Source organism: Mastigoproctus giganteus, chromosome 13 (assembly GCF_048544385.1).
Source record: "Mastigoproctus giganteus isolate SK-2022 chromosome 13, ASM4854438v1, whole genome shotgun sequence".
Classification (NCBI taxonomy): Eukaryota; Metazoa; Arthropoda; class Arachnida; order Uropygi; family Thelyphonidae; genus Mastigoproctus; species Mastigoproctus giganteus.
The window spans coordinates 141,980,190-142,041,137 of NC_143587.1; the positions used below are offsets into that span (position 1 = coordinate 141,980,190).

The following is a 60,948-nucleotide window of genomic DNA, read 5'->3' on the forward strand; positions in this document are numbered from 1 at the left end:
TGTATATGTACCGCCGAGTCACATCCAGATCCTTAACGTGAAGTAGTTGTTGTTTGGTAGTCCACCGCATTTTGCAGAATTTTGTTATGAGCTTGTCGATGTGGGGCTTGAAGGTCAGTTTGCAATCGAAAACTACTCCCAAGTCTGTTTGTGTATTTACCACTGGAAGGAGAATGCCATTTAGAGAAACTTGGACGTCAGTGGGTTGGTGCTGCAACGAAAAGACAATTTGGGCTGATTTTGCCGGATTAATAAGTATTCCAAATTGATGGGGATAGGATTCTAAGTCGTGTAGCTTTCGATTGATCTTTTCATTAATTTTTGAGATATGTTCCTCCGGGTTGATCTGGGTGTGTAGCTTAATATCGTCAGCATAGCAGATTATGTCTTCTCTCTCTTGAACAAACGGAATAATGACTGCAGTAAATAATGCTCCGGAGAGGACTCCGCCTTGGGGAACTCCTGCAGTGATTTTTCTTGAGATTATATTTTGATCCGCTGTAAGGACAATGATTCTGTCTGATAGCAGGGTTGTGATAAACCACAACAAGTCGCCTGTTATATGGAAGTAATTTTCTAGGAGGTGAACGAGTGAGGGAATGCTGATTGAGTCGAAGGCAGCTTCCAGGTCGACATACGTAACGGCAAGTTCTGCTTTAGCTTCTAGTGCACTGAGAATGGTGCTGGTTATAGAAGTTAAATTGGTGACTGTGGATCTTCCGGGAATGGCATAGTGAATTTGTGGGGGTTTGTGAGGCATGATTTGATTGGTGATGGTTGAGAGTAATGCCTTCTCCATAAGTTTCAAGAGGCTGGAAGAGCGAGAGATTGGCCTGAACTGTTTAATGAGGGATGCAGATTGGCATTTAGGATGTGGCCTCACAGCATATCTGTTCCAGAGAGGGGGAAAGTAGTGCTGCATTAAGATACGGGTATTTGCACGCTAACGAAATAAAAATAAAGTCAATTAGGTATACCTAAAAAAAAAGTAAAGTGCAGCCATTATCAACCCACTGCAGGGTGGAAGCCTCCTCAACAATTCATGCTGAGGGAAAATGGACCATAATCTGCCACGCTGGTCCAGTGCGGGTTGGCAGATCGACCGTATTCAGCAGTCAGGGGCTTGAACCCCGGTCTACTCAAAGAGCGTGTGCTACTGCACTCCCGCTCCTGCCCACTCGGCTACGGAGGCCGTTTAAAACATTATAGGTATACCTATAATGTATTGACCTACTGGGACTGCTAATTAAATTAATCAGTAAACTGCACGGCACAATGGTATAGTCCGTTAAGAGAGTTAAAAATGGTTTTGATAAATATTTTAACTTATTCAAAAGTAAAATTATTTTGGAGGATGAAAAAATGAGCAAATTCTTGAGCTGTTCCTCAGGTACCAGTCACAGCCTAGTTTTGATTAGATGAATCTATATACACATTAGAGACAAAGAAATAAACAATGTTTACTGTATGGTAAAATAATGTTATTTATATAACTACTTTTAATGAGCACAGTATTCTTGTGCAATTTAGGACCATGAATTATTCAGGAATACTATGAATATGTACCGTCTGGAATTTATTATAAACACCCTATCTAATATCTTGTGTGTCCCCCAATATTTTTAGTCATTACATCCAAAACATCACGTGGCATGTTTTCTACATTTTTCTGAACACATTCTGGGTCGAGTCTGGTCCACTCTCTCATTAGGTTAGCTTAAAGTTCAGGAAACGATGAGAACAAGGGTGAATATACTCGAACTGTATGCTCCAAAATATCCCAAAGAATTTCAATAGGATCGAAATCCAGGAGAGGATAGACCAAGAAAGATGATGAAAATCTGCTTGCAATTTATTATAAACATTTTATATTGCCCAAACCAATTCGTCCCAATTACATAAATGGCAGTATTATCATCCTGCCACTTGCCATCCAGTTCTAGGGTTAACGTAATAAAATTGAATTAAATAAATAAATTTAAAAAAAATCAAACTTGAAGCATACACAAAATCTTTTAAATCTAGAATCGTAACAAACAGAAATATAGCAGGAAAAATCATACATTGCAGGCCAGCAAAATCAATATTTTTTGTTTAGAAACAAACGAATTAAGATCACGTTAAATTAAGATTGATGAGCCTCAGTTGGTGACTACGAAAATATTAATTTGTCTTCAGTTAATGGAGTGCTATTATGTTCAACTGTTTCCGCTTGTAATTGTCCGACTTAAGTCATTTAACCTTCATGCTAATGGATGGACATATCCGACACGGGGAACGTAATGCAACTGACGATAATAGGAGTCATCCCCTGTGTGACCGAAGTTGTTTCTAATATCCTTAAAACAGGAAGTTTCCATTTAAAAACTGCTTAAGATGTTTCCTAATATTTCTTGATAGTCAAAAACTGCTCCTTGAAGCTGTGAGTTGCATTTTTTAAAATTTTCCTAAAATACCACTTGTTAACAAAACTGTTGTAATTTGCATATTTTTGTACAAGCTGCATTAAACTGCAGCAAATACATCGAAGCTAGAAAGTTTCAAAAGGTAATTCGAGGCTAAAAGATTTCAAAAAGGCGTTTCTTCTAATTAAATTAGTTAAAATAATTAGATATTTCAATTTGTTCTGAAATTTTCATCCAGCCCAGGAATATTGGATTCTGGCTAGAACTTCGCAAAATCGGAAAGAACTTTTAAATTTGGTGTTATGGTGTGTCTTAGGCAGTTTACATTGCTTTCAATGTTACGTCCATGAGAAGTACTGGCAGAATATTTACATATATATATATACACACACACACACACACGTACCATACTTGCTATTACAATATAAACATCCCTCCTGCCACATCGATCTCATAAATAGCGCAACATACATCGAGAAGTTATCAAATTTCTTTGTTTTAATTATCAATACCATTTTCTTCTCTAAACGGGTATTAGTCAAATATCTGCACTGAATTCTACAAGATCAAACGCATTTTTCACTGAATGCAGCAAGTATTGTAAATATGTTCGCAAGATGTCAAGAATCAGTAAAATCGACCTGTTCCTTTAAGAGTATTACAACACTTGCAAAATTTACGTGCAACATCAGAGTTTCAGAGAAGAGCTAAAAATAAAATTGCAATGTCAGTTCACTACAGTGTTCTGATGTTGCAAACAATTCCATCTACAATTGTTTTCCAAACAAATCTCGGGTCTGAAGAGTAAAAAGGGAGAGGATGCAGTGGCATTTCTTTCCATTTCTTTTCCTTCTGAAAATTTAACTTGTAAAAGTATTACAGTGTCTCCTCCTCGTAGTGAAGTGCTTCTTTACTTTAATGAATAGAAAATCCTTATTTTGTTCATTAAGAATGCTCGCACATCATTTTATTTCATCTCATATAAAGAAAACACTGCAAACCTATTAGGATCTTTGTTATGAAGGCCCAGTGAATTAAAAAATGCTATAAAACAAATTGAAATATCCGCGCAACACACATCGAGAAGTTATTAGCGTGGGAAAATAACGAAGAAAAATATTAAAACAATTTTTCGGTATAAACTCATACACGGGAGTAAACTTGAGGCTCCCACACACAATCGCTCAGGCATGACAAGCTGGGCTTGCTACCTGGTAGTCTAAAACACGCTGATGGAACTGATATTCATCTGACACTTGAGTCAAATGGACAGAATATCGGTGAAGTCCGGTCGTTTTGCAATAACTAACTCTTCTGTTTGCACTTTCACGATGGTGGGACTGTTAGTAACCCTGGGTATAACCCCGTGTGCAAGTCCAGAAATACGGCACCTAGTATACTGGAGGTAACCATCCAAGTGCAAACAACGTAAGTAGGAGTCAAGATGCGGCCCCTCTGTGTTACCAGACAATACTAAGTGGTACATGGCTCTCATCAAATGGTGCAATACCACCACCCTGCTTAGTGGAGGCTTGAAATGGTGGATCCTATGTTTAGGCTCCAGAGTAAAGTTCAGATAAACCCCCTCCCCATCTCTCTTGCATCCTGTAGTATGACTGATGTCTTTTGATGGGAATCACAGGGAGGTTCAATCTTCCCTACATTTAGAAGGTAAAACGGTGTTCCCAGACCGGACGATAAATAGTCCAAGGGACCAAACCTATTGGTAACTCTCTAAAAGGCTTCCGAATCAGCTAATGTATAATCTCCCTGCCTCTACTCTGCCAGATAGTGACTGTAGGGAGACCGAGTAGTGTGTATGCGTGAGGCATTGTCGAGGACACGTTAATGCAAGAAGCTGGGTACGTGTGCACATCGTATCTAAAAATTTCATTACTTCATACGTCTTCCCCACCTTTACTTACTATTGAATATATAACGAATAGTCAAACCAAGAGAACAAACTTGTCTCCGATAACATCTCAACCTCCCAATTAGATCCTCTGTCATTTCACAAATATACGTGGACCTCCACATATTTTTTTACTCTATGAAATATACGTCGTCTGAGTTCCAATCTCAATGATATCTATTTCCATTTACAGTCTGTCAAACCCCATGTACGTTTTCTGACAGAATCCCAGTTATCGGTTGACACTGCTCAACTCAGTTGTCCTAATTATTCGCTGTATGATTCCTTTCGCTTCAAAGGTTGTTGGTTGTGTTAGGGTTTCATGGCGCATGGTCTAACTACGTTGGTCATAATGTGCCTCAAAGGTTGTACTCGTGCGTATGTCCGCTCTGATATTCCCTGTCAGAGACTCAGTAATTTGTAAATATCTTTTCGATCATCTCTGGCTAAAGATCTCTTTCTGTCAAATTCATCTGTTTCCTCTCTTTGAAACTTGACTTTCTCCAGTCCAACTTTCCTAACAATGAGGTAATTTTCCTTCGTGATTTCGATTTTAATAACTAGAGCTGGCTTTCGTTTTCTAGTCATGCGTACCCAGCTGGTCGAACTGCTGACACTTTTGCTTTGTTGTTTGTTTGTTTGTTATTTGGTTTTTAGGAGCATTAGCAACTAAGGCCATATTGCTCCGGGATATGCGGTGGTCATTCCCTGACCTTTCCGCATCCTCCATATTTGGTGGTGATGGGCTCGAACCCCGGTCTAATCAAGAAGCGTGTGCTACGCACTGCTGCTCCTTCCCACCTGGCTACGGAGGCGCCTGAGACTTTTGCAATTACTAATGACCTTGCACATATTGTTCATTTACCTATTAGAATATAAGGCAATCCTAAACATAGCCAACACACTACCTTTTCTCCCAAACAGCCCTTTCAAGTACACGGTCGAGGTAAGTGACATTTAGGTATGAGAGATCACAACCTGGTGTGGTCTATTCTCCAATGGAGTCCTTCTTTCCTAGCCATTCACAACCTCGTATTGTTTTGTACTCTTGTGTTGTGAAACACAAGAGTACAGAACAATACGCTTGCTAGCATCCTACTTTTCTTCCATCTCGTTTATTAATAAACTTAGTAAACCAACTCCTACCATGCCCAGTACACTCCATTAAATGCATCCTGTGATATTCCGTCATAATCCGAGGAATTCTGAACAGTCGATGCCAATCACCAAAGTACCAAGTCCTGATGGTATTTCTCCAGTTGTTCTCAAACCCTGTGCTCCTGAGTTTTGTGTCGCATTTTACATTTTTTAATTCCACCGGTATTTTCTCTTCTATTTGGAAATTTGGTTAATCACAGTAAACAGAATATGCAACTGCAAGGTCTAGATAAATTAGGTTGATAGGCTGAGAAGTAGCAGCAAACTGTTCTTATCAGAGCGGTATCTAATTCTCAAGTCTCGATAATATATAACCATTTTACCTTTGCTTAACTAATAAGTTGAATCTTTGTGTTGGAAACTAGTAACCTCTGTATTTAATGCAGGAAATTCACAATGCACAGTATTTGCCTGATCATGATTTAGCCTGATCATTCTTTCTGGCAATCTTCTTGTATATCATTGACACAGTCCCATGAGCTGTCCTGGCTACCTGTCTGCACTGCCCAAGGAAATTTAATATCTACAAATACAGGTACTTATTGTGAAGAGCAGTAATCCCAGATTAATATACCAACTGTGTGGTGTTACACTCAGGGAAATGGAAAATGAAAAAGACCTAAGGGTAATTTTGTAGTCAGATATAAAGTTCCTTGAGCAGTGCAGACAGGTAGCCAGAACAGCTCATGGGACTGTGCCAATGATATACAAGAAGATTGCCAGAAAGAATGATCAGGCTAAATCATGATCAGGCAAATACTGTGCATTGTGAATTTCCTGCATTAAATACAGAGGTTACTAGTTTCCAACACAAAGATTCAACTTATTAGTTAAGCAAAGGTAAAATGGTTATATATCATCCAGACTTGAGAATTAGATACCGCTCTGATAAGAACAGTTTTAGAGATAAAAACAGAGATTTAGGAGAAATGGATTTTTATTTTTATTCCTTTCTAGTGACGTTCACATGGAGTTATGAAGAAATGATTGAGAAATGAATCTGGGCGAAGATTCATTTCTTTGAGAAATTAATCTAGTTTACAGATGTTTTTGGCAAACACTTTTCTGTCCATTTAAACTTTTGTTCTATTTTATTTTCGCCATCATAATTTGATATGTTTTTAATTGCACATGTTTTAACTAAGGCTTAAGGATTGCTTAAATATTTGATTACTTCTGAAAATAAGCATGGCATACCTCTGCCAATTCATATTTTAATATGAATAAAGAGGTTTCACTTTGTTTGTTTTGTGCCTGAGGCATAGTTTGTTTTGAGTTTGAGGCATAAGTATATTATGTCTCTGGATTATTTGTATATTCTACGATCTGTTTTCTTGTTTGTTGGATGAAAAACATAGGTTTCCCGAGAGAGAGAGAGAGAGAGAGAGAGAGAGAGAGAGAGAGAGAGAGAGAGAGAGAGAGAGAGAGAGAGAGAGAAAATAAAAAAATGCAATAACGGCCCGAAAGTGACTAATTTGCCCATGATTAAAATACAGTTCCTTAAAGTTTCTCTCATTTAGAACCCAGAACCCAGCCATGCCGGAGTAAAAAAAAGGAACTTCGATTTTCCTCAACAGCCAGCTGAAAATAAAACCAGACTACAGACATTCTCCTGAACCATAATTCCCAGCAAGTTCCAGTATTATACGGAATCCATAAAAACAAATACGGCGTGTCCTGTCAAATTACTTAAAATATGTCGGAGAACAGGGAAAATTTAATCCCCCTCTATGGGACAATCAGGTTCTATCAAATGTAGTCTGCTTCGGGTTTGGATTCTCAAGTTCAGTCACTGTTAATTTACGAACTACAAGTAATCTTATCTGTTTTCACTAAGTTATCTTAAGGTTTTAAAATCTTCCATTATTGGCTTTTAAACTCTGACTACCTTATTTACACTACACTCGAAAAGTCTGGGTTCAAATATCAGTTAATTTTCATTTAAACGATAGTACAAGACCAGTGATTTATAGTGGTTTGTTCATTCATGTTTCATCTGGTATAACGACCTGAATATTATGATGTATGTCTTCCTGTGAATTAATGTCAGTAGAAACAGGATATTCATTAACAGCTACAGCTAAGTGTATGGAAATCCTGAACAGGGCCTCTTGCTTTACAGGCCAACTCTACGGATTGCACGTTATAAAAAATAAAGATCCATTGATCAAGAAAGAAAAAAAATGTTTTTTATCAGACAGTTTAAAAAAAAATAATCTCGAGTTTTTGTTAGTTGCCTATTAGTAAACCGGTAATCATAAAATCCGTTCAGCAATCTTAATAAACAGTTAATCTTAATTAAGTAACTCATCTTAAAAAAAACCAGAAAGCTTCTTTATGAAGGCTGATAAAAGTGCAGGTAACAAAAAGCTAACAGACTGTAAATCTAGGAATCCAGTTACCATCAGATTAAACGACTACGTTGGTGTGTGTGTGTGTGTGCGTGTGTTAAGCACCAAATCAAGTAAGGTGATGGCTCAATATACTGTTCCTATAATGGCATGTACACTTCAGTTGGCTTACCTGCTGGATAAAAAACACCAAACTTTCGGTAGATAAAACCAAGTGCCGTACTACGCCATTTTTCTGACATGTTCACATCCTAATTTCTAAAATCCACTATAGAATAGTTACAGAAATTTAGATTAACAGTTCGCATCACTGAAACAAATTATTAATGCACAATTCCATTGATTGAATTGTGCATTAACATTAGTGGACCTGCTCACGCCAGCCTGAACATGCAAATATGTCTGACAAAGATCTATTCACAGGTGGTCTCTCATTCTTTTTGTTTAGATCTATTTCCGTGTGATTTTTTCCCCTAAACCAGAATTTTCACTGAAAAAGTGAGTTTATAACTTTTGAAAAATCGCAGGACGTGGTGAGGATCAAATGGAAAGGAGGTTGCAGAAATGTTTACAGCAGTTTAAGAATCGAATTCGTATCAAGTTTCAAACACTTCTTGAAGGTGAAGACATGGAATACCGGCTAGCGACATTTTTTAAATACAATTTAGTCTTTTTCTTATCACATCTCGTAAGTCGAGAAATAAACGTACGGTGTCAACGTTGTACAGTACTGATACAGAGCGTGATGATATACTGTATTTAAGAGAATGCAAATGAGACTGGATAATTTCTTTTAAACATATACTCTCTAGGACACAGCGCTAACTCCAGTTCTGGATGTGGAGTACTAACCCCGTCTGCATAATCTATGTCTACCCGTAAGATTACATCATCTCTGATAAACACACAGACGACTTGGTAAGAATCAAGGACACCGCCTTATTGCCCGCCTCCGTCAGCAGGAAAGAACCAAGCGGTCTGTAGATAATAAACCCCCTTGTTTTTCTTTCATCTCGATTGATAACGACGAGCATGATGTTGAGTCTCACGTCGCCTAGACCGACAATTAAAGGATGTATCAGTGCATTACTGGCCCGCAAAACTTTCTTGTAGTGATTGCCTCGATGTTTTCTTTTTCTTCCTGCTGAATCAAATACATCAAATGTCTCTGCGTACGCAATTAGCTTCATTGAATAATTTATATTCCAGTCAAATGCAATTACATTACCCATCTGGATGTTGTAATGCCATTTTACTTTTTCACAGAATAATAAATAATTAACAAGGGTTAATTATTTATTGGGATGAAATATTTAACATTATTTAATCGGCATAAAATATAAAAAATATATTATGGTGTAACCATTATTTACAACCATATTTTTACAAGTACATAATTCTGTGTGGTGTTCTTGATGTCAGTCTTTTGCATTACTTAATTCTGAATATTCAGCCAATGAATATGCATTATTAACATTGCGACTTATTCTGAGAGCATGCTATCAGCTAAAGAACAACTCGATATTGTGTTTCTAGACTTCAAGGAGGCTTTCGACAATCTGTCCATCCTTGCACTATTCGCCATACTGAACGATTACTTCAAAATCTCTAGTCATCTATCAGAGCTCCTTAAGAAGCTCTTACAGACCAGACCCTGTGAATAAGAGATCATCATCATCAAATTATCTGCTTCAGAGGACTCGCCCAAGAGGGGTGTTCTCTCTGCTGCATCGTTAGAACCATTCCTTGCAAATCATGCTAACTTTACCACGTATGACGATGATATAAAGTTCTTTGTTGTTACAAAATGCCACCAGTCTCTCCAGTCTACCACAGTGATCTCCAACAGACAGTTACAACAATTTGAAATTACCTTAACGCAATTGGGCTCTCCATTAACAACGAAAAAACTGCTCAACTTACTATCACCAAGAAAAGAAATATAAACGATGTGAACATCATGATTGGCAACTCCCTAGTTGTAAAAGTCATCCAGCATAAAGATTTCGGCCTCACCTGGGACAAAGACCTTATGTTCTTACCTCATTTTAATGACACTCGGAAAAAAACATATGCTGCTATATGGGCAGTGAAACAGGAGATCTCAAACTTCCATAACCCACATCTTATCGCTAACTATATTCTCCGTTGCATAACGCCAATTCCATTGTATGCCTCAACGATATGGTCCTCGGCACCTCCATCTTACCAAACCAGATTCCTATCCCTGGAATACTGGATTTTAAATAAGGTCGCATGCCTATCACCGACTATCTCAAAATCTGTCATGCTCTCTAATCTAAATATGCTACTTCGGAAGTATCATATAATCTCCAGGAACCTCGTGACCTTCGCCCAGATTCTCTCCGGAAAATTAAGCTCCCCTGATATTTGGGATATCATTGCTAGACCGTCAGATCGTAATAGAATTCAAAGCAGCGCACTGCCATATAGATCCAAGCTGCGTAGCATGACCTCCCAGGATAACATGTTTCCATTTAATTCAATGGAAATATTAACAGGTATCCAGTGACTGTCAGAAGCCAAAAGGCCAAAAGTACAGATCTGCCTCTCTTCAAGGCCAAAACGTACAGATCTGCCTCTCTGGCAGATATGTATGCCCTGGTCAAACTGTAGGTGATATTACTTCAGGGATACTATATTATCCACTTATTGTTGTATTTATGTATCTTTAATGTATTTATGTAATCAGATGCTGTTTTAGGCCATGTATTGTATCAATTAATTTGAGTACTCTGTACATAGATTGTAAATAGTATGGCAATATTTATTTATTCATTATTATCATGTAATCCGTGTCCGGTAGCTGTAAAGGGACATTTCTTTTGAAATAAATTGATATTTAATAATAATAACTTCCGAATATCGAGTACATTCTTTCTCTGAAGAAATTGATCTTCGTATAACACAGCTCTTCACGGCAAGGGTCATAGTTTTCTTTAGGAACAATGAAAAAATCTAATCCGTCAAAAAAAGCAAATAAGCTTTCTCTGTAGTGAGCATATTCTACAAAAATAAGAAAAAAAGTTATTACTTCCGAGATATTATACATTAATCATAAATTACCAAACCGTGCAAAACAGGAAAATACTTTTATGTTCAAATTTCACAATCTTCAATTTCTCAGCCAAGTTCTGGTGACAGATGAATCAGAAAAAAAAAAAAAAAAAATGGAATTTTAAACTCTCGAAATAGTGATACCTGAGCCAAATAAAAGACACAGTTGTCAATACTCATCAACATATTATTTTCTTTAATGATTTGCGTAGTGACCTTGGTAGCAATCTTAATTGTCCTTATTTTTTTTACCAGCTTTCAGGAATGGTATGCCTACATTATCTGTGGAACAATATGTCGGAAGACCCCTTGAAAATCAGAGAATGTGGTTGCACGATGGAACGATCACTGGAGAAGTGAACATCAGCTCACTTTTCCTGTGATCTTTCTACCTTTTTGAACACGGAGGCCAATAAACAAGGTTAGTTTAGTTGAATCGGCCTTGCATAATGGCCACCAAGGATCATCCGACCTGGCATCTTCCCTCAATAAAAAAACACAAAGCAATACAACTGGTTGTTAAATTCAAACAAATCTCAAACGCATTCATTTCTTTCTTTAGTAAATATTACATAAATACAAACATGGCTGGGATGACTTACTTGCCCATACATCTTGAATATTGCTCAAGCACAGCAATATTTTATGATGGGGAAAAAGGCACAAGAATGTCGCCTTCTCTATTAAAAATTCAGAGTAACACAGACAGATAATGGACCCATTCCTACAATTCCCTTGTTAGTCTGTTGTAACTCACACTGATCAACTCTTATAAAGTTGATCATATAAAGCCAATACACACAGAATGAATCTGGAAGACAGACGTTCAAATATGATTTTATCTCACCTAAAATAAATAATTTTCCATTTATACTAGACAACGACCATATAGTTTCAGAGGAGATTATAAAATAGATACCAGAATATCGCCGTATTTAGCAGTCAAGCGAGCTTGAACGACACTCAAAACACATGTACTACAATACCCTCCCTTTAAACTACGTTACACAAGGTCAAACGGCTCTATTTAAAGCCACACATATCTGTACAACAGAATGACATGCAGATTTGCATTTTCATCGTTTACACAGGGTGTTTTGTAAAACTACAAATGTAAGAGCATGTTCTATTACTAAAAATAAGATAAAAAAAAATTCCTATAATATGTTTCCAAAGTCTTTATTCGAAATATTAAACAGTTGATCCAATCTGGTCTACTACTAGGTGATATTTAAAGTACTTCCGTGTAATAGTTACTCATATATTTAATTCGGTAATAAAGGCCTACTACACTCAAACACATTTTAAAATGTTAAGAGTTTGTACTAGGAATACATATTCATTACACCTCTGCGACGCTATGCGAAGTAGCCATTTTAGTTTACAAGGAGGCATTTAGGGTTCTGCAAACGACTTGGTGAAGCTGGTGGCGTTGTGTGTAGTGGCTGTATTAAAATGTGCTCTCAGTTATATTAAAATTTAGTGTTTGAAGCAAAAAAAAATTGAAAATACATCTTACCATACAGAATAAGAGGTACAGAGGATTCATTAGACACATATTTTATATCTGTGTGGTAAATATTTAGACTAATATTAAAATAACAGTTTAACGGTTAGCGCGTTCGAAGAATACAGAAGATTATACACAGCGGTTAATGCCATATGAAAGGAATGTAAATTTGAAATACAGTAACGAATATTTTAAAACGTAAGAAATGTATACATTGGGGGGTTAAGACTGTGCGAATTAGCAAGAAAATATGTTTATGGTAAGGAAACGTTGCATTCTTTATGGTTTGGGAGAAAATTATTTTAAAATATATTCGACATTATTAATTAGAAACATTAGACATTAATTGGACATCTAAGAAGGAAGAAGAGGGATAACAGCGTCACCTTATGAAAACATTCATTGACTGTAGATATAATAACTAGTTGTGTGAATCTAATGAATAATATATATCCGTTTATATACACAGACGACCTCTGGAAACCAGGCGAAAACCAGTTGTAATCAGCATTTGCACTAAGTGGGACTCTGCTGTAGTCACCTTTCCTCTTCAAGAGCATCTCGTGGGATGCACAATGACTCTTCCTATGATTAAAGCCGGCCATGTGGTAGGAAATGGCATACCACCACATTATCTGATGCCACTGAGACCATAACAAAACAAAACTCCAAAAACTGCTGTTAAAGGAAAATCTGCAACTAGGCGGAAGGATGGGATCAATGAGCTTTCGGGCGTGACATTTTGAGATGTCGCTCGTATAGCATATGATCAATACAGTTGGAAGAATTTGTTCGTGGCCACAAGAGCTCCTCAGGGAACTATGTGACTGGAAGAAACGACTTGGCTGTGATATATGTGATCCAAATGGATGCAGAGTGGCGTAGGGGTTGGTTATAAATGTCATAAATAAGGTTCCAGCTTAACGTTCAGTAGTCAGTTTATTTAATTAGTATATTATCTCTATCCGTTCATTTTAAGAAAGAAGGATCAGATAGGGTTAGGAAGGAAAAAAACACGGAATTCCGGATTTGATCAAGTATACGTGAAGTGATAAAACATGAAATCCTTTTATCTATTATACTATTACTGAGCAAACCGTTATAGATGTGCTCAATGTCCTGATTCACAATGTCAGTTAGCTATCTGCGCTAATACATCAATCACTTACTTTCATATTTAAATATCAACTCATTACATTCTGGTTGAAATCAAGCTATTCTTGGTTAAGACTTTTCAAATGATATATGATTTATCTTTGTAGATGAACATCCCGAGTGGAGCACCATAGGGTTCAGTGCTAAGCCCATTAATGCTGCTCTATTTATTGGTGATATTGATAAAGGCTAATATAATTTAATGACTTAGACATTAAACCTGATATGGCTTAAAGTCTAATAGCCTGTTGCGATATGGCTTAATGCCTCATAGCCCATGGAGATGTGCAAATGTGACCCCAATTCACAAAGGAGGAACAAAGGCTGACACAAGTAATTATTGACCTGTGAGTTTAATTTCTGTTCCAGGAAACTTAATGTAGGCACTGGTTAAAGAAGCACTGCAGGATCATCTAGACAAGACTTCAGTTATAGCTCGGACACAGCATGGTTTTGTTAAGGGAAAGTCTTGCCTGACCAATTTTATTGGATACTATGATGCAGTCACAAAAGCACTGGATGCAAGGAATAACTTTGATATTATATATTTGGATCTTAGAAAGGCTTTTGATACTGTTGCACATGAACACTGCTGAACAAATTGGAGCAGCGTGGCATTTGAAGCAAATTGCTGCTATGGATAAAGGGATGGTTGAGTGGAAGAAGCCAGAGTGGTAATCAATGGACACTGCTCATCGTGGACTAATGTTATTAGCGGAGTCCCTCAGGGTTCAGTGTTGGGTCCATTGTTGTTTTCTGTATTTATAAATGATATTGATGATGGTATATCAGGTTTAATGTCCAAGTTTGCAGACGATACAAAACTTGGTAGGGTCGTTAAGGATACTACTGACAGTATGCTACTGCAACAGGATCTAGAAAGGTTGAGAAGATGGGCTGAGAGGTGGCAAATGAAGGTTAACATTGACAAATGTAAAGTACTACATATGGGAAACAGTAACCCCAGAGTAACGTGTCAACTCTGTGGCACTACACTGACAGTGGTAGAGAATGAAAACGACTCGGGGGTAATTGTGCAGGCAAATATGAAGTTTTCTGAGCAGTGCAGACGGGCTGCAAGAGTAGCTCAAGGTGTCTGGTCAATGATATACAGGAATTTTTCTAGGTGATTATTCCCTTGTATAAGGCAATGGTCAGGTCAGGTCTGGAGGCCGCATTTCAAGAAGGATATAGAGCTGCTGGAACGAAGGATGTAGAGCTGCCGGCAACAAGATTAGTGAATGGAACAAAGGATTGCTCTTACGAAGAAAGAGCTTAAGTTTTTTTTTTTGGCTGATGCTGCATAAGCTTGCTTTCTTGCATCGTATGCCTCTACTAATGCTAGCCTTAGATTACTTTGTGTGGGAATCCATGGTTTATTCTACATCTATTAATATGCAAGACGAATTGAGAAATCGCATTTTGGCAAAACTATTTGGAATAGTGCTGAAATGATAAAATATGACAGATATAATCTGGAATCACCTCTCTTTGATCTTCTCTGGCTTAAAATCTCTCTACCTCATTGTGTCAAATTCATCTGTTGTCTCTACCGTTCTCCCAACTCCACTAATCACTTGGAGCTCTTTGACTTCCTCTCTTTGCAACTTGACTTTCTCCAGTCCAACTTTCCTAACAGTGAGGTAAATTTCCTTGGTGATTTTAATGTTCACAACTCCAGCTGGCTTCCATTTTCTAGTCACACCGACCCAGCAAGTCGAGATGCTGAGGCTTTTGCAATTACTAATGGCCTAGCACAGATTGTTCATTTACCTACAAGAATACCGGACAATCCTAATCATACAGCCAATACGCTTGATTTTTTTCTCACAAACAACCCTTCTAAGTACTGTACACGGTCGAGGTGAGAGCTCCTTTAGGCACTTAAGATCACAACTTGGTAATTGTCTCTTCTCCAATGGAACCTTTATCTCATGGCTATTCCCAACCTCGTGTTGTTTGGCATTACAAGAATGCCAAATGGGATGACCTGCGAGACTTCTTTTCTTCTTTTCCTTGGTCGGATTACTGTTTCAAAACTTCTGATGTCAATGTTTGCTCAGATCGTGTCAGTGAAATTATTCTTGCAGGAATGGAATCCTTTATCCCACACTCCACTTTAAAATCTCTTCCTTTATCTAAACCTTGGTTTTCCAATAAATGTGCTAAGGCTGTTCGAGAGAAGAATGTTGCATATCGTAATTGGCTTGTTTCTAATTTTCAGTGTCATTTTCTGCCTACACCAAAGCTCGCAAAAATTGTAAAGCAGTTATTAATCAGTCCAAACTAGAGTTTGAACAGGCTAAGAGTAGAAAACTTGCTTCTTGCCCTAATGGTAGCCGAGCATTCTGGTTTCTTGCCAAAGCTATTGGCCGCAACTTTTGCCCATCTCTGCTCCCACCTCTGTCCAAACCAGATGGTTCTGTTGTCACTTCAGCCAAGAATAAAGCTGACCTGCTAGCATCCCATTTTTCTTCCAGCTCATGTATTAATGATCTTGGTAAAACACCTCCCACCATTCCCAACACACTCCATTCAATGCCTCCTGTGGTCTTCCGTCAAAAGGATATCAGAAGGATTTTGATGAATCTTGATGCTAAGAAAGCTCCAGGTCCTGATGGTATTTTTCCACTTGTTCTCAAAACCTGTGCTCCAGAACTTACTCCTATTCTTTGCCGTCTTTTTTCACTTTCTTATTCCAAAGGTGTTTTTCCTTCTGCTTGGAAATTTGCTCACATCCAGCCAGTTCCTAAAAAGGGTGACAAATCCCTCCCATCCAATTATCGTCCCATTGCAATTACTTCTACTCTTTCTAAAGTAATGGAGAAATCAATTAACCGCCAACTCTTAAACTGCCTAGAAACCTTCCGTCTGATCAACGATCGACAGTATGGATTCCGTCAGTATCGATCCACTGGTGACATTCTGGCTTATGTTACCCATTTATAGACTAATTCAATGGAAAGGTTCGGTTCTTTGAGATGTCAAGAGCAACTACTTGCTCTTGCCATCTCAAAGGCTTTTGATCGTGTTTGCCATAAAGCTCTTCTAAACAAGGTTCCATCTTTTATGGTTTGCCAACTGTTTTTATTAATTGGTTATCCAGTTTTCTCTCTGATCGCTCACTGAGGGTGATGGTAGATGGCTCTCTGTCTTCTAACCTTTCCACTATTGCCGGTGTCCCACAAGGTTCAGTTCTTTCCCTCTTGTATATTAATGACCTTCTTCCATTGACTGGAAATCCTATCCATAGTTTTGCCGATGATAGCACATTGCATTCCACTTTCCATTTTGAGAAACCTTGTCCTGCTCAATCAGCTTCAACTTCTCGCAAATCTGCTACCAATTCCTTAAATGCCGATCTTCAGGTAATTCTCCAGTGGGGCAAAGACAACTTAGTTGACTTCAACCCTTCTAAAACTCATTCTTGTCTTATTTCTCGCAAAAAGGATTCTTCTGCTCCTATGCTTATCTTTAGTGACACTCCGATTTCTAAGCAAAATGATATATCTCTTTTGGGGATTACCCTGACTTCTAATCTCTCTTGGCACAAGCACATTACAAATATTGCTTCCTCTGCATCAAAAAAACTTGGTTTTCTCTTTCGCTCTCGGCATTACTTTTCTTCCAAACAGTTGCTCACTCTGTATAAATCGCAAATCCGCCCTGCCATGAAATATTGTTCCCACATGTGGGGTGGTGCCCCCAAAACCTCTCTCAGGCTTCTGGATTCCATTCAGAAGAGGGCAATTAGGTTAATTTATGATTCATCTCTAACAGAGTCTCTCCACTCGCTTTTTCATAGACCTACTATTTCTGTTGCATGCCTCTTCTACAGATACTTCCATGGGCACTGTTCTTCTGAATTGGCTTCTATAATTCCCGCTCTCTCTTTCAAAACAGTCCGAACACGTACTGCCACCAGCCAACATCCATTTACTGTCCAACTTCAAACCCACAGAAAAAACTTTTCATCTTCCTCATTTAGTCATTCAACTGCCGTTTTCTGGAACAACCTTCCTTCATACGTATTTCCTGAAAATTACAATCTACAGAAGTTCAAGTCCAATGTCAACAAATATCTTCTTTCGTCTTCTCAACCTCCTACCCAAGTACTATAGGTTCTAATACCTCTCGTGTTTGGTGTTCACATAGAAAAAAAAGATAATCATAAATTCGTTGTGCTGAATACTGCACTGAATAAAATAAACCTGTAACACGAACCCATCTAAGGATTAAACAGCTGATTTAGGCGTTTTTCTTTTGGAGATTTATTTAAATTTCGTTTTATGTTTTGTAATTTATTATTAATCTGTCATACGGTATACCAAAATAGTTCTTGAATATTAGTATAAGTATTAGTAGAGGCAAATGTGAAAGAAAGAAAGCACAGAGCATTTTTCCCCCATACATAAAAAAACACCTTTCCACATTGACTGTTCATTCACCCATCCCTCCCTCCAATAATCTCTGTGTATATATATATCTTTTTTTTTTAATTTATTCAAACTATCCACTTCCAGAACAATAGATGGAAGAATCCTGTAATTATCCATTCTAAACTTGAATTTATGACCCGTCATGTATATAGTCTGAGCAAGAAGGATTCCATCAGCATTGAGCTTATTCATCCTATTCGAAGGTGTAAACACTTCAATTAGATTATTTCAGAGGTGCCTGGTCTCCAGGCACTGCAATTTGCATAATCGATGCTTTTCTTGGCAAGAATATCCCTTTTGTTCTCCTCACCAATTTTTTTGGCCTCTGCACCCCTTCCAGCAGCTCTACATCCTACCTAGAATGAGGCCTCCAGACTTGTATACAGTACTTTAGATGCAGCCTAACCATTGCCTTGAGCAATGGGATAACCACTTCTTTACACTGATCCTCGTGTGTAGTACAGTTACTAGAATTATCATCCTCCCCACACCTGGTGGAAAAGATCTGAGTTCGAGTGCTCTCGATGACGCGAGGACATTTTATGGGGCTATATCACAACGCGGCTGAGTTAGTCGATCTCAGGCGAGGTAGCATGGTTTTTCTCCAGAAAATTCGGGTTTTTCGTCCAGAAAATCGACCAGAGACAGCCGCTAGCAAAATTCCTGTATATCCATGACAAAAGCTCATGAACTGTATTGTCAGCAGCCTGTTTGCACTGCTGACAGTACAATCGACTAATCCATTGGTTATTGTAATATGTATTTAAAAATTCGGAAACATTACGGAAAAAATGAGTTCTTGCACCCTGGTGCATGAACATCGTCTACCCATTTTCGAGGGGTATATCTTCCAATGATTCCCACAAATTGTTCAGCAGACATTGTAGTTATGCTATTTCTGAAAGCCTTCCAGATAAAAAAAAAATAGAACCAATAGGTTCGTCCCAAAAATCACCACACGGAACATTAAAGAAAAAGGCATGCTAATAATGAGTTTGAGTTAGTTGTGTGTTAAGCGCCAAAGTACCTAAGGTTATGCGGCATCTGAATATTGTCTATGTCTGTAACTTACACGACAAAAAACCTGAGACTGATGGAGGAAACACCCACGTGACCCTCGCCTGAGGCCGAGTGGCTCACTCACACTGGGAAAAAAATAAAAATTCCCCTTTTTTATGGCGGGATTCGAATTTAGGCTTTTTTTTTTTTTTTTGCCCACTTTTGGAGATGGGTATTTATATTCACTGTACTACCGCGAAATCCTTAATAATGTGTACTGGCAATCGTATGTGCATTTCCTTCGGCCCAGGTATGAATGTTTCGAGAATTAAATTTCTTATAAAGCACGATTCATTTGTAACCAGAAAATGTCTCAGAAAATCGAAGGTCACGTGTATTTCAAAATCAGCCATTGACAAAAGTTTCTGTGTTTACCTTGTGACAATATTCTCGTGCAGGTACAAAGGCAGACTGAACCCATGATGCCAGATGATGATCAATGTATTGCAGTGAACATCATAGTAAATGATATTATGAATATTATTTGTTATTATTATAGAGAGCGATTCAAATATTTCAATGCCTAAAAGAAAACAGCTCTAGATCTGATATAGAGTTGTTGTTTTCTTTTAAGCATTGAAAAATTTGAATTAGTTGTGTATATTAGAGAAATATTTTGCTTATTTTAAATATTTCATTTAAAATATTTTCATTTTTATTTCATTTCTTCTAAGTCTTTCATTCATCCAATCATTCATTGATTAAATGAATGTTCCAATATTTATTGAACAGCACAAGGCAAGTAAGACCTATTTATATCGGCGATTCCCAAATTACGATGTCCACATTTCTTTGGAATATGACCTTCAAGATCTACAAACCATTAAAATTATACTTTTTCTTGCGTATTTGAGAATTACCTCCAGTTTTGCCACAGTTATTAAAGATTATAAAATAAATTAAGTAAATAATGCATATAGAGCTAAAAATAACCACAGTTATTAAAGATTATAAAATAAATTAAGTAAATAATGCATATAGAGCTAAAAATCGCTAACCTGGTATAGGGTTCCAACTCTACATTAAAGTACAACCTTATTAATGCATTACAGTGTTTTCGAGCGGCCCATTTCGTAAGAGTTCATATAAATACAATTAGAAGCGCAAATGAAAAGTATTTTTGTCTATTTACTATTGCATATAACTTATACTGTATAATTGCAAATTGATGTAGCCATAAGATTAACTTAACTAAGATGGCTAGACGAACTCAAACGACAATGGCACGTAGGGTTAATGTACTTCGGAACGTGGAGCAGGAACATTTTTATGACCCACTTCGTGAGGTTGCCATATATGCTAGTCTCATTCATATTCATTGGCAGAATCAAACTTAAAAAGGTCAAAGGCAGCAGGGAATAAAAGCGGGGGAAGAGCAGTGATGCAAGCTAAACAGTCCAGTGAGCGAACGCGTTCACTTGCTGACTGAATAAGGCTATAATTTTTTTTTTATTATTAATCTCCTTTCTGCTGGAGTCAATTTTCGTTTATCTTTCTTACAGTCTGTACCTCGCCTCTATGTAACAAACCACTCTCATTCAAAATGTTCCTTTTCTTTTATTCCGGTGTTTTCTTACATTACTGATGGATTTACTCGATTAGCTACATATTTAATGCTCTAAGTTATTTTGATTAAACTTTGCTGTTGAGACATTGGACACAAGCGTAATACGACTATTACGCTTTCTTAATTCGTAATTATTTTTAAAAATGGCCTTTTATTATCGTGTGTTTAGCAACAAATAGTTTTAATTATCCCCGGAAGGGCAAAAACAACAAAGTCTAGATGAGGTGCTCAATCATTACAAGTGATTAATATTTTTTAATTACTATTTCGGAAACATAATAAAAGTAATTTTATTTTATTTTGAATAAGTCATTCTTAACTTCAAATTATAAAATTTCAGGGAAAAAAGAAACCTACAAATTAAAAGTACAATGGATTCACTATGGAGAGTAAACAAGCTAGGGCTGATTATGAAAAGTCTTTGGCTAAGAATTCTTTGCATATGTTAACACTATAAGGAAAGGGATGAACCACATTAGCTCACTAGATATAAATGCCATGACTACCGAATATCCTGTCCCTCTCCAGGCTGACAGATTAAATATCTTGCGTCTACATTCACCCATGAAGAATGTTTTCAAATATGGGAATACCAGAATAAAGTTATATCGGCGCGCTAAATGATTCTGTGATAACTGAGAAGTATAAGAGAAACTGTTGAAGCCAAAAGTAAATTAAGGCACCTGAAGCTGATGTAATCAATCCAGTTATATTAAAAGAGGCAGCAAAAGAGGTAAGCAGGCCTTTGGCCATAATAATGAGAGCATACTTGGATTCAGGCGAGTCCCTATAGATTGGAGCTCTGCAAATGTCTCTCCTATTCACAAGAGGCGAAGTAATTGCAGACCTGTAGGCTTGACTCCTATTCCAGAGAAAATAATGGAATCAGTGGTTAAAGAAGTATTCTAGATTTATCTTGACAGGAAGGCAGTTATACCAAAATAACAGTATGATTTTGTTAAGGGGGATGTTTGGTCTGACCAATCTGATTCGCTTCTACGACGTAGTATCAAGAGAACTGGATGCAAATATAATTTTGACATCATATACTTAGATTTCATGACCTCCGTAGCCGAGTGGTCAGGAGAAGGAGTGCAGTAGTACACGCTCTTTGAGTAGACCTGGGTTCAAGCCCTGACTGCTAAAATACGGTCGATCTACCAACCACGCACTGGACCAGCGTGGCAGATTATGGTCCATTTCCCTCAGCATGAGTTGTTGAGGAGGCTTCCATCCTGCAGTGGGTTGATAATGGCTGCAGTTTTTACTTAGATTTCAGTAAAGCTTTTGACACTTTTTCATGTGAAAAACTGCTGTACAAATTAGAACAGTGTGGAATTAGGGGCTAGTTACTGCTATCATTGTTATGGATAAAGGGATGATTCATTAGGAGATGATAAAGTGTGGTTATAAGTGCGTAGTGCTCTTCTTGAACTAAAGTTATTACTGGAGTAACCCAGAGTTTTTCAGTGCTCGGTCCCTTAATATTTTCGACATTTACTACTAATAATAATACTGATGAAGGCATATCAAGCGTATTGTCTAAGTTTTCAGATAATACGAATGTTGGCGGGGCGGGATTATTGCCAAAAGTCAAGGTGTAGTACTGCAAAAGACCTATAAAAATTATGCAGAAGGAGAGGGCTGAGAAGTGGCAACTGAGGTTTAATAGCGAGAAACGCAAGTTTCTGCTTATGAGCGGCAGTAATCCCAGAATAACATATCAATTAGGTGACACTACACTTAAGATAGTGGAAAACTAAAAAGACCTGGTGGTAATTAAAAAGTGTGACAAAGTTTTCTGAACAGTGTAGACAGGGAATTTTTCCAAAAGGGACAAAGAGGTGATTATCCCATTGTATAAGGCAATGGTTAGGCAGCATCATGAGTACTGCATGCAGGTCTGGAAGCCTCATATTAAGGAGAATGTGGGTCTCTTGTAAAAGGTATAGAGTAGAGTAACCCGATTAGCTAAGAGCACAAAAGGGTACTCTTACCACGAACGACTTTTATTCTATGCGCTTAGAAACTAGGCACCTGCGAGGAGACCTGTTTGAAATATTTAAGGGATTAAATGGATTGAGTAAACTAGATGTTGATGGCATTGTTACTCTTTCTCGAGCAACACTCGTAATTATAAAAGATGGACAAATGAGTTCGGATATATATACATTTTTTTTTATGGTACTATATAAGCTTGCTTCCTTGCCACTACAAAAACTGATGAAGAAATTATAATCAGGAAAATTCATGTAACAAAATTTTGAACGAAACTTCACGGTACTTTAATTCTAAGGTATCAAAATTACAATTATACTTTAACCCAATAAAGTTAAATGCCAAAATGTAGAAAAATAACAATAAAATAAAAAAGAATGCTTTAAAAAAATCGGTATTGCTCAGATAGTTTTGCTCATCATAAGCTTCCATAAAACGGGTTTCTATTAACTTATTAAAAATATTACTGAGGAAATAATGTTATGATGTAAAAAATGAAAAACTTTTTCAAGTTTTTCATTTTCATTTCATACGGGGAAAAAAATATATTACCTTTCATCTATCAGCACTTTTAAAAGTGAACAAACAATTTCCCACTGCTTTCAGATGGTACAAACAAATCTTTTGTACGAAATATTTTTCTCATTACCACAGTTCGATAAAAAAAAAAAAGATTCATTTTTAATTTTATAAAAAAGGCATTTATAGTTTAATAATCAAGCTGCATACTGTTTATCTCCAGACTCGTTTCGTGATATATTTTTAAATTTTTCCTGTTTGCTTTGTGTAAATCATTATATTTGTCTTGTCTATCAGCTTTACAGTCTCTTACCCTTCCTATAGTTGTGTCTTAAACTGCAGGTACCTCCACATTAGTTACAGCGGTGTGTCACCCACTACACTGAAGTACATAAGGCGAAGTTTTCTTAAAGTTGTACGCATGCGCGTGTTAAAGAGGCGAGAATTCCGGACAGCATCAAGCAGCACTCGAAAAGTAGATAATTTGATGGCAACGTAAAAGTTTACAGAACAAGCTGTATGTTATTTGTGGCGAAGAGCTTTAGAGAAATCAAGTTTATTATTCTCTGAAATTATATTATCCAAGTTTACTATTCTTTAGCAGTTTTAAAGTTTTTATTGTAATGTTTGAACGTTAACTGTAGTGAAGAAAGCTGAACTATAGTAATACCATGTGACAAAAACTTTTAACCAAATTCTCGGCTCTGTTATTGGTGGTAAGTATCTCAGAATTAAAGTTACTTTATCCACTAAATTTAACGGGACTTTTGTTTTCTGTTATCATATAATTCAACTGTTTGTGTATTTATCATAGAAAGTGTTTATTTATGAAAGAGTTATCATCAATTTTGAGCTGTTGTCGAGATGCTAATAGCTTTTATAGATTTATTCATTTATTTTATTGTTTTCCCCTGTATAGCCTAAAAAATAATATTGTTGTATAATCAACATTGGTATTCGTTGAATAATTATAGCAAATGCAAGCAATAATAATTTTATTTTAAATAATCCACAAAACGTTTTGAGTTTAAATACGTTTGAAAATCAAACATTTTCTTTGGATAACGCTTATTAAAGCATTTTCATTTTCTTAATGATTTCATGCATTCATTTAAAAATTTATAAAGTAATAAATTTAAATTCATTAAAATTTATAAATTAATAAGAGAAATAATACGATTTAATAATGTATTATTCTAATGTCAATAAACATTAGCGTGGTGTGGCACAATTTTGCCACTCTGGCAGATGGAAATTTTCTTCAGATGTAGAAATGAAGCCCGTTATATCGGTTCTCCTTGAATATTTCAAGACAACTGCAAATATCTAGAAGTCTTCTTTTTGTCTAGGATTAGCGACATCATATTTATAATATTGCTGGAAAATTACAACAATATTTATTTAACGAATAAGTGCAAAAGAAATGTATCTTTTCAGAAAGTTGACCAGGTAGTGAATTATTTAAAATGCCACGCCTTATAGTAAGGAATCGAAGAGAACTCCAAATCGTGGTTTGAAATTGCCACATTCATTATACAATGCCGCAAAATGAAGTCGCTGCATACCCTTGATAGAAATCCTCATACCATCTAGTTGATTGGAACTTCACTATTTTGTGAGGATAATTTAGTATGAAACTGTCCACTGGTCATATATGATTTGTACGAATCACGAAAGTTCGAATTCAAGAAGAAACACCGAGTTGGTTAGTATTAAATGCAATATTTTAATCTATCGGCAGAATACAATATTTAATATATTTACCATTAGGTTAAGTCTTAAAATAAGTAAAATAGAAAACAAAAAAAAAATCGTACAGCACCTTAACCTAATTTCGGCTGTTATGCCACAGCCTTTAAACAACATCTAAAGTCACATGTTCTTCCCTATGTACGAATGGAATACGTTGTATTGAAATGCAGAGTATAGATTAGTTTATTTCAAGTAGGCAAAGTGAAGTTGTTTCTCAGTGTTGGCTGGCAACTTTTTTGAAATCATTTTAGAAATCGTGGTTTTCAATTTTGGCTGGCCGCATCATCAAACACAGAGAATGAAGTCTTCAGTAATAAAATCACCTTACCTTAAAGTAAAGTGATTTTATTTTGGGGAAACGAATCAAAATTATGAGGTGATATGTAAGAACTTACTATCTTTAAGTAGGTCACCTCAACTTTTCGTTGTATTTTCGCCAAGTGTGAGATCAAAGTAGTAATCATGCTATAGTTTATATGCAATTTTGTGTAATGTTGATGTTAGTCAAGGTCTATACTGCACATCTCACTTCCTTCCTAATTAGACGATAAACATATGAAATTCAGTTATGACATATGAATCATCAACTATTAAGTCAGAAATATTACTTCATAAACAAGTCAATACCTGTATGACTCTGTTTTCGAATTCTTTTAACAATAATCTCTTGTTGTCAGAGGTGACGTAATGGCACCTGACTTGCGGATATGAACACTTCTGGTGGTCAAAGCCTAAGTTCCTGTTTCACCATGACAGGGAATTTTTATAGGAATTAGTGAAGAATTTAAAATACAAGGCCATCCTACGGCAAAACATTAAATGACTGTGAAGAAAACAAATGAAAGATATTTCATTTCGGAAGCCGAGGAGAATGATTTATATTAGAGTGAATGGATAGTAAATAGTACACAATAAAATTTCATGATTACAAATGGACTGTAATGAGAAGTCCGCTATAACGAGCATTATTTAATGCACCAGCAAAAACACTATATAACTAAAAAAAAAAAACACCAAGTGAATCATAATAATGAGCTGTAGTAAGCTTCCTTCGCTGTTTCAGCTCCTTTTATAAATGGGCATGTAGTCGACTTCTGACTTTCCAAATTATTCCAAATACAAAAAAAAAATATATAGCACTTAATGATAATTCTTGCGTTGTGGGAGAATTAAAAACTTTCCTACAAGTTCCGAGCACAAACTCATAATCAAACCTAACCCTCCACTGATTATCACCGATATCCGCTGATACTCAGTGGAGGGTTCTAGACACTTCTAAATCTTCTCCACGGCCGATCGAATCTACTTCGCCCGAATACTTTTAAACTATCTATGGGATTTGTGCTAAGTTGAGAAGTTACTGAGTACTCACCAATGTTTTAATCCATTGTAAAATGGTGTACAAAAGTTATAGTATAGTCCAGCTTGCACATATATACTTTGTAAGTAGAACTGAAATTATGCACTCGGATTACAGTACTGGGAACATCGTCTGAAACGCATGTTAGTGTTTCACTACAGTGGCCTCACTGTAGGAAAGTGACCGCTTTTTTTTTTGGATAAAAAAACCGAAGTTTCTAGCGGGGTACCGTGCAATCCTAGCCTTAGGCAAATAAAAAAAGTCCACAAAAATCCTTCCATCTCCTCACTGTGTCGCTCGGCTCTTCGGTGCAGGAATGCAATTTTATTTTACGTTGTTTTACAGTTTGAACGACTACACTGTTGTATAATAATGCAAAACGATGTAAAATAACACAATGCACTGGCATTATGTTAAATTGTATTATTATGCTGACCGCTAAAGCTTTCAACAGCACCGTAGCACCAGAAAGAGAGTAAGATGTATTGCTATTTTGTATTGTTTCATTGCAGATGTACTTAGTGAAAATAACTGCTTTACTCAATTTCTGTTTAGTTAGTTTGGAATGGTTGGTATCACGACATTTCAAGTACACCAGGGAATTCAAGAAATAAATTTGCATAATCCTTTTCTCTCTCTCTTTTTTTTTTTTTTTTTTTTTTTTCAAATAACAATCTAGTTTTCTTCAGTCGTATTACGAAATATCTCCGACCAAAATGTACCTCAAAGATACTGGGAACGAGGCAAGTATGCAAGACAACTCATAATTCGTGCTCCTCTCATAGTATCCTGGAGAGCAACCAGCTTCAAGTATATGTCAGTTGAACCTAAAGGCAAAGTTTCAAGGAGTACTCAAGATTTACTCTACAGTCCGACTCTTCACGTCTCCTCACCTGAAGGTATGAACACATGGAGAGTATATACATCAGTCTATCTGTTTTGAAAGGACGATTAATGCTGTGAAGAATAGAGAGGAAATTCTCGAATCCTCTGTCAGACTTATTAGGGGCATAGTGAACACCTGGTGCTTTTAACAATGATAATATTTACCCTTACATAGTACAAGTTTTGAAGAACTTTCTTCAGAGTGATGATCTTTCCTGAATGGTACAGCCAACGAGGTCTCCATTCCTGAATCATATTTAAGCATGTATGAAATACGCTGTTGAGAGACATTTCCAATCGTTGACCACCTCAGAATCATACATGGACTTATGAACTTACCTCCTGAAATAGTGGACTTCAATACCACCAGGACACATTCCTAAACGGCTCGCTAAGTATTGGCTGACTGAGATGATCACCCGCCCTATTAAGCTCTGGAAACTTTTCTACTGGGTATATTTTCAGGTAACACAAACTAATTTACATATTTCTGAAGAACCATATATCTATAAGTCCCACACAGGGCTATTAGGTCAAAAGTTGACCGAACGGCTCCATGTCGCACTATAATCAGCATTGTACATTATAAAACATCCACCAGTACAATATCAAAGAATATTATGAAAAACGGACTGCTCCTACACGTCTGTTGGGCATTCGAGTGCCAATCATCAGAATTAATGAGCAACAGAATGTAAGGTTCTGCACTGAGTGGCCACTTTATTAGGTTAATTAATGAAGTAGCCATCCAGCGCTCCTTCAGTAACAGCATGAAGTTCTTGTACCATGCAATATAAAGCAGGTGGACATAGGAATGCTTCAGGAGTGCAATTAAGTACGAAAATGGGCAAGACGACACAATTAAGTGACTTTGAACAATGCATGGTAGTCGGTGCCACCAATACGCCGGTATCAGTAAATCGGAAACTTCAACCCTGTTGGGGTTTTTACATACGTCTTGTCTCTGATGTACCGAGAATAGCTCACTAATATTTAGCCAACAGCTATGTAGTCGGAAACAGCCCACTGATACCAAAGGCCAACAGGCCAGTCAAATAACAACCCAGTACAAACAGGGGCACCGAAAAAGGCACTTCACAAGCTCAACGTGAATTAGCCGACAACTGAATCGAGTTCCACTCCTGTCAGCAAAAAAACAAGAAAGAACAGTTACAATGGGTTCAGGAACACTATCACTGGAGATATGCCTGTTCTGACGATTTCTCGTTCCGCCTGCTTCATGTTGAGTACAATGTTATGTTCTGTCCTGTTTCAGGACCAGAACATAGCGAAAACACAGGAACTCCTGTATTCATCCTGCCAGGCATCAACAACGCAGATTGCTGTTGGAAAAATAATGGTGTGGAGAATGGTTTTGTAGTGCCTATTGGGCCTTTGATATAAGTGAAGCAATATCTGGACCACTAGTTCCTGGAAATTGTTTTCGACTAGGCGCAACTCTTCATGGCTGCAATGTATCCATCCGCGAATGGGTACTTCTAACAAGGTAATACGCCATGTCACAAGCCGATTGCAGAGAACTTATTCCGGTAACATAAGTGTAAATTCAGCCTACTGCGGTGGCTTCTCCAATAATCAGATCTTAATCCAATTGAGCACACCTGGGGGCAAATGATAAGGTGGAAGGAACTCTTTAAAGTAAAGATCCACAACCATTCAACATGCAACGTCCATGAGAAGCAAGTCAACATGCACCAGCTGCCTCCTGCACATTTTCGACACCTTCCAGAGTCCAGCGTTTATGAGGGATAATGGAGGAGGTCCACCTCATTATTAGTTAGGTACACCTAATAAAGTGGCCACAGGATATATTCGTACAAGCTGTGATGCGCTCCATAAACTAGATGAATTTTCTGATGAAAATGTGGTCAAGTCAGGTGACTTTATTCATATGACAACCTTTGCTTAATGCAATGCAATTCCCAACGTTTATTTCTCGTTATTCTTCATGAAGTCAGCTGGTATTGCTCCTTTTAACACAAAAGGGCAAGGGAATTTTAAAAATTTTTGTCGCCTGCTCGACAACAACAGAAATTGCAGAGTCAACCGGCCGTGAAGACATAGTTGTTTATCCAAATGGACCATATAATCGTGACGCTTTCTTTTACGCCATTAGATTGCCAATAAAGATTCACTACGTAACTTTCTCATTTGATATCTGATGCTACATCACGCATCGGTGCTTGCAGGAGACGTCATATGTGAACTATTCTGCCCTTCGCGACCATCAACAGTCGCGAGGGGGTGAATTCCACTGTGATCTTTATTTCACTTGTTTTATTACACGTTAAGTCTTTCTGACTGTGTAGAGCAGTACACAACATTCTATACAAGATTATAAGAGGGCAAGAACGTATCTTCTGTTTATAAAGACAATTCAATACGCCTGCAGATCCATTATGGACTTTCGACAGATGCTCGTGAACTGCTCAGCATTTATCGTGTTATTCATTTACTATTATTATTTGAAGGTAAAGGTAAGTCTCTATAGTACAAGTGTATTTTCTTTTTCATTAATCCAACTCAAGTTATATATCTTAAATATAAAGTTATTTAATTCCGATAAAATCACTGATAAAGCCGGACGGTTTTAATATTTTTTTGCTGTCTACTTATTAAGCAATAATCTTTTAACGCGTTATTTCTTAGGAAGTAGACAGCAATATAAAACAATGACGGCATTACGGTACTGTCTGTTTTATATTACTGGTAATCATTCTTACAATTGTCTTTAATGTTTTCAGCTGTCATGAGTTATATCGAGTTTCACAAGCTGATGTATCTAAATTAAAATAAGTGAGATTGATACCACTTAATGTGAAGAAACAAAAAAATTCGTTTGATCTGGAAAGGAAGTAGAAGGTCAAATTTGACTCTGCTCATATAGTAGAAAAAGCGTGAAACTTTCTACTTAAACATAGAAAAAATTATAATTTCTTTTTAAGAAATGAAAAGTATTTAAAAAGTACCAAAAAAACACTCATGCAATTTAAATGCATTAAGCAAAGTAGGAGCGAATGAGAACAGTACACATTGGCATGCATTTGAATTTGCAGCAGCTTGTTCTGTGGTAAACATTTTGTTTGTTGGACGAAAAACACGAGTTTCCAGAAGGAAAAAAAACCATGCCACCCTGGTCTTAGACCAACTAACTTAACCACGTTGTGAAAAATGCACATAAAAATTCATTACGTCATCGACGGACTCTAACTCAACTCAGATCTTTCCACCCAGTGTGGTGAGGACGTCCGGCGATTCTACCAATTGTGTTACCAATTTGGGCGAAAAGGTTAGAAATGTGTTTGTTTTGATAGACTAACCGCGAGAAAGATGACTGAAGAGTTAAATTTGGATAGAAAAAATTAACTATTCTGAAAGGATGCCTGAATCAGGGGAAACCTGTGTAAAATTTGCGTATTTTCATCAATCTCAGAATTTATCCCACTTTGAGAATAAATTCTGAGATTGATGAAAATGAAAGAAAGGAAGATAAATTCTGTGAAACGCTAAAGGAGGGTGAACTACATCACAAATGACTTTTTCACCATGACAATACTCCACATCACAATGCAAAAAAGGTTTACCCAGCTTGATTGCCCACCTTACACTCAATGATTTTTGGCTGTTTTCAAAAGTCAAATCTACTCTCGAAGGATGAAGATTTGCTACCGCTGTGAATATTCACAAAATGTTACACAGGCTCCAAAATAAACTAAATGAAAATTATCAAAAATATTCTGAGCAATGGTAGCGTCACTGGAATAAGTACACACAACCTTCCAAACACCCTTTTATTTTAACGCATCCACAAAGAGGAACAGGTGAAGGTGCAATGCGTTCCCTACTTGTCACTTTGTATGCAATAAACAAAAGAACTAACACTAATCGATATATGAAAAATTACTATTAAACTGTGTTGTATTTAATTTCTAAGACTCACTTATTATTCTAATAAGTTAATTTAACAACAGTACATCAGAATCCATACTGCTCATGTCTGTCAGTGCATTTTACTGCCTGCGGTGTTTGTAATTTTTGCGATTGTGAGGTCTGTTTTTTTTTTTAAATATAAACCTGAAAAAGAATCTCTTAAAAACCATGCACCTCTTCTTCGTGAGACCGACTAATACAACAATCTCACCACACCCTCGGCTTCTCAAAAAGGTCTCAACAGTTTCTTCATATTATTAACAGCACTGCAACTTTTTCTGAAGATAGCAAAGTTGTTGTTTTTTTAAAAAAGGAAGTCTTATGAAGCATCTGAGAAGTTTCATGTAGATCGCTAGATGCAACAAATGGGCAAATTAATAGTTGCTCATTTGTCGCATCGGCTTCATTTGGAAGACAGAAAAAAAAAGCGTGTTTCTCAACCGATCTTCACTACCATTAGTGCTATATTCTTCAAAACCTTGGTTTTTTTTTTTTCTCTTTAGAAGACCAGGCAAAAAAAATAACTCGCAGAAATGACTAAAAGATACATAAATTAAAACTAGGAAATAAAAGGTATTGAGATTATTTCCTGTTAGAGAGATTTTTCACGGAATTCGTTGGTAAAGCGTTCTTGGTCGTGATATTAAACGTTACTTATCAGCATTATGCATAAACTACCCTCATTTTTCCTACTACATAACAAGTTGATACTCGGATTTCAAGTACCTGTATAAACTGAAACATCCTTTGCACTTAAAAGATGACGGGGAGGGCAGAATGCACTGATTCAAAGTCCACCAGAAATAGGCCCTGAAAATAAACTAAAAACCCACTTAAAGAAAATGTAAGCTACCATAGCTGTCGGTTTAATTGAAGAAATCTTTCCAGCAAGGCTGTGCAAATATTGTAGTTAAGATTAACTATGGACAAATTCTGAGAAACTTACATCAGCAGAGCTATCCGAATGAAAAATTTCCCTCAAAGTGCACTACACAACCCCTCTCCAAAAAAAAAAAGAACTCTTCTAAAACTTGTTTTTGACACAATATGAGAAAAGTAGCCAGTATTATCGCCATATTTATAAAGGTAAAAAAATGCATATTTATGCTACCTAATTATAAAGGTATTTAATAACTTATTTTTAGACAATTTCTGCATTCTTATATTAAAATGCAAAACACTTCGTCCAAAAATACAAGCTTCGCATGCTAGGTGAAACTGTGTCAGTATGACCCAATTCTAAAGCAGTATTCATTTCAGATGGTCATCTTGGTAATATGTATTCCACATGTTCTTTTGTACGTAGAGAAAGCTGTAATTAATCTCAGTGTACCTGTAATTAAGTAGTGCATGCTTTTCATATTTATATGAAAAGCATGCACGAAAAATACACGAGTCCTATTTCTTAATGATGAATAACAGTGATCACATTTCTATGACTCAGTCTTCTTTCAAGAAATATTTCAGCTCCAGAGGGCAAAAACAACGTATCCGTAAATGAATTACACACATTTTAACGATAAATAATTTTATTACGAAAGATGAATGCAAGACCACTCGTTAAACAAAGGAGACACCATCCATGTTTTTATGGCAGGATATTTATGGATGACATGTATAAACATTTAAACTTTTTAAAATAAAGGCAAGAATCATATCACATGCGCAAACTTGTGTTTTAAACGTTGTTCGATAGCTGAATGCTCCCATTTGTAAAGATGGCTTCTTATTATCTTCAGAACCTTGCCTCCATAATGTGGAGGCAAGGTTCGAGAGGCACCTTCGCTCATCAAAGTAGATGCTATTGTCTAGTGCTGCAATGCCTCGGGCTATAACTAAGTCACGAGAGCAACTTGAGAACTAACCTTCTTTAGCTGATGATAGTGTTACACGAACCTTTATTTATAATTCGTACGCTGTGTGTGTTGGGCTATTTACGCAATGCCTTTGAATAAAAGATGCCCAAGTAATGTATTCACTCTGCTAAACGGATCACTTCTCTTTTTATCTATTTTGAACGATGGTTTCCCCCCTCCTTCCCTACATACAGTTTCCTCCACATACCAAAAATGAAAAATGAGTTTCACTGAGAGTTGCTGGTGAGAACCAACTGATTTGTATTCAATCTTCTAAACAAATAGTAAGGTCGAAGAAAACTAACAGAAATGAACGGATCTATAAACATCGAATTACAACAAGCAATATCTTCTACTGGTTTGGGGTGAGGGGAGTTGGTTTTCTGATAATTTGTTTAAATCACTAAAGATCACGAAATCACGTATCACTTCCTTAACAGCGCGGCACATACTTCGCTTTCCTAAAGTAGGTACAAAGGGATACCGCTCAACTCCACTGAATAATGAAAACAAATTATAAAAGGGTTTCACGAACAGAAGTTCGATTACCTTCTCTCTCTGCAGCTTTAATCGAAATTTACTGAATTTCTTGAATATTTTTATATAAAAAATAGATATTTGAATCTGCCACTTAGTACAATATAAAGCCAAACTTCCACGTGTGCGAAGATTGCTGACTTCCCTGTTAAAATGCTTTGCTCTCCGTGACACTATCGTAAATGAAAAGCACGCAATGTAGAGGGGGGGGGGTAGAATCTAGATTGAAATGGACCACACATTACACTTAAAATATTTAATTTAAAACTATTGAGAGAATTTGGGGGTCACTTATGGAGGATTTGATGTTCGGTCTCTGTTTTACACCATACTTTTGCTATTTAGAAACATCTATCAAACTCAATTTTGGTATAGGAAAATATTTTATGACTGTTATCGGACTCTCCTGTTCTTTTAAACAGGATTATTTCTAAGATTTAAATGAACAATGATTTGATTTTAAAAGTGCATTTCCGAAATCATTTGTAGAACATCTCATAAAGTTCAACAAACGATACTATATTATCATTCAGACATCTGAAAGGAATGCACACTATTTTTATTCGAAGACAGCATGTATCTACCATTTTATACCTTTTGTTACGTTATTTGAATAACGTCCAGATGTAACAAAAACGTGGCACGAGTTTCGGACAGCTTTTTGTAGAGGATGGGCTATCAAAGTCATTACCAGATATTTTCTAGAACACGCTAAACAACAATATTAATGAAAATAAAGAAAGCTTACCTGTATTTAATTACATTTTCGTAGGGTTGGTGGTTAGTATTCTTCGGGCATGTAGCACATAACAACGCTCAGCTTACACTAAATGTGGCTTCTTTTCTTTGGCGACTTCGTTTATTGCAGCCTTGCAATTCCAGTACACTAATTATGAAAAGTAGCACGCAACTTAATAAGTAATTCAATAAAACTATACTTAATTAAGAATTAACTGAAAAAAATTATAATTTTACCCCTCCCCGGACGGAACACTCGTTACATTTGTGATCATATCGAGTCAAGACTGACTCACACTGCCCTCTCTGAAGCGGAAATATTCAAAAATGTATTAAAAATAGCAAATTATTAATTGCTAAAGAAATCAAATCATAGAACCAAAAATTACTAGTTAAGTTTTCATTAGGAAGGGCTTTAACTGGGACTGTTGACAATATTTTTTATGTGGAGGGCCAAGATACTTAAAATAAGAAATTTAGTAATAACTTACTGTATATCTAATACTCTATCAATGATAATTTTCCCGGGGGAAATAAGTCGGCTGGCCTACAGGTTTCCACTAGAGATATCCATGGTTTTAATCTCCCAAATGCAACCATAGGAATGGCTCCACATTCATATGGAAACCTATAATCCAAATCAAACGAATTCAGTTTTGAGAGAAACATTATTCCAGACCATTTTTAGACTACCAAATTGATTGATGTCGAAAAATCAATATAAAAGATACTCAGCCAAAACATTTATTTAAAAAAAAAATGCTAAAATAAATGTTGAATCCATTTGCACCCTCTCAATGCCAATACGCAATTTCCCACCACCTCTATCCTCAGTTAAAATCACGTAGGAGAATCTGATGAAATTCAACACTGGGTCAGCAAAGAAACCTGCGGTTGGACCTAGTAGCTTTCCATGGTTTATGATTAAAATTTCCAGCGATTTCATTTTCCAGTGATCCTTTTTTTACATATTGGTAATGAAATTTTAAAAGTAGCTTCTGTTTCCTCAACTTTAGATACATTACTACGTGAAACATATCCAGAAGAATTCAATACAGTATCTAAAACATTAGAAAAATTTTGCCCCGATCTCTCGTGGCTACACCAGGAATCACTAATCTGCTCGATACTGTCTTCCATATGCAAAAAATATTCAACTCACAGCTTGACATAATTTTCAGGGACGTAAAATTAACGTGACAGAGTTTCAATTAGCGCCTTACTCAAAATCCTGAAAAACTACTTCAGAAGCTCTTGAAAGAATCGTGGCATGCTTCATTTTTGTCTTGGGGGAAGGGGAATTATAGAGAACGGTGTCTTTGTCTGCAACGCTATTTTCAGCAACACTGAAAAACATCTCCTGGGAAATTTCCAAAATACAACATCATATGCTGAGATGCTAAAGCTTTTCAGCTTGATGAAGCACCAGAATCCAAAGAGCTGAGATGCAACAAATCTGCGATATCAGTCTGTTCCTTGAATCAACTGGGCTCAGGGTTTAACGCTCAAAAATCAGAAAATGATGTTTTGGAAGAGGATATGGATAAACCAAATCAACCTTCACAAGGATCTTTGTTTGGTCTGGGATATGATGTGTCCCAGACTGAACTGAATTTCGAGAAAGCAGAAATAAATTCTTCGTTGCTGTCGTTTATGCTGCAGGAATTAAATCCTAGAATCCTAGCTTTTAAACGATACCAGACTTGGTACAAAATTTGTGACAAGTTTCTTGATATTCCGGTGGCTCTCTACGCATCAGATCATCTGTCCTACCAACATACTTATGGCGGCCCTCCTTGCCGCTTGAGTATTGAATTTAACGATCCCTTGAAAAAATCACAGGGTATCACTCACAATCGATGCACTGGATGACCCCGTGTAAACAGATTATCATTATCACCATTTATAATCTTATTTTGAATGAATTGAATACTCCCAGACGATTCGTAAATCGATGATCATAATAAGAGGACTTCAGTTCAGAAAACATCAATAGTTTGATTAACTGTGAACGGAATCCGCTAGCTCTGTCATATACGATTGGAATTTTAAACGGTTTAGAAGTTAGACCTATAATTAGCAATGGCCAACTCAAAAGAGTTCCTGTTCGAATTTCTGGACATTACGGCGGGCTTGGAAATGATAATCGCAACTTTTATTATATATTTCAAAAAATATTTTTTAAAACCTGATACGACTTTATGCTTTTTAACGATTTTTTACTTTCATGACTTTTTAACTTTATACAATCTCCATAGATTAAGTTAAAATACCTTTTTTTTCGGATCACTTAAAATATTTGTATTTCGTATGTTCGATTTTTTAGCTGTTTTATATTTTCCTTCTTATTCTCTTTATTAAATTTTTATTTCAGATTCAAAAGAATCCCTGGTTTTCACTCTTAACTTCTTTCTTCAGTTCAGTCCTGAGATAGAAACAAAATTTATTTAAGAAACTACCAAATTTCAGAGGATAAAATTAAATATCAACCATAGTGTAATCCGTGAACCTTTATGAAACTGAATGCTATTTTTTTAAAATCCCAAAGAAACTTAAGTCTAGTTGCTACACCGTTTTTTATATTACTTCTGCTGTCCTTGTCGCCTTCTTTCTATCACTGCACTAATTGCTTATAATTCCGGATATCATACATCGTTCCACAAAAATTATACTCAGGAAATAGTCCTCAATTTGCTGCAAATTATCCACGTGTCATGAGCTCTATAAAAATGCTTAGAAATTCTTAGAAAGGAGATTATTACCAACGGTACAGCCATAAATGTCTTTGATATGCGCATAATGCCAATATTTTTTCCTTCCTCATTACACTTGGAATTGATAAACCGCTCACAATACAGGAAGGTGGGCCGTTACTTCTTGTTTTATGGGCAGACTAAATAACACTTTGACAGTCATTTGCTTTCTCTTCCCTTCCCTCTCCCTTTTTAACCGTCACAAGAAGAGTTTAAAATACTATAACAGCGACAGAACATTCTTCACTAATACCCGAACAAAGAAATGAGAAATCTCATTTATTTAATTTCGCAGAAATCGAAAACATTGCCCTCTTATAATAATATTCTTATATTTAACTATAAGTCCTGTCTTCGACTATGTACAAAAGAAAACGACCAGACTGATAAAATGCTCCAATTTTCATCCCTATGGCGGATATATACACAATAGTGGCTGATTTACATGATGGGGTTAACATGTTTAGAAATTTTAGCCAGGGTAATTGAGGCGCTAACCAACGTAAAACAGTCTGTTTGGACACACTGTTGTACATAGGTTTTTGCTTGGTCAACCGTGGATGTGTGGCAACATGCCTGTTAAAAATTTTGAATGTTACTGTTCTTGACGAATGCTGTCTCGGATTACAAAGAGAATCTTTTTTTTTCTTTTTCTTTTTTTTTTTTTTTTTTTTTGATGTGTTGTAACTGTCTCTAGGAATGGCAAGTTTAGTACTATTTTGTGTGCGCATGCAATGAACCGTATATTTACTGTTTAGTTCAATCTCCCGATTACTGAAAAGCAAAGTAATAAACGTACGTTCCATGAATGAAATCCAGTTGTTGTTGTTGTTGGTGGGATTTTTTGGAGCATCGGCATTTGGTCCATTCCTCCTACATCTACATCACAGCGGTCGATTCAATCCAGGCCAATACCTTCGCTACTGATCGCGAAGGTACTGACCTGGCCAAAAGGACGTTCCAGTTCGTTTCAAAGGCGCTGTCATGCTGAAACAAGAAAGTGCCCTCCCCATACTAATATCACAGTGTAAAAAATAGTGCAATTGTCCAGAATGTCAATGTACCGCATAGCATTCATTGTTCTAGGAAAGATACCCAACGGTCGAAGCCAAAACAACCCCAGACGGTGAAAGTGCTGCCGCCAAACCCAAATGCCGCATCAGGTCTGAAAACGGTGTATTCGCCAGTCCATAATGCAGTCTCTCAACATTCCAGGAACAAATTACGAGGGACTGTACGCAAGACAAGTCAATGCTGTTCATTGCCTGGTGCGTTTGGTTTGTGTGCTGTTTTTTTTCCGTAATAATTTCAATGCGATGTCACATCCTACGTATCGTCTTTTTACTAATATGAGTTCCAGTGATCTCATCTGAACTTCTTGGTTGAGAGAAACCACGTGTCGCTGTTCTGAGCGCCCTTCAGTCTCTTTCCATCACTTTCTTTGGCAATTTTGCTGTGTGGCGGAACAGATTTGCTAATGTCATCCTATAGGTACTCACCATTAGAACTCGATAAGCTCAATACCTCGACCCATCTGTTGCATTTCGTTGATCCGCTTATTTGTGGCGTGAACGCAGTTATTTTTATACCTATTCCTTAGATGGACTGCATGGTTCATCTTTCCCAAATCAGGGACGGGAGGTATCCAACTACTTTTGGAATATAGTCTATATATGAATGTATGAAAATTTTAACTGAAAAGGCCTGATTCTCTCAGCTGGCCTAAGGACTACTATGGCTGTTCTTCCACACCAGAAAGAAAAGCCCTGGATTCCAATCCAATATGAATTGAACGAATTTTAGTAGCTATTCACATCGCGGCCGAGAAAATAGCACACAGCTTTCGTCCTAGACGAGAGCTGTGTGTGTTATTTTCGTCCAGAAACTCGGATTTTTCATCTAACGAAACAGGCAAGCTAGTAGCATAATACTTGCAATTCACAAAACATAATAATCTAAAACAACATTTTACAAACATAATGATTTAAAACAACGACACCATCCTATTTCACATGAATCTTTGAAAAATTTAGCTATAATTTTTTGTCTTATTCAGTGTCCTATTTTCTTTATTTTTTTTTTTCTTTAGGAAGCCTGAGAAAGGATCCCGTACTGGAATATTTTGTATACCTTTAGGGACGTCCCAAGTTAAATGCCATGAAATACTTTGAAGAAACAACCGGAGTATGGCAAGAACTTCTGCCCGGCACACGACCAACCACGGATCTTGACGCCTGTTCGACTTCCACCCTGTCTGTAGCTGGAGATCGTACGCTAATTCGCACCAAAAGTACATCGAGTCATTATTCCCTGAAAAGTACGACCACCGAAGGCCAAGGATCCACTTATAAATATCCTCTCACTAGAACTACATCTAGTCGACAACGTAAAAGGGTCATTCTAAAGAATGGAACGGTAAACCTGTCAAAAGAGCACGTGTCCAAACGTCATCAGCGCTATCTGCAGGACATATTTATAACCTTAGTTGATATCCAGTGGCGATGGAATCTGCTGGTGTTTGCCATGGGCTTCATTTTAAGCTGGCTCATTTTTTCTCTTATATGGTGGCTTATTTGTTTGGCTCATGGAGATTTCGATCACATCGGTGATGAAAACTGGGAACCCTGTGTGAAAGACGTCATATCCTTTTCTACAGCCTTCCTTTTCTCGGTTGAAACACAGCACACTATCGGCTATGGATCTCGCTATACGAACGACGAATGCCCAGAAGCTATTTTCATCATGTGCATCCAGTCTATAACAGGAGTGATGATCCAGTGTTTTATGGCAGGCATTGTCTTCGCCAAACTCTCTCGTCCCAAAAAGAGATCCCAAACTTTAATGTTCAGCAGATATGCTTGCATATGTCTAAGGGACGAAACAATGAGGCTTTTGTTTCGTGTAGGAGATATGAGAAAGTCTCATATCATTGGTTCTCAAATTAGTGCGCAAGTGATTAGAAGGAAAATTACTGCAGAAGGAGAAATTATCCCGTACTATCACACCCGACTTGATGTGCACTTTGACGATGGTGGAGACAACGTGTTTCTTATTTGGCCAGCGACCATCGTACACGAGATTAATGAAAGCAGCCCATTCTACCTGAAGTCTGCAGAAGATATGGTGAGAGAACGCTACGAAATAGTTGTGATCCTAGAGGGTACGATCGAGTCCACTGGTCAGTCTATTCAAGCTAGATCTTCTTACATAGCCGCTGAAATTCTATGGGGACATCGCTTCGATCAAGTTGTTAGTTTTCGAAAAGAAACTGGAGAGTACGTTGTGGATTACAGTAAATTTAATGCTACCCAGGAAGTACAAACACCTCTATGCAGTGCCAAAGACTTGTACGAATACCAACGTCTCATCAGCGAAATTCCAAAGTCATCAAGTTTCACCAATCCCACGCAAACAGAATGCCCCAGTATGGATTCAATTCAAAAAGGTAGCCCATCCGAAACCAGAGCTTCCGTTGTACGACAGATATCTACTGATCAAAACGATGCAAATGAACGGAAGTCCTCGAATGGCCAGCAGGAGTACATTGTCAACGAAAGACAAACTTCAAATGACGGAAATTGCAGTGCTCCATCTCCAACCTATACCAAAGAAAGGTATTCCACAGAAGAAGCAGAGTGTTAAATGTGGTAAGCATAGCAATCTTCATCCCCCATGTTCTTGTTCCTGGTCTTTAACAGAGTTCTATATATTCGCCGCAGTGTACCAAGGCGGAGGTGAACTGACGTTCAGGTGCCGTCCTACATAAGATACTATACATGTCTACACGTTCTTGGTCCTACTTTTGTCTTATAAAAAAGTAATTACTTCTTAGTTGCGAGGATATATGAGATATCTGTATGATAAATAATTTTAACAGCAGTTTTTAAACAAATAAAAAAATGTACCCTTGCTGATAGTACAGTCGTTATACAACAATAAATGCTAAGAAGATCACCCATCGTATTTGTTAACACTATTTTTACAGAAAATTGAATTATATACCACTGAATCAGGTTTTTTTTCTTTTTAATAATATACGAATTCACCTATATATCCTATAAATAGTGATCCTAACAGGGAAAAGCTTTCTTTTATATGCAAAACTTCTTGGTGAAATTCTCATTCTCAATGCCACATCCCCTACTTTTCGTGCTTAATTTTTCACTCCCTTGACTAACACAGCTCCCCCATCTACAACGCTTTATCAAATTCAACATATTGAAAATATCAGCGACATTAAAACTTTAATTATAAACATATTCTGAATGACAATAGAGCCCATTTTTATAGCTAAACGTTAGTTAACTATTACTAATATACACGCTGAGTGGCTACGTCATTAGGTACACCTATTCTCTTCATGAATAGAAGCACTCCTTCATTCACAACGTTAGTTATCTGTTCTCCGTGCAAAATAAAGCATGTTCAAGAATAACTAAGGTTAATGTGTGCGTGCAAGAATGGGTAAGATGAGAAATATAAGTTACTTCGAACGAAGCACGGTTGGTTGGGTGTAGTAGAGTTTTAGGCGCACAAGCAACTTAGGCCATATTGTGTCATTCCTGTCATTAAGCACTCTACCAACCTTTGTAAATTGTGTGTGTGTTCTGTGGTCGATTCGATTTGTTGGACAAAAAACCCGAGCTTCCAGGAGAGAAAAATCATGCTACCCTCGCATGGGACCGATTCACTCAGCCATGTTGAAAAAAAATCCATAAAAATTCTTCGCGACATTGACAGGATTCTAACTCAGGTCTTTTCCACTGGATGTGGGGAGGACGGTGATGATAGAAACTGTTCTTCCCACGAGAGCTACTTGGTCGTTTTCGAACTGTTTAGTAGTGCAAGAGTGGTCAAGCGAGAAGGTACAGAATTATGTGCGTTTTACTGACCGTAGCTCAAGCTCATATAACTACTAAATACGGTGATGTTCTTCTATTCACTCTATTTTGAGAACCTCTCTCTCTCTCTCTCTCTCTCTCTTTCTCTCTCTCTCCGGCATTATAGTCCTGATGGAGTATAAATAGAAAATGTATTTATTTATATAAAAGGAGATAGGCTGTTGTGTGTAACAAGTCTATAGGACAAAATCCTCAGACAAAAGAGCTGAAATCAGATTTCAGCGATACCAAGCAATACTGTACTGGATGACGCTTGTTTTTTTTAAAGTTAGGGTGGATAACCAACGTGATGGTTTCGTACTAGTGGTTCTGCCATACTGTTTATCAGATGCTTCAAATGCAGAGGCACATATTCAATGAATGTAAGGACCACATACACTGCCCTACCATTAATATCCAGACACCTGACTTTAGACAAAAAAAGATCTTTTATTGTGTCATTTAATAGTTTGTGCTGAAGCCTTTTGCGTTTATGTAGGCCTTCAATCTTCGCGGCATACTCTCAATCAACTTTTTATAAATGTCAGGTGATATGTTCGTCCACTCGGCCTTTAACGCAGCCATCAGTTCTGCCTTGTTCTTTGGGTGATCTCAACGTGCACGTACCCGACGATCCAATACATCCTAAAGATACTGGATAAAGTTCCGATCAGTACTCTGAACTGACCAATCCAACTTTTCCAACCTCATATCCTCAAACCACTCTGTTACGCAAGCAGTATGGCATGGCGCGTTGTCTTGCTGATACAGGTATGGGCCTTCCCTGAAGAATTGCTATAATGTTGAAAGTGCATAATTGTCCAGGCTGTCCTGGTACTGCACAGCATTCATGGTTTTGTCGATAACGACTAATGGGCCCAAGCCAAACCATGAAAGGAGCTCCATATCATGACACTGCCTCCACCAGACTTCATTGTTGGGAGAATACAATCAGGAAGGAACTGTTCCCCTGGCATTCGCCACACCCAGGAACGGCCATCAGACTGATAGGGTGCGAACCTCGACTCGTCTGTCCATAGGAGTGTTTTCCACTGCTCTACAGTCCAGAATTCGCGCCCTTACATGTTAATTGGCGTCTAGCATTTGTTGATGTGATCAATTCTGTTGAACTGTTGAGGTAATTCTGTTGAACTTGTCATCTTGCATGCCCACTTTTGCAATTGTCTGCTCGAAGCCCAGTGTGCATATGTATAGCAGGTTCTGTGACGTATTGCATGCATAAGACCTGTTTCCCCACCCATGGAGGGGTGTCCCGATATTAATGGTAGGGCAGTGTAGAACACATGCACTTGAACAACTGTAGAAATTCATGTTCTCTCATTGCTGAAGGAATAATGACTTTTTACAGTATCAGAGAGCCTGCAGCAACCAAAAGATTCCACGCCGTTTCTTTAATTATAAATCGCCAATAAACAGTGCTTAGGAAGTCGCTCTCGTAATCTGAATTTTTTCGTTTGTATTGGTGACTGCACAGTACTAGTGTTTGTATTAATATTAGTAATGGAAAGTGATACAAGTAAAAAAGCATATAAAGCATCAGCCAAAAATCAAATAAAAAAAATAAAAAAATCCGACATCCCCTGACCATCACCTCTAATAATTTGACTAGGTTTTTCCTTGAATTTATGCAAACTACCCACTTCCACAATAACACATGGCAGTTTGTTCCCTCAATCAACAACCCGCTGGTGAAGGCAAACTTTTGCACATCTATCCTACAACCATCCTTCCTCACTTTGCATTTAAGACCAATCAGAGAATAGCCTGAGCAAGAGTAAGAACGCCATTAGCATTGGTTTGATCAACCTATTCAAAAACTTAAAAACCACAATCAGATCACCTCTCAGGTGTGCCTAGTCTCCGGACTCTGCAATTTGCAGAATTAAATCCTTTCTTGGTAAGCTCACCTCTTTGTTCCCTTCACCAAATTTCTCGTTGCACTTTTCTCTGTATCCAGAGAAAAGTTCAGCTGTTCAGCAGCTCTACATCCTTCCTAAAATGAGGCCTCCAAACCTGCTTGCAACACTCAAGATGTGGCCTGACCATTGCCTTATACAGTGAATAACCACCTACTTATCCCTGCTAGCAAGAAAATTTCGGTATACCATTGACAAAACCCACAAGTTGTCCTGGTAGCCCATATGAATTGCTCTGAGAACTTCATATCTGACTGCACAATTACCCCACCCCCAGGTCTTTTTCATTTTCCACTACCCTGAGTCTCTTGCTACTCATCTGCAGTATTTTGAATTTGTCAATGTTAAACTTCAAATGCCATTTCTCAGCCGATCTGCCTAACTTTTTCAGATCCTGCTGCAGTACCATACTGTCATTCCTGTCATTAACCACCACCCTGCCGACCTCTGTATCACCTTCAAACTTGGATATTAAGGGTGATATTGCCTTCATCAATATCATTGATAAATAGAAAAAATAAAAATGGAGGCCGAATCTTGGAGGACTCTACTAATAATTTAGTCCACGAAATGCAGTGTCCATTTATAACCACTCTCTGTCTACTCCCACTCAACCATCCCTTTATCCAAAACATAATGTGCCCTTAATGCTACACTGCTCCAATTTATATAGCAGTCTTTCATGTGCAACAGTATCAAAAGCTTTCCTGAAATCCAAGTATATGTTACTGCATCACAGTAGACAAACAAGATCGCCCCTTAACAAATCCAGACTGTGACTCCAATACAATTGCATTCTTGTCTAGATGGTCTTGTATTACTCCTGTATTATGTCTTTAACCAGTGACTCTATTATTTTCTCTGGAACAAAAGTCAAGTTAACAGGTTTGTAATTACTCACATCACATTTTGATCATGGAAGCTACTAGACGTTTCATACCTATTAATAAATATTGTTCAAGGTTTAGGCCTAAATGGTTGTCAAATGAACTAATGAGACTCGTGGCAGAGAATGAAAATGCATGCGACGCATATAAATTATCAGGCGACACAGAAGCCTATGGCAGATATAAGCTAGTCTGTAATCAGGTCACAAAGGAGATTAGGCAAGCGAAGGCAGATTACGAGAAAGCTTTGGCAAAGGATGCTAAGAAAAACAGCGAGGATTTCTTATATAAACTCTAAAAGAAAGGGGATGAATCAGATTGCTCCACTTGATATCAATGGTTCGACTATTGATGATCCTGCTCAGAGAGCAAACAAACTGAATGAGAATTTTGCATCTGCATTCACACATGAGGAGTTATTAATGAAGAAAAATGCCAGAAGGTTATCAAATTGTAGCAGGGTGCTTAATGATTTTGTAATAACTGAGAGCAAAGTGGAAGAGAAATTGTTGAAGTTAAACATAAGAAAGGCACCTGGGGTGGATGGGATCTATCCAGTTTTATTATAGGAGGCGGCAAAGGAACTAAACAAACCCTTAGCAAACCCTTTCTCATAAATTATGAGAGCATCCTTGGATTCAGGGGAGGTCCCAACGGACTGGAGATGTGCAAATGTATCCCCAATTCACAAAGGGGGATCGAAGGGTGAAACGAGTAATTACAGACCATTTAGTTTAACTTCTGTTCCGGGTAAAATAATGGAGTTACTGGTTAAAGATGCATTGCAGGATCATCTAGACAAGACTGCAGCAATAATTGAGACACATCATAGTATCCAAATTTGATTGGATACTATGATGTGGTTACAAAGTAACTGGATGCAAAAAATTATTTTGATATCATATACTTGGATTTCAGGAAAGCTTTGGAAACTGTTGCACATGGAAGACTACTGTACAAATTGGAGCAGAATGGTATTAAGGGTAAGTTGCTACAATGGATAAAAGGATGGTTAAGTGGGAGAAGACAGAGGGTGGTAATAAATGGGTGCTGCTCTTCACAGACTAATGTTATTAATGGAGTTCCACAGGTTCGGTGTTGGGCCCATTGTTGTTTTGTATATTTATCAATGATATTGATGAAGGAATATCAGGCTTAGTGTTGAAGTTTGTAGATGATACACTGCTTGGCAGGGTTGTTAATGACAGTAATGGCAGTGTGCTACTGCAACAGGATCTAGAAATTTTGGGAAGATGGGCTGAGAAGTGGCAACTGAAGTTTAACATTGACAAATGCAAAGTATTGCATATGGGTAGAAGTAATCCCAGAGGAACGTACCAACTGCGTGGAACAGTACTATACTTAGGGTGGTAGGAAATGAAAAAGACCTGGGAGTAATTGTGCAATCAGATATGAAGCTTTCTGAGCAATGCAGACAGGCTGCAAGAGCTGGTCATGGGGTTTTGTCAATGATATACAGGAATTCTGCTAGTAGGGAAAAGGAGGTGATTATCCCTTTGTATACGGCAATGGTCAGGCCACGCCTTGAGTACCGCATACAGGTCTGGAGGCCTAATTTTAGGAAGGATGTAGATTTACTTGAGCGTGTACAGAGAAGGGCAACAAGATTGGTGAGGGAAATGAAGGGATCCTCTTACCAAGAGAGGCTTAAGTTCTGCAAATTGCAGTGGCTGGAGACTAGGCACCTGCAAGGTGATCTGATTGAGGCGTATAAGGCCTTGAATGGCTTGAGCACGCTGAATCCTGATGGGATTCTTCCACTTGCACAGATTACGAACCTAAGGAGGCATAAATTCGAATTGAAAAAAGACAGTTGTAGAATAGATGTCCGAAAATTCGACTTTTTTAGCCAGCGGGTGGTTAATTGCTGGAACAAACTTCCATCTATCGCTATAGAAGTTGATAGGTTAAATAAATTTAAGGAGGAACTGGACAGGCATTTAGAGGGAATGGTTGTGTGAATTTTTTTTTTTTTGGCTGATGTAAGCTGTACATAAGCTGATACACTTGCTTTCTTGCATCACATGCCTCTATTACTACGCCGGTGGTGCAAAGGACCAACACTATTTCTAATGGTTACAACCACAAAATTTTTACTTAAGGTACTCTTTACTGATGGGAGTAGATTCAGTCTCAGCAGCAATTCTGGACGTCATCTAATCTGATGAGAGATTGAAACACGACATCACCCGGCAAACATCACTGAAAACGATCGATATGGCGGTCAAGGTTTTCTCGTCTGGGGAGGCGTTATCTTGGATGGACGTACACAACTTCAGATACTGGAAGGCGGTACTGTAATCGGTGCACGCTACTGTATTGAGGTAATTATTCCCCATGTGCGTCTGTTTCGGGGTGCCATTGGCCCCGAGTTCGTCGTGTTTATGAATGATAACGCCACACCCGATCGCACTGCAGCTGTGATATGCTTTTGTAAAGTGAGGACATTGTTCGTATGGATTGGCCTGCCCGTTTCCCTCGACCTAAATCCCATCGAACACATATGGGACGCTCTGTAGAGACTCCTAGCAGTACGTTCACACCCACGAGAAAATGTTCACCAGCTGAAGGTGGCGCTGACAGAGGAATGGACGATGTTACCACAAGAACGTATCAACAACATTGTTCTAAGTATGGACAGGCGGTGCAAAGCCTGCATCGACATTAGGGGTGATCATACCTCCTACTGAGGACCACCTCTTCCCTTTGTAACCATCTTTGGCAGTGATGCATCTGTATCATGGCAGCCAGTGCTATGTTGCCATTTTTAATAAAGTCCCTTTGTACCGTTTTGTTCCGTTGTTGTGTCGGTGTTGTTTCCTTCATTTCTGTAGTTCACGAGGTTCCTTTGGCATGCTTTTCCCATATCCAGGCCACTCCTATGAGAAGCTACAGGTGAAAACCTGACTGGTCCTTAAATTTTGCACACCAGTGTACTATTACTATTACTTTCTGAATTGAGGATACATTCGCACATCTCCAGTCCATATGGACCTCCCCTGAATCCAAAGATACTCTCATAGTTTCTAAAAATTTTCTGTTTATTCTCCGGGACGACCACACGATGAAAGGAGTTCACAAGAATACAAGAAACAGTTATGGTTAAGAGTTTCCCTACCTCATTTGCTGCCTTCCATAATATCCCACCACCGCAGGCATCTTTGCTTATGTTTGGCTTCAATGGTTTCCCTTCCACTTTCCCTCTCATTTATCAGAAAATCAGCTACCTGTTAGGGTTCGATAAAAATAAATTTATATCATCCACTTCGCTAAAAATTCCTCATGCATGTATGCAGATGCAAAATACCCATTCCGTTTGTCAGCAACCTGATCGTTGTAGCAGAACACACGCAGAACAGAACACGTTTTAGGAACACACGCAGTTTACTATGTAAATTGCGTGTATTCTGTGGTCGATTGTCTGTTTGCTGGACGAAAAATACGGGTTTCGGGGGGGGGGGACCATATCACCCTCGCCTTAGACCGACTAACTCAGCACGCTGTGAAAAAGGCCCATAAAAACTCCTCACGTGATCAACGGGATTCGTACTCAGGTCTCTTCCACCCGGTGTGGGAGGACAGCGATTCTACTAACTGTGCTACCCACGACCTATCCATCAGCAACGTGAGCAGGATCATCAACACCAACGATATCAATTGGATCAATGTGATTCAACCCATTTCATCTAGTGTTAACATAAGCATAAAATTCTTCGCTGCTTTTCTTTGCGTTCTTCGCCAGACCCTGCTCGTAATCTGCCTCAGCTTGCCTAAGCTCCTTTGTAACTTGATTACAGATTGGTTTATATCTGCCATAGTCATGTGTATCACGTGATAATTTATACGCATCCCATGCATTTTTCTGCTCTCTCACAAGTCGCATTAGTTCGTCTGACATCCATATAGGTCTAAGCATGGAATGGTATTTCTTAGTTGGTATGAAAGCCTAGTAGCTTCTACTATTACTTCCCAAAATGCTTCTCATTTAGAATTTGCTGTTGGCAACCTCATCATCAGTTGGTCTCAGTGCTCAGAATTTAAAACCTATCTGAGACCACTGTAGTAACTGTTACGAAACCAAAAGCTCCTCCCTTCACCTTTACAGTAATTATGTCTTTAGGTAAAAAATAAAAAAATCAGTACACTGTGATCACTGCCACCGAGTGGGTCTTTTATCTAACGATTTTTAATACTGATGAGCAGATCAAGAATATGTTCCTCTTGTTGCCTCTCTTACATACTGCTCTATAAAACAGGCTTCGAATAAATGAAAAAAATTCTTCTTAGTGTGCGAGTGACCAATCCACAAGTTCCAGTCAATATCTGGAAAGATAAAGTCCCTCATTATAAGACATTCTGATTTATTGGCCCACTCTGTTTCTCTGGATATTTGCTTGTTATACCCATCACAGTCATTAGGTCTGTAATACACTCTTATTCTCATTTTCATTTTCCCAGTGCTTATGTCACCCCAAACTAGTTAAACATTGCACTGGCCACCCATGTCGAGTGGGTTCACTACCCTAGATTTAACATGCTTTTTAACTAAGAGCATAACCGCATCCCCTCTTGTTCTGTCTGTCCTTTCTGTACTCATTGCACTCGCCACATTCAAATTCTGTATTACTTATGTGTGAGTAGCACCAATGAAAGTATACATGCACCCAGGGTCGAGCCGTCCCGAGGGTGAAAGGGGTTCACTGCACGCGGTGACAACGTTCAAGGGGTGCCTGAAAACCTGAAACTCATACACATAAAAAGAAAATTTTAAAGGTGGACGCCAAATTTCAATTGGAACCCGGGAGCCACACCCTAGGAACGCCTCTGCAATCACCTGTTCTTACTCTTAGTCACAGCCGATATACTTATTTGTTCCATGATAACCCACAGCAGGGCTTGAAATCCCCGACAGCTTGCTTTCCAGGCTGCTGCATGTTCCAACGCAAGCAGTGCAAGGATCACTTTCATCTTTACCTGCGGCTCTAGTTAATCTATTAGTCTGTTTATCTCCCCAAGATAGCAGTTTTTTGCAGAATATTTGGATACAGAATACTTGAATATTCTGTATCCCATTCTTCAAAAACAGTCTAACCTATTAACAAGCAAAGACAATGCTGTGAAAATTCTACCCAGTCTATGCACAGTCTTTCCAGGGGTGAATTGATTAACAAGGATCTCAACATGTACCACTTCCGATCTTATTCCTATCTTGGTAGAATTTCAGATATTTTCAAATTTAATCCTAACTCACAACTTTTTTTCAACATTGCCCTGTACTAGTTAAGTGAGTCCTAAGATCTACTGTTAATATCATTAGACCAACTTGTACAACAATATCATCTTTCGTGCTCTTAAAATATGATATATGCTCTAAAACGTCATCTATTGTTGCTCCAGACAGATATGCCCTGATCCAGTTCCATCTATCCTTGCACAATATATTTCCCATTTCCCTGACAATAATTACCTCCTGCGGGATCATCGCATGCTGCTTTGGGAATTGCAGGCGCCTCCGTAGCCAGGTGGGAAGCAGCAGCAGTGCGTAGCACACGCTTCTTGATTAGACCGGGGTTCGAGCCCGTCACCACCAAATACGGAGAATGTGGAAAGGTCAGGGAATGACCACCGCATATCCCGGAGCAATATAGCCTTAGTTGCTAATGCTCCTAAAAACCAAATAAACAAAAACAAACAATTTGGGAATTGCCCCTGTGTTGCCTGATGCACAAGTGTGAGCTCTGGTGTTCAGTTGGGCCGATGAGAGCTTGATGGGCCTCCCATTTTAATGCCTTCGAGGGCATCAACCTTATTCTTCAAGCTCTCATAAACACCCATCACAACGCTGAGCTCGCTCCTTGCTTCGAACACACACACACACACACACACACACACACACACACACACACACACACACACACACACACACACACACACACACACACACACACACACACACACACACAGATAACCCCTTTGGCTGGATCATATTCCGTTTCAAATAGCTCTGCAAACATTGCAGAAACAGCACATTTTGTAGGAGCAGCGACAACAGTACCCCTCCCCTCTCCTCGAGCAACAGCACTCCCACCACTTTGAGCCTATTGCTTTGCTGCTCTAGTCTGAGACATGATTTCCGTTTAAATTCAATTTAATTTGAGAATGCTACCCTAAACTGTTACATGCTTTACGCTATCAAGTTTATGTTGTATGTATTATGATATACACCGATGAGCCAAAACATTATGACCACCTACCTAATATGATGTTGGTCCTCCATGTGCAGCCAAAACAGCTCGTACCCGGCGAGGCATGGACGCTACAAGATTTCTAAATGTGTCTTGTGGTCATCATCATCATCAGCCATTTTTAATCCACTGCAGGATGAAGGCCTCTCCAGCAACTATCCAGTTCCTTCTGTTTTGAGCACTGGCCATCCATTTACTACCCAAAAACTCATGAATTTCATCTATCCATCTCCGACTTTGTCTTCCAGGTTTTCTTCTAGCTCCTCTTGGATACCATTCTGTTATTTTCTTAGTCCATCTGTCATCATGTCTTCGAGCTATGTGTCCTGCCCAAGACCATTTTAGTTCTTTAGTTTTGATAAGAATGTCCTTTACTTGAGTTTGCTGCCTAATCCATGTGTTTCTCTTATTATCTAACCGTCTGATTCCCAATATAATTCGTTCCATTCTTCGCTGTGTAGTTCTCAGCTTCTCTTCCATTCTTTTGGTGAGTGCCCAAGTTTCACTTCCATAAGTCATGGTGGGGAGTATACATTGATTCATTATTTTACGTTTCAGACAAACTGGGATATTGCTCTTCAGTATGTGACTATATTTCCTGAATGCTATCCATCCAAAATTTATTCTTCTCTTGACTTCCAGCCATTTATCATTATTACAGCTAATAACTTGTCCCAGATAAGTATATGACTCCACCTTTTCAATTACTGCTCCTTCAATAATTATTTCCCTTTCCATGGCATACTTGTTCATCATTACTTTTGTTTTAGCCATATTCATCTTTAGTCCAAAATCCTTACTAACTGTGCATAACTGATTAAGATTTTCCTCTAATTCTTTGGGATCGTGGCTTATAACCACAATGTCATCTGCAAATCGTAAATGGTTTAGGCACTCTCCGTTCACATTGACTCCTTTCTGCGACCAGTCTAATCTTCTGAAAGCTTCCTCAAGGGCAGCAGTAAACAGCTTCGGAGATATTGTGTCTCCTTGTCGAACTCCTTTCTCAATTTTAAATTTGCTACTGTCTTTGTCTAGTCTAATAAAGGAGGTAGCACTCTCATATATTTTCTTCAAAATCATAATATATGGGGTATCTATGCCTTGTCTTTCCAGTGCCCGAAACATTGCCTTATGCTGTATGGAGTCAAATGCCTTTTCATAATCCACAAATGCCAGGCATAATGGTGTTTTATATTCATTTGCTTTCTCCATTAGCTGTGATATTACGTGAACAGGAGCGGATTAAGGTCGGTTGAGGCCCCGGGCGCAAAAGAAAATATTGGGCCCCTTAAAAAAAAGAGAGAGACAGGGAAAATAAAAATGCGTGTTAACCATTTTTTTAAATAAATAAAAAATATTATGTACTATTAATGTTTCATTTCCAATAAAATTTGAATATAAATATGTATAATATAATTAATAATAGCATAATAATAATCACAAAGTTTTGAACTAATAGTTGAACATATTAATTTAACTATTAGTTGAACTAATATATTCAACTAATTTGCGTGGGCCCTTCAGAAGTCGGGGCTCAGGGCGCGCGCCCGGTGCGCCCGCCGTTAAATCCGCTCTGTACATGAAGGTGATCCATAGTTGAGAATCCTGTCCTAAAGCCAGCTTGCTCTTTCGGTTGATTCTCATCAAGTATTCTTTCTAATCTGTTAGTAATGACTCTTGTGAACAACTTGTAGATGTGGGATAACAAGCTAATTGGTCTATAATTTCCAATTTCTGATTTATCTCCTTTCTTATGCAGCAAAACTATGATTGCATTGTGGTATCTTGTATCAACTCGTAACCAACAGATCCTTTATCTCCTGTAAGGTCTGTGGTTGAGATGCCGCAGATCGGAGTTGCTGTTCCAACACAAACCACAGATGCTCGATAGGATTGATGTGTGGGGAATTTGGAGGCCAGGGAATACCTGGAAGTCTTCCTCATGTTCAGCGAACCAGTCTCGGTCAATCCGGGCGGTGTGGCATGGCGCATTGTCCTGCTGAAAGACGGTACCGTCAGAGGGGGAATACCGTTGCCATGAAAGGGTGTACCTGGTCAGCAATGATATTTAGATAGGTCGTAGATGTCAGAGTGCCCGGCACATGGATGACTGTACCCAGGATATCCCAGCAGAACATCGCCCCACCAGCTTGTTACGTCCCATAGTGCATCCAGGCGCCATCACTTCCCCAGGTAAACGATGCACACGTACTCGGCCGTCCATATAGTGCAACAGGAAACGTGATTCATCAGACCAGATGACCTTCTTCCAATCACTCAAGGTCCAGTTTCGATGCTCGCGTGCCCATTGTAATCACTGTCACCGGTGAACCGTAGTTAGTGCCCGTACTAACTACTAACTGTAGTTAGTACGGGCACTTGGAGCAGCATGCGGCTACGCAGCTCCATTTTCAGCAGGGTTCTATTTACTGTGTGTTGTGACATATTATCTCTCGTCACCAGCATTCTAATTACCGGCGAGTTGCACCACAGTCGCCCTTCTGTTGTCACGTACCATCTGGGAAAGCCTTCACGCACCTCGAGCATCGATGAGCCGTGGTCGTCCAACACCTCGCCGGCGGTTCGTGGGTTTCCCCTCCTCAGACCACTTTCGGTAGGTACTAACCGCGGCTGACCGTGAGCATCCCACCAGCCGCACCGTTTCGGATATGCTCTGACCCAGTCGTTTGGCCATTAGAATTGGGCCTTTGTCAAACTCGGTTAAGTCCGCTGCCTTCCCCATCTGAAAAACAAGAGTAACACTGATTAACGGAGCTTAGTATCAGGTGTTTTTTATACCCGACCCGCACCGTAGTTCTCCTGTAGTTGCTTCGATTTGCATAACGACTCGCTGGTCATAATGTTTTGGCTCATCGGTGTACTGTTACTTTTATAGTTTTGATTTAGCTATCTTGTGTTATCTCTGAGAATATAACTTGCAATATTAAAATTGTGTGACTACTTTTTTCATCAGTGTTTTTAACATTTTTAGGTTACAACTGCTAAGAGTAAAGAGAGAGAGTGTACAAATACATTGACTATATTAAGAAAGAAAATCAACGCTTGTGCTACCGTATTGAATGGCTACTTTAAGAAGTGGATCGTGAACTACTACTCTGAATAAACAGCAACTAGTGTTGGAATTGCCGTCTTATCTTACAAAATGTGTTTGTACAGTTATTATCAGTGGAGCACTTTGAACACGCTTAAAAAAGGCGAAATGTGATGGAAAAGCCTTTTTCCTCAAAGGCACCTTCTTAAACCGCAAGGCTGTTGTGGAATTTGAACGAAGTAAACAGGACAGAAGATCATCATCATGCGGTATCTCCAAAGAGTGCTATCAATATTTAGAAGAGACCACTCTATGAACTGAAATCAAAAAGCACAACAGGTTTTTCAACTACAAAATAATTAATAACCTACTTTACCCAAACACAATGTGCTACTTTTTATATAGTGCTAAACATATTTTCTCTAAAAAAATACTCATAGTAATACAGTGCCTCAGTAAATTTCATGTTTTTGCCTTGTTTTATGAATTCCTCACTTAACATAAACCCTGTTACTATATCAGTCCACGAATGCATTGAACATATTCAAAAATTCTCGATATCAATCTAACAAATTTGTTATTTTTAAGTCTCATATCATGTTCCGGAAATAATAATATCCACAAATTATTAAATACTATTTTCATGGCTAGTAATATACTGAACTGGTTTTTGCCATCTTTCCCAAGAGCTCTCTTCTAACTGCCCTCAGAATTTCTTCCAAGAACGTGAGTAACTGAGAAGCAGCTAAGTATTAGAAAAGAAAGGGCTGAATATCACTGGGCCGCAAATTTTCAATTCGGCCTAATAATAATAATAATAATAATATATTTAGGGCTTATAGCTTTAGCTACTTTGAAGAAAACAAATACAAAATCTATTGAAAAGAGAGAAAAAACTGTCATTCATACTTCATTATAACAAGTACGTGTAAAAATATGAAAAATATTTGCAATAAAAATATCACAGGAAAACGTTCAAGATTAAAAAAAAAAAAACATAAAATGAATTGATTCCTTTTGTAACTTTTTATTTAAAAAAAAAGACTCTAAGTACTCTTTCTTTAACTTCCGTTAAGTCTAGCAAGATTGCACACTTCTTCGGTTGTGATGTGCTCATACTTTATTCATTAAAAAAAAGCTGAAAACACGGACTGCTTTCAGGAAACATTTATGCCAAATGAACAATATTTTCGGTACAGTTCGAGAGAGCATGAAAAATCTGGGGTTTCTGAATTTCACCTCAAGGGATAAATAACCCATCATAACGGATCATCTAAGTGTGACAGTTCTGTTTTTCGTTATACAACCAAGGCAAAATTTATTCGAGAAATTCGTATAAAGAAAATCACATAAAATCTAAACTTATTGTATTATTTCTGATGAAAAGTTCAGATTTTAACACATCCAACTATTAAGAAATGATGGCTGTCTAACTTCAGACCACAAAGGTGCAACAGTATACTTTAACCGCTTATCCGGGCAACAGCACTAAAATCTCACATACACAAATTATATATTCGAAGTGATTATAAAGTTCTTGACGATTTTAAGCAGGAGTTATGTGATAAGTGGACTGATCATTGAGGGAATAACTTCTTCAAAGCACTCGTGGGTAGCACAGTTGATAGGATCGCCGTGCTCCCGGCATCGGGTGGAAAAGAGTCCTGTCAATGAGGTGAGGAATTTTTATGGGCCTTTTTCGAAACATGGCTGTTGGTCTCAGGCGAGGGTAGCGTGATTTTTTCTCCCCCGGAAACTCTGGCTTTTCGTCCATCAAACAGAAAATCGACCTCAGAACACACGCATTTTATACAAAATATACATGGGGCAATATGGCCTTAGTCCCTAATGCTCCTAAAACCCTACTACAACTACAACGACTTCTTCAAGCATATATATAAATCAGGGCCGATTTGTAGGTTATGCGGGCTGAAACCCCATGATAACTACTGGGGGAGGAACCCTATTCCCTTCGCCTGTAATTGGCTAACTAAAACCATGATTTGAGAGGACTTTGGAAATTCTTCCAGTAGTTCTCGACGGAAGTCGAACTTAGGCCCCTCCAAACGAACCGCAGACGGCGATGTTTCATGAGGACTAAGCCGCCACGGAGGACTTCTTCAAGCATAAGGCTATATTAACGAAATTAAAAGAAAAATATATCAGTAAGAATGTCACAAAATGTGCAGTGTAATAATCAAATCTGCATCCTTCAATGTGTATATGCAAATTTTCTTCAACACTATAAAGCGTCCGAGAAACATTCACCAGAGTCTCAGAATCCATCGCTGACCACCACGGCTCTTGCCTACATTTCATCCCTCTCATATTTCAATTACCCTAGTCTCATACCGAAAAATTGTTTTTGCAGCTGTTTCACTATTATAGGCACTGCCTCCTGGGTACATATATAGAAGTAGATTTTCGATTTCTTATCAGTCTTGAAGTAACATTTCTTAAGGAGATATAATAATAATTTTTTCCAATATGATATTTGCACACCAATAGGCATATATATGTACTTTTTAAAAATCTTTTTGAGATTTAAAAAGTAAAGAAAATGGGTAAATACTTTGACAACCGGAATCTTATCACTTATGTTTCCTGTATTTTTTATTCACTAAAAATGATCTCAAAATCAAACTCTTCTAGTTCTTCAAACATAACGCTCTAACATATCTTGTATGTACTTCTTTAAGCATGTATTTATCAAATAAAATGATAAGGAAGAAGGCTTAAGTAATTTTGTAATTCCGATAAAAGCATCATTTTGAAGAGCAGCTGTCTCATTTTGAAGTATCATTAACATCAGAAAACTTCAATGTACTTCATTGTTGGTCGCTGAGTATGTAAATTCCAAAAATAAATATACTTCTTTGGCATCTTAGTTAAAAAATGAGATCAACGTTAATGTTCTATGAACGCTCTCTCAGCCAGCACGGGGTATTCGATGCCCTAAATAAGAACCTCGGTCTCCATACTCTCGTCCACACTGCCTGCCCACTTTATGAGGAATGATAAGGAAATGTCCTTTGAAGTGGATTTATGCAATCTACGCAAATGAACACAAAGAGACCTCGATGTTTGGAGAGAACCAACTTGGCTTCTACTCTGTACAATCGCTACAGAAGAGAAGGTTCATTGGGTAACCTTGAACGGCCTGTTGTTTTCTTTCTGGTATTGGAGATTGCTGCTCGGATATAGGCTGTATTCACTTTCTTAAGAGGAATGGAATAACAGAAAGAACTTGAGTGGATCCTAACATAAACACCATCTACCAGGGTGACATGTTCACCGTAACCTAATCAGAGATGAACTGGAACGCAAATGAACACAAATGAACACAATATCTATTATTCAATAGATGAAAACCCTGAGTTCAAATCCCATCAAAACAGGAGGAACTTTCATGAGCTTTTTTCATCGGTGAAAAATGAGTCGATCTCTATGGGAAAGGTAAAGGAAGGGTTGCAATCCTTCATTTCCCGAGTTTCCGGGAAAGGAAGGATTGCCATCCTTCCTTTCCCGGAAACTCGGGTTTTTCATCCAGTAAAACGGATCATAAATTCTGTGCAGTTCACAGACAAATACACTAACGCGCCACATCTTAGTTGCCTCAACCCTCAGTTGAAGAACAGCTATCGGCAGTGGCGGACTGGTCAGGGTGTCAGCTTGCCCGATGGCAAGTGGGTCCCTCTTGCAATAACGTTAGACAATATGTTAAAAATGTTAATGTCAACAAGTAGCTTGAAAATATAACAGTTGTGGGTGGGTCCCCTTTGTCTCCTGTCAACCAATATTTTTAGATCCAGTCCGCCGCTGGCTATCGGCATAAAGAAAAACAGTAAACCTCGCAAGCCATACTTACTTTTCCTTAAGACAGCAAAGGAGGGTCTTTGCTTTCTTTCTTGAGAGAGAATAAAATTCATCTTTGCATTTTATGTTTCTTTTGTTACTGCATTTTAGGACTGCAGTTTTGGAACTGCATTTTAAAACCTTAACAATAGCACCTTTTAATAATAACCAATGAGTTTCAGAATAAGATGTTCGGTTATATTGTTGAATTAACAATTGCCACCTGTACAACTACTGATATTTTTATCTCCACTCAGAATATTATTAAAGAAAACTATTGCTTAGTGCAAAGAGAAGAAGCGACGTGAATCTGTTAACGCGAATTTTTTCTTTGCTTCTTTCTATGCTGCTTTATGTAGGCAGACAGGGGTGAGTTTTCCCTAATTTACTATGGCGTTTCCATACGTTATCAATCAACAATTGGTACAAAATTCCAAACTAACAAGTGTATTTGTTAAAAGTTGAAATATCCCCACAAAATAACGTGAGGTCTTGTCTTTGTTATACAATGTACTAAGATTTGGAAATCTAAAATTTTGTGCAATATCGAAACAACGTATTTTGCTGCCCTGTACAAACCACGAAACGCAGTACAATGAAGTATTGTGCAATTATATTGCAAATTTTAGTTTAATATTAGGAATCATCTCATTCTCAATTTTTGTCCCATTCTACACTGCTCGACAAAAATAACAGGAAAAAAATGTTCTTTATGAATATTTTATCGTGAACAGCGTTGCATAAGGCGAATATTTAATATAATGGGCATTTTGGCATTCAAATTCCTAGTATCCAATAGAAATCGACCAACCACCTTACAAGGGCCGCACATTATACCCGCCTATAAAAAGCTTGAATAATTTGCATAAAAACAACGGTTGCAATCACTTCAATCCCGTTTTTTTTTTTTTTTTTTTTTTTGGCTTGCTCAGTGGGATAGCCACATCTCCAGTACTCAGGATGGCAAGGCATCGTTTTTAGATGATTTCTCTTCGTGGCTGAGTTAGTCGGTCTCAAGCAAGGTTTTTTCGGTCTCATAGCAAGGTTTTTTCCACCAGAAACTGAGGTTTTTTCGTCCAGCAAAACAGGCAAATCGACCAGAGAACATACGCAATATACAGACAAAATACATATATGAGTATATATCAGAAATAATGGCTTGGGTGGCCCTAATATAATAATTTGATATTTTTTTTTTTTTTTTTTTTTTATGGAAGCAGCTTCAGGAGACTGGAACCATTACAGGAAGACTGGCCAAGGTCCGTTGACGGCTACGTCAACCAGAACAGACCGCTATCTGGCTCTAAGAGCAAGTCGGAACCCTACGATGTCCTGTCATCAATTGTCTCTTTTCACAAGTGAAAACATTTCCAACCGGACTGTGTTAATTACGCCAATTCAAGCGGAATCTACCCAAGGAAGCCAGTGGTTTCTATTCTATTAACCCCAAACCACCATAGAGCTTGTCGAAATTGGTGCCATGAAAATGTAACTTGGAGCCCTGACAAACGGGATACAGTTCTGTTCCCTGATGACCCTCGTTTTAGCCTACAAACTGATTCTAGACGTTATTTCATTTGGAGACAACGAGGAATGCGGTACCATCCCTCCGACATCAGAGAAAGCGGCACTTATGATGAACGCCGTGTTCTCGTGTGGGACGGAATAGTAATCATCGGCTGCAATCCTCTTCCTGTTTTTGATAGGGGTACCATAACTGCACAGAGGCACTGAGAACAGATCGAACCCTATGTGCGAATTTTTAGGGGTACGGTTGGCCGAGATTTTCATTTCATGCACGACAATGCCACTGCAAATAGAGCTGAAGCTGTGGAGGAAGATATCCAACAACTACCGTGGACAGCACGATCACAGACTTAAATCCGATTGAGCATGTGTGGGACGCGCTTGTGCGTCGCATTGCTCGTAAGCCAACTCCTCGGTCAGTTGGAGAGCTAAGATCTACGCTGGTGGAAGAATGGGATTTGTTGCCACAGAATCTTATAGACACCCTTATATTGAACATGGTTCACCTCTCTCCAGCCTGCTTAGCCGTTGGAAGGGATCATACGCTGTACTGATGTAATATGACCTTTTTTGGCAATTCTTATACAACACCTATAAATGCTCCTTATACCTTCCGAAGTTTCTCTCCTCATTTCATCGTTATTCTATAGTATATGATACACCACCATACCAATTTTTTTCCCACTTGATCGCAAGCTCCACGCGTTACACCACGTGTTCAACGTATTCTGTTAATTTTGTCCAGCAATGTATCTACGTATAAATGAATTTGTGTTATAGAAACATCAATATTTTTATTAATTTAATAAATGTCTTTTTGCAGAATGTTAATTTCTTCAGAAGAGTTATTATAGATGATACTGCCTACTAATCATTGTGAAACTAAAGTTCTACGCTACCTTACCGCCCAGAACCATACCAATTTCATGACACCAAGGAAAAGAAAAATGGCTGAAGATGAGTTTTTAACTTCTCTTGAATCGTTTTCCCAGGATTCATTATGTTCGGCTAATACACTCACAAAGCCCAAAAATGATTCCATTTCTGTTCTTAAACATGCCAAAAGTGTTTACCGCAAAATAGCAAACGAGGAGAAAGCTTTGTCAAGGTATAGTAAAGGTAGCAAATTTTCTGCAGTTAGTTCAAAAAGTAAAAATAATAATACCGAGAAATGCAAGAAGTATTCTCAGTCATTCAGTGATAATAATAATGAAATAAAATCTGTTCAATCATGTAAAAATTTGAAAGCCAAGTCAGGAACTGATACAAAATCTAATTTCGTTTGTACTTCCAGCAAGAGGGACTCTTGGAAACTAATCGCACCTAAGCTAATTGAAGCGGTCAGAAAAAATGCACGTCAGTTTTCTACTTCAGATAAAAAGAAAAACGCTGGCACAAATATAAAGCATTTCCAGTTGTCTAACTATGAAAAGAAAATCACATTAGACTTGAAGATCTCCTCACTAGAAACAATTGAAATTTCAAAGCAAAATACTTGCAACCCACGTGACCGTAAGGTATTACCACTCACCACTGTGTCCAAATCAAAATATTTCGA

At 38.0% G+C, this 60,948-nt stretch overlaps 1 pseudogene across 2 annotated transcripts; it reads left to right on the forward strand.

The window, feature by feature from the left end:
* Positions 1 to 23,665: 23,665 nt before the first annotated feature.
* LOC150076495 (G protein-activated inward rectifier potassium channel 3 pseudogene) lies at positions 23,666 to 59,181 on the forward strand (annotated as a pseudogene). Of its 2 annotated transcripts, none has more exons than XR_016547845.1 (3): positions 23,666 to 23,867; positions 39,073 to 40,630; positions 59,081 to 59,181. The product of XR_016547845.1 is annotated as a G protein-activated inward rectifier potassium channel 3 pseudogene, transcript variant X2 (transcript). The 2 variants fall into 2 exon arrangements; XR_016547844.1 differs by lacking the exon at positions 59,081 to 59,181 and adding an exon at positions 53,949 to 54,384 and having other exon boundaries at positions 23,667 to 23,867.
* The last annotated feature ends 1,767 nt before the right edge of the window (positions 59,182 to 60,948 follow it).